This window comes from Dendropsophus ebraccatus, chromosome 3 (assembly GCF_027789765.1).
Source record: "Dendropsophus ebraccatus isolate aDenEbr1 chromosome 3, aDenEbr1.pat, whole genome shotgun sequence".
NCBI classification, from domain to species: domain Eukaryota; kingdom Metazoa; phylum Chordata; class Amphibia; order Anura; family Hylidae; genus Dendropsophus; species Dendropsophus ebraccatus.
In genome coordinates, this window is record NC_091456.1 from 159289389 (window position 1) to 159361477 (window position 72089).

Here is a 72089-nt window from a genome sequence, read left to right on the forward strand (position 1 = left end):
AGCGAGAATCGTGAAAATAAAACCGTCTTACCGTCAATTGTGAAACCGTTGTAGACTGCAAACTGTAGTGTAGACACTTTATAGGGATCATAGGGTGGTGAGACAAATATTTCCAAGCAGCCCGAAACATAAAACAAGTGCTGGTATTAGAGCAATTAGATCTAATATAAGTATGGGTCTCCAGCTGAAGAGTTTTGACTTGAGACATTCTCCAAATGCCTATAGTACTGTATATAGCTCTAAAGACAGGAAGAGAAGACGGGCGGGAAAAGAAGGGTCAGCTGCCTTTTTTTTATGGCATGGTCTTTATTTATTTACATTTATTTATATATACATTGTTGACCACTGGAGAATCAATGTGACAGATGAATCATGAATGGGATATTGTTTCAAATTTTGGACATTCTCTCAGTTTAGGTGGGGTGAAGCTTATCTTCAAAGGGTCTCTGCAGCCACCAGATTAACTACAACTAACACCTCACCTATCTTTACTAACGTCTCGCACATATGACTATATTGTCCACTTTAGTTAGATAAGGTTCCTATTACGTCCCTATGTTACTGCCTATTTTAACTAAAAATAGGAGATGTGTCCATACATGAACATGGTGAACTTCACTGAAGTCTCGGCAGTTATAGTGATAACTGAGCCAGTGAATTGAAGGGAGAGACCCTCTTGCATCTCTAAGATGGGCAGTAGACAGATTTTTCAACCCAATTGTAATTTTAACAACAGTATTTCAACAACCAGTCAAGGTAAGGATGATTGTTGATTGAGTTCTGGCTTTGTAGTGAAGAAGTTGTACCTGGTGTCTGTAAGTCTCCTTGCTGTGTGTAATCCCTTCTACTGCTTGCAGGGGGTATTTTGGTATTTTCACATGTATAACATATCAACAGAACGTCTAGATCCAAAATTTGCTTATAATAAATACCCCCCCCCCCCCCCAACCTCATCTGGCCTGGTTGCGGTGACTTTAGGAAGCATGAGTTATGGGTTACTGTTTTCAAATTTCCCATGGCCATGAATGGCAGTAAAGAAAACAGTGTTGCGCAATGAACTACAGTATGTTGGTAAGGAAGGTGCTGTTGGTGCGGTAGATGAAGTTGGGAATAAAGATATTATGAAGCTTAGTAATCTTCGGGCAATGTGTACGAATGCTCGCAGCTTAGGAAACAAGACCTGTGAGCTGACGGCCATTATGGACCTTGTTCAAGAGTCTGGTTCAAAGAGTCTAATGAATGGGAAATAGCTATACCGGGATATATTTTGTACAGGAAAGACAGAGCAGAGAGAAGGGGAGCCATTTATGTTAGGGATAGTCTTAAATCGACAGTCATCCAAAATACATATAAAGAGCTGGAGACTTTCTGGGTTTGCATGCAGTCAAAAGAGGGATCTGTTATTAGAATCGGTGTTATCTATAGGCCTCCAAGGCACAGTGAGGACTATGATAACATGCTGATGGATGAAATTACTAAAATGTCATTAAAGGGGGACATTGTAGTTATGGGTGATACAACATGCCAGATGTGGATTGGAATATCCCTTCTGCACTTACATGTAAAAGCAAGAATATAATAGAGACCCTTACTGGGGATCGGGTTTCTGAAGTTAGAGTGGAAGAAAATTTAGGTTCCAGAGACCACCAGTGTTTATGGTTTGACGTACAAACTGACTGCGTCCAATCCCATGCTACAACAAGAGTATTGGATTTTAGGAAGACAGATTTTAAGAAAATGGGGGAGTATTTAGATAAAGAATTAAGAGGGTGGGATAAAACATTGGGAGCGAGCACTCAGTGGGCAGAATTAAAAAATGCCATATTAAAGGCAACTAGACTACATGTACGAGAAGTTAGCAAAAGTAAAAGGAAGAAGAATCCATTATGGTTCACTAGAGAGGTTAAGGCCATTGTAAAAGGAAAAAAGGCAGCGTATAGGAAGTATAAGGAGATTGGAAATGAAGCTGACAGAGAGACGTATAAAAGTATACAGAAGGAGGCAAAGCAGATTATAAATGCTGCTAAAGCCTCAAAAGAAGAAGAAATGGCAAAATCTGTTACTGCGGGGAATAAAACCTTCTTCAGATATATAAGTGACAGGAAGAAGAAGAAGAATGGCTGCAGCATTACTAAAATAAGTAATGGGGAGAATAAGTTTATTGATGGAGATAAGGTGGTCGCTGACTATTTGAATAGTTACTTCTGCACAGTGTTTTCAGGCGGCCTTTACAATCACAGGATGGTTGGACACAGCATTGCCTCCAGCTATATGGGTTCGGCTCCAGTATTTTCAGAGACTGAAGTTGCAGAGGAACTTGCCCGTTTAAAGCTGAATAAGGTGATGGGTCCAGATGGCGTCCATCCCAGGGTTCTTAAAGAACTCGGATCTGTGATTGTTGCCCCCCTGACAGATCTGTATAACCAATCCCTGCTAACAGGAGATGTCCCCGATGATTGGAGAACGGCCAATGTTATACCAATCCACAAGAAGGGGAGTAGAGAAGAGCCCAGTAACTACAGGCCAGTGAGCTTAACATCTGTAGTAGTGAAAATGATGGAAACACTTCTAAAAAAGGTAATGGATCACCTAAGAATCAAAAATTTGATGGATCCAAACCAGCATGGCTTTACTGAGGGCCGATCATGTCAGACTAATCTCATTGATTTCTTTGATTATGCCACAAAAGTGCTGGATGAAGGTGGTGCTGTGGATATCGCCTATCTGGACTTCAGCAAAGCTTTTGATACAGTTCCCCATAAAGAGCTGATAGAGAAGTTGGAGAAAATTGGACTTAATCCCTGGATAGTTCAGTGAATTTGTGGTTTTCTGAAGGATAGATATCAGAGGGTTGTTGTTAATGGTGTATATTCCGAGCAGAGACTGGTTACAAGTGGTGGGTCTGTTCTGGGTCCTATTCTTTTTAATATGTTTGTAAGTGACATAGGAGAAGGTTTGGTAGATCAGAAGCAATGTGAGAAAATATTATTTTACTGAAAGAGTAGTAGATACCTGGAACAAACTTCCAGCAGAGGTGGTTGGTAAATCCACAATAACAGAATTTAAACACGCCTGGGATAAACATACATCTATCCTAAGATAGTAAAAAAGAAAATACTAAAAGGGCAGACTAGATAGAGCCAGTGGTCTTTTTCTGCCGACAATCTTCTATGTTTCTATGTTTCTTCCATAGCCTCTGAGCTGGGTATGTTCACACTGCCGAAAATCACCCCAAAAAGCAAGGTTTCTATCTCTCCTTGACTTCAATGGGAAATATGTGCATGGTTTTCAAAATCCAAGAGTGGGTGAGTTAAAAAAATAACATGCAATTACCTCCCTTTCTCCCATGCTGGTGTACGTACTCCACGTTGCTCCAGTCCCAAGTTTCCAGGTTCAAGGACACAACTTGGCAGGCTCGCTCAGTTATTCAGTAGCAAAGGCAGGACACCTCTACAGTTGATGCATGGTAAGTGGGTCTGCTACATCACATCCCAGAACTTGGAAGTGGCCACACAACGGGCACTGGATCGACATAGTAAAAGTGGCAGCGCAAAAGCCAGAGAGGTAAGTACATGTTATTTTTTTAATCACCCCCACCCCAAGCATAACATTTAAAGGGGTCCTGGACAGACAACCCCTTTAATAGGAAGTATAAGAAACATTAAAATGAAAACCAAAAAACAATTCCACGCTGACTTTAAAACGAATGTACCACTACGCCTAATAAAAAAGGTTGATGGCGGGGCGTAGATTGTGGTGGCATGGTATATTTTTCAAACCACTGCCCGATTCCTGACATCTGCTCCGGTTTCATGATTCAATTAAAGCTGCTCGTTGCACTGGAGAAGGGTCCAGTGCCCCCAGTTCTAGATATCCCCTCCCCTTGGTGATGCAGCTCCTTCAGAATCAAGTCTGGCCGCATCATTGACGGGGGGATATCGATGAACTGGAAGTGCTGAGCCCACCTACAGTGCACTGAGCAGCCCTAATTGCAGATGGTGGGAACTGGACAGCGGATTAAAAAATGGACAACCATCAATAGAGTCAACCATGTGATATAAAACCAAAAATTTTATAGTGACATAGTGGTACATTCCTTTAAGGTGGCTTTTTCACAGTAGGTTTTGCCCATGTGATCATACCCTCACAGAAACAGGCAGTTATGGAAACAGTATAGGACAGCCTGCTTAAGTGTTTTCATAATCGTGGCCGCCTCTGCCTGGCACAAAATGTCCGGACAAGGTCAGGGGGACCTCGTACTAGAGCTAGGTACAGGTCTCAAAGTGGATATGACACATCCTTTGGATATGCCATAACAGTCTATAAAAGGAGTACACCTTTACCGAGTTAGTCATCTGAATAATTTGAAACATTGTTCATGAAATATTTTTAATATTTTGAAAAAACAATTGTAACATTTATGTGTAATCTGATTTTATTGACAACCAAGCGCAAAACAGCATATACAAAATCAATCAGGCTTTAGTATATAGCGACCTGCAAGTCGCCTGGCGTCACAGTTTTTAAAATATAAAGAACAAAACAATTGTAACATTTAAATGTAATAATTGTTTGATTCTAAAGTCAGTTTGATTCAAATCTTGACCTGAAAACACTGACGTTGTATTCCTGGGGAGGCTGAATTGCCTCTTTCATCTGGAGTTCCCAGGGCTCTGGAAATTAAAGCATGACAGTAGGAGTCACAAGATACTCGGAGCTGGAGCTATGCGTGCCACAAACAAATTATATCGTTTTCAAACAAATATCTCTGTTGTATTTAAGTGTTAGGATTCAGGAGGACAATCCTGCACTTGTTAATCATCACTTTATAGAATGGGCCGGATAAGAAGAGTTCAGAAAGCTGAGCTACATGCCATTCATACCAGACAAGTAACACTGTACTACAGACATACGCGGCAAGCCCCACACTGGAGGGTGAAGTCTGATATCCAGACCTTATTACAGGCTGGAGCTAGTCCCTGGCCTTGTGTAACTAAGATAGGAACACTTTTTTAACGATAAACCTCTCAATATGACTTACGGTAAAGTTCTTTATTTAAATGGGGTAAACAGAAGCTTAGAACGTTACGATCTAATGGCACTTACACATTGTAATGTTACAGTTTGGAATCCTTATTGACTGGGAACAAGTCACTGCCATGAGTTCATGTAAAAGGAAAATGGAATCTTTGGCAGACACCCATATGTCCTGTGAAAGAAATTACCATTCTTATAGCTATCTCTACCAGCCTCTCAAGCAATGGCTGTAAGATGGAGAAAAATAAGTGGGAAATCCATTCCTCTTTTTTAGTCTATGGAGGATTTCACGCTGTGAGTGTCTAGGTAGTTAGAGGTTGATGAACGCATGATGTCATAATATTTAACTGAAATAGTGCCTATTAATAATAATGATCATAGACATTCAGACGGGTGCGATTATGCGGTCATCTTTTACCCTTTTGGGACATCTAGAATCTGTACTTCTGTACTTTAACCCCTTAAAGGGAACCTGTCACCCCCCGTGCTGGGGTGACAGGCTCCCGACCCCCTGTTAGAGCCCCCTATACTCACCTAATCCTGCCGGGTCCCGCTTCTGGAGGTGGTCGGGTGATGAAGATCTCAGCCGCTGCAGCCCGGCGCGCGCGCTGAGAGATGAGTCCAACGCTCATAGAGAATGACGGAACGCTGGACTCTCCTGTCATTCTCTATGAGCGTTGGACTCATCTCTCAGCGCGTGCGCCGGACTGCAGCGGCTGAGATCTTCATCACCCGGCCACCTCCAGAAGCGGGACCCGGCGGGATTAGGTGAGTATAGGGGGCTCTAACGGGGGGTCGGGAGCCTGTCACCCCGGCACGGGGGGTGACAGGTTCCCTTTAAGGACGGGGCCCATTTTAGTTTTTGCGTTTTTCCTCCTTGTGTTTTAAAGGCCATAGCACTTGCATTTTTCCACCTAGAAACCCATATGAGCACTTATTTTTGCGTCACTAATTGTACTTTGCAATGACAGGCTGAATTTTTGCATTTGGTACATTATGAAACCAGAAACAAATTCAAAGTGTGGTGAAATTGAAAAAAAAAACGCATTTCTTTTATTTGGGGGAACTGTGTTTTTACGCCATTGGCCCTGGGGTAAAACTGACTTGTTATTCATGTTCCTCAAGTCGTTACGATTAAAACGATATATAACATGTATAACTTTTCTTGTATCTGATGGCCTATAAAAAATTCAAACCATTGTTAACAAATATACGTTCCTTAAAATCGCTCCATTCCCAGGTTTATAACGCTTTTATTCTTGGGTCTATGGGGCTGTGTCAGGTGTCATTTTTTGCGCCATGATGTGTTCTTTCTATCGGTACCTTGATTGTGCATATACGACTTTTTGATCGCTTTTTATTAAATTTTTTCTGGATTTGATGCAACCAAAAATGCGCAATTTTGCACTTTGGGATTTTTTTGCGCTGACGCCGTTTACCGTACAAGATCAGGAATGTGATTAATTAATAGTTCGGGCGATTACGCACGTGGCGATACCAAACATGTTTATTTATTTATTTGTTTACTTTTATTTAAAACCTGGGAAAAGGGGGGTGATTCAGACTTTTATTAGGGGAGGGGGCTTTTTACTATAATCAACACTTTTTTTTTTTTTTTACACACTCTTCCACTAGACACCAGGGAAATGTTGCCTCCAGTAATCGGAGGCAGCTGTCAACTTTGACAGCTGCCTCCGATTAGCTAATTAGCGGGCATGGCGATCAGACCGTGCCCGCTAACAGCGGCGGTCCCGGGCTACACGCGGCACCCGGGACCGCGGCGCTTCAAAGCGGGGTCGCCGTGCGGCCCCGCTTTGAAGTGCTAATGAGGACATATGACGTACGGGTACGTCATATGTCCTTAAGAGGTTAAGATATCTTCCCTTTAAATTACACATCCTATAAGCAGTGAAATTTACATAAGGAGGAAGGGCTATAAACCTTCTTAATCGATATACTGAACCCTCATTTCGCACACCTCTTAATCCCAATTTAGCGACCTAAGCAAACAAGGCAAGTAAAACCTCCTTGAAAGGCTAGGATGATCCCCCGAGTGACAGTTCTCTCACCTCTCAGCCCACTTACCTCCTCCTCTCTTTGCCTCCTATGTAACATAGGTAGATGTTTGTATGCATTTAAGTAAATAAAAAGTTCTAGCAAACAAATTAGAAGTATTGTACTGGTCATCACGGTCTAAAATGTATTGGGAGAAAGGGGTTAAAGTAAACCTATCATCTAGATAACGATGCCCTTAGCGAATATGCTGTCCCATTCCCAAGATATATTTGTTATTGAGAGTATGCTAATTAGCTAATTAGTCTAGTGCACTGGGGGTGGGACCAATTTCCTCTTCCATTAACAATGGGCCAGAAACTCTAAGCTTCATCAATGGGAAGGGAAACCAGTGCACTGCCTCCAGCGCACCAGACTTACTAATTAGTATATTCACAAAAATGGATATTTCTTGAGAACAGGGCATTGGATTCGCTAATGAAGGACACCATTATATTCAGTGCACCAGTGTCTATCAGGCAATACTATTACTACCAGATATTTAATTTATTAAATCTGATAATAGATTCACTTTAAAGCTTATCCAGGATTAGAAAAACATGTTTGTTCTCTTTCAGAAACAGCACCTTCTTTTCCTTAGTTTGGATGTGGTTTTTGCACCTAAGTTCCATTAAAGTGGATGGAGTTGAACTGCAACAGCACACACAACCTAAAGACAAGTAGGACATGGAGAGAAAGGAGCTGTTGCACATCACACCTTTGGCTGACACTAATGTCACTCGGCTATATACCAGGATGCTGGTATATAATTTGATCAAACCATATTGCCCCATGTACCACGTGCAGATCCCCTGGTTAATATGGGTCCCTACACTAACTCCACACTGTGCCGGTCAGCGATCGCCAACCCCGCAAAGTGTGCACAAACATGGAAGGGAGGCCATGGAATGGCCCTGCAACCCCAATGTCACAGGATCAAACCCAAAGTGCCCCCCCAATACCCAGCAGACGCCACCAGCGGAAAAAGCGGCCACCAAGGAACTTATTTATTTAAATAAATTAAAACAAGTCGATGAAAAAATGGTGCAAAAATTTGAGTACACGATTGGAGCTTTCAAATTGGCATGTACTGAGAAAAAACAAAAATGTGTCTGGTCCAGAAGGAGGGGTAACAACATCAATGATAATCATCATAAATCTTATTACTATTTGGATAGAAAAGTGCTGAAAAGATAAGAGTAGAGACACTCACCAAATAAGAAAGTCATTTTTTCGCCCTATTTTTATGCTTTTTAGTCGTGGTATAATGCATAGCTGGTGGCGCCTCCACAGTTCTAGATTAAATAATTGGAATGGCTCTGAATACATTCATTTATTAGATGTCTCTTTCTCTATTGTGAAGAAAAATACGTTTTGTAACCTCAACAAATATTAACTCTAAACCTGGACAGAGATCCATTGTTGGTAAAAATGTCACTGGTGTGTTATGGGCTAATAACATTTCCCTCCGGAATTTATTGGTTCTGCCGATTTACACTCCATACCATAGCCGAAGTCTGAGGTTTGACCCTAAAGATATTTCTGTACAATTATTTCTGCCTAACAGTCTCTTCTAAAGTTTACGTGTCAGATTCTGCATTGCATTAACCGGTGGTTCCTCAGGACAGGGTTCATTTTGGGTGATGAGCAGACAGACAAGCTGTAATATATAGACATTATGGGTGTGTTTTCACATTCAGGATTTTTATGCAGTTTTTAAAGCCAAACCAGGAACAAATTTAAGATGAGAAGTTTCAGTCATTTGTTTATACAGGAACTGTCCAGAACACTAGCAAATCCCCATAGAAAACCTCTCCTGCTCTGGACAGTTCCTCTCACAAACTGAGGTGGCAGCAGAGAGCACTGTCTCACACTGGAAAGAAAACACCACTTCCTGCAGGACACACACAAGCTGATAAGTATTAGAAGGCTTGACATTTTTTTTATATAGAAGTAATTTACAAATTTGTATAATGTTCTGAAACTAGTTGGTTTAAAAACAATAAAAAAAAAACTGGAGTACCCTTTTAAAGTCTAATTCAACAGAGTTATGGAGCTCTGTGGGATCTTTTCTGAACGCTGGTACTGACAGTGGTAAGCACTGTCCTGATGGAAAAGATTAGAGATGAGCGAACCGGGTTCGGGTTCGAGTTGATCCGAACCCGAACGTTCAGTATTTGATTAGTGGGGGCTGCTGAACTTGGATAAAGCTCTAAGGTTGTCTGGAAAACATGGATACAGCCAATGACTATATCCATGATTTCCACATAGCCTTAGGGCTTTATCCAACTTCAGCAGCCACCGCTAATCAAATGCCGAAAGTTCGGGTTCGGATCGATTCGAGCATGCTCAAGGTTCGCTCATCTCTAGAAAAGATCATCTTTTTTTTTTTTGCACAGTTTTTTTGACAGTTCCTGACATGGACAGAGGTGTCAGCAGAGAGCACAGTGTCAGACTGGAAAGAATACACCACTTCCTGCAGGTGGTAAGTACTGAAAGACTTGAGATTTTTAGTAAGGGTCTATTTACACAGAAAAATTATCTGACAGATTATCTGCCAAAGATTTGAAGCCAAAGCCAGTAATTCGATTGGAAAAGAAGAGAAATCTCATTCTTTCCTTTATGACCTGATCTGTTTATAGCCTGTTTCTGGCTTTGGCTTCAAATCTTTGGCAGATAATCTGTCAGATAATCTTTCTGTGTAAATGGACCCTTAGTTACAAATCTTTGGCACTTTCTGACACCAGTGTATTTGAAAGATTTTTTTTTTTTTTTTTTGCTAGAGTTCCCCTTTAAAGTTTATGTTTCATCTAATGACCAAAATGATAAAAGAGGTACTTTTAGTGTTTGGCAAGTACATAGTGCGTAACCAACACAAAGATGTGACTAAGATGTGACCTATAAAGAGCGTACAACTCTCCAAAGGCATAACATGCCATCTAACCACGCACGCATAGTAAGGGCATAATAAGCAGAATTGATAAAAGGACATAAAAAGTAAACAACTCTACTGGACAGCCATAGGATGGATGATAGGAAAAATACAATCACAACCTACACAATCCCCGGAGATGATGAGAATCCTTTAGAACATCTATTAGATGGGGGCATTGTATGGAATTTCCATCTGTACATTCGATACACAATCATCTCAAGTATTCACTAATGTGTTTAGGTCTCATTTACTTGTAACCGAGTCCCCTGTAAGTATTTCTAGCTGCGTGGCTTCACTTAGGGAGCTCGCAGGCACCAATCTGTAATGCAGAAAAATGTATAACGCAGCCCATTGTTATATGTATGTGAGTGAAATGACAGATTGCTCGATTGTTTAAACGTTTTATTACACAAGCTATTCATCATGTTTTCTTACTTTGTAGGGGTTTTGTCTGCGTGACCAGGTGGTGTCCTTTATCAATGGGTGGAATATGTGTAATTGGCATGAGATGCCGTTGTGCCACCACGTCACCCTCATATAGTGCAACACCCTTATCCACTCATACTAGTTTGACATAATAGGCACTATTTATTATATTATTAGGTTTTTAATCACATTTTATATACACACACACATATATATATATATATATATATATATATATATATATACAAGTAACAATTTTCCTTTGTCATTTGACAGCTTACTTTTTCATTGGCATAGCTGTATTAGATGTTCACACTATGTAAGTTCCGTAGTAATCACGGCCGTTGTTACTGATTTGCAACGGAACTTACGGATTTACTACGGAACTTACGTAGTGCTAAAGGCTAAGGGAATCCCAGCCAGAGTGTATACACATAGTACACACTCTGGCCGGGATCCCTAGCGGCGCCGCAAAAAACTGACATGTCAGTTTTCTGCGGCCTCTATTCACTGAATATCGGCCGCAGAAAACCTGTGAGTTCAGAAATAGAGCGTGTGGCTCCGGCCACACACTCCATTGTACCCCCCTGTACAATGAATTTGGATGTGGGCATACACTGATGCGCACGCATCCAAATTCAGCGGCAGTGAAGATCACCCAGCTGGTACTGCAGTGATGATCTTCTCTGACACCGGCCGTTCTGTGACCCAGCTGGGTCATGGAACGGCCGGTGTCTTACTATGTGGGAACATGGCCTGAGGATGTAGTTTGTTGATATTTAGTTTGTTTTTATGCTTTTTTAGTTTTTGGGGCTTTTTACTATCGCATTTTATGTTTACATCACCAAATTTGACGTTTTTGTCCCATAAAATAGGCATCTAACAGGACAGTGATGAGTGTAATTTGTATGACCTGTACATAATATCATCAGCTGCTAACTGGAATATAAACATAGACGGAAAGTACAGAAAAGGAGGCCTGACCCTGTTATGCCCTGTATACCTAAGCCTTATGCCTTGGCACAGTGATCATCCCTGCACACCTTATTGCTATCAGTGGAAGCTCTTGATCACTGTTGCACTATTCACTAATGTACTTAGAGTGCTATATGCCCTCCCTGGATACAAGCACGTTCCCGATAAAGGTTTAGGTGTAGTCCCTGGTGCCCCTTGTACTGACAGACTTCTTAAAGGAACCGTACAGTGCTTGGCTTGAGTAATGATTGCCAGTTTCCCATTGAAGTTGTGCTTGACTGGAACAGTCTCTTAAGTAATTTTGAGTTCAGTGATTTGTACAGGTGGCTTGGGAAGTTACCAGGAGGGACCTGTTTAAGCAGTACAGAACTCTGTCAGGGTGACTCTTGTAGATACAGAAGATAACCCATCCTCAACCACCTAATGCTGGAAGAGATCACAGAGTGTCAGGTCCAGGAATACAGGCCTTAGGAGGATACATCCGTGTGGAGAAAATCCTTCAAGGTTACCCAAAAAGATCGAGTGAAAGAGTGAAAGAGTGAAAGTCAGCGGGGTACTTTGGCAAACTAGTAATCTTATCTAACTGCTGGTGATAGTCCTAATGAAGGACTTCCTGAAGAACTTAAGATTTGGGTCCCCCCATTAGTGGTAGTTGCCCCTTACTTGCCCCTTACTTACTTGCTGTAAGTTACTTGAAGAAAGGTAACAGTCTTTAAGCACTGGGAGAAAACTTTCTCTCTAGTCGGGATCTGTTCAAGAACAACAGTAGACTACAACAAACTACACAGGACTGTGTCCGCCAGCTACTTATAGGCTAAAGCTGGGCTAGTTTCCTATTGGTGGAGAACAGGTAAGGTTACTAAACACCCCATTGGTTAGAACCTTTTGAAAGCAGCTGCTGATAGGCTGAGAGATTAGGTCAATCATACTCTTTCACATACAATGTTACAATTAACAGTGAACAAATTAACACCTGGGACCTTCAATGTGCTGGCTGTGAATAGGAGAAAAATATATATATCTATCTTGTAGCCAAAAAGTAACACTACTTTTAAAGAGGTTATCCAGCGAAAATATTTTTCTTTCAAATCAACTGGTTTCAGTAAGTTGTATAGAATGTAATTTGTTTCTATTTCCTGCAGGAAGTGGTGTATTCTTTCCAGTCTGACACAGTGCTCTCTGCTGCCACCTCTGGCCATGTCAGGAACAGTCCAGAGCAGGAGAGGATTTCTATGGGGATCTGCTGCTGCTCTGGACAGTTCCTGTCTGGGACAGAGGTAGCCGCAGAGAGCACTGTGTCAGACTGGAAATAATACACCATTTCAGGACATACAGCAGCAGATGAGTATGAGAAGACTTGAGATTTTTATATAGAAGTTAATGACAAATCTATATAACTTTCTGAAACCAGTTGATTTGAAAGAAAAAGATTTTTGCTGAATAACCTCTTTAGGTATTAGAGAACACAACACAATATGCCGACTGACATAAAGAAGAACCCAGCAGTGGCACATGTGTTACAGGACACTGCACATCCTGAAGCTAGTAGACAGTGTACACACTATAAATAGTGGACAAAAATAAATGTATCACCTGACTCATCAAACTCAAACAAACCACAAATGAGCTGTATACCAAGCAGGAGTCACTGAGGTTGCTTAAACTGTGAATGAGTGATCTTGTTGGTATTCCTACCCATTATTCCCCGGCACTACATTTATCCTTTAGACTTCTGCCACCACTGACTCAATGGGGTATCTCCACTTCCTCTTTTTCCCTTCTATCTTTTTTTAGGATAGACAAATCTGATTCATGTTAGCAGTTCTTTGCTATTATTGTTCCCCCATACGTACTTCAGACTGGACTATTAAGGTATCATAAACTCTTTCCCAATTTAGGGTCCTATTACACGGGCCAACTACGGTGCGATCATTTTAGTAAACAAGCACCGATCTGCTAGATCAGTGCTCATTTACTGGACCTATTACACAGCCCGATAATCGGGTAGTAAGGGCTGCATGAGCATTGTTAGTGATGTCCATGCAGCTCTTGTCCAAACACCTGTTACCTTACCTCTCTCCGCTCCCGTATGCTCTCCTGTGCCCCACAGCTTCCCGGTCCTGGCGACAGCAGCGTCTGAGTGTCTGAGCGTCTGGCTGACAGACCACTCAGCCAATCACGGGACGGGACCGCCGCGGCCTATGATTGGCTGAGGGGCCTATCAGCTAACAAGCCACTCAGACGCTCAGGAGAGAAGACCGGGAGCAGGGAGAGTTAAGGTAACAGGCGTTTGGGGAATCGTCAGCCATCGGACGCTCATTGCTATTACACGTAGCGATGCACAGTCGGCGCCTGACGATTTTAGGTCCAAACCTAAACCAACAATCAGCCGATGATCGCTGTCATCTGCTGATCGTTGTCTCTATTACACGAGGGCCCTTGTAATAGGGCCCTTAGACTCCTTCGATATCTTGGAGTTTGTGGGTTTTTAATATATTTTTTTAATATCCTACTATATTCTGATATTCTGCCATTAATATAACTGATCTTTTTTATTGCTTATATCCAGCTGTATTAGTTAAACTGAACCATCACAAATAATCAGATGATATACAGTACGTACTTGTCATTGTAGTGTTATATGAATGCCTAATGCAACTTCTCTGACATTGCCATTTTCTGGGAGGGAAATTAGGTGACATTGTCATTGAAAGTGGTGACATTTGCCATCGATTCATTAACAATGCAAAGAAATTCTAATTAAGCTTCTTTATTTGCTACAAAGCAATTCACTGGCAGATCATCAATCCCTGATCCTGAATGAAGGGGGACGGGATCTAAACTTGAATTTAAAAAATGTTACCTACGGCATAAAAATAACATTATAATACAAAAGGCTCCGAATATTCTCAGCCCTACAGCATGGCAATAACTTTATCATACAGCAGCCTCCCTTCCTGATACTCAGCTCTATAACATCTGTGGCAGAGACTGCAAGCATCTTGGTCACACTCATCATTCTTTACTCAAGTTCTGGAAGACCAAATTGCTAGAAAAATGTTTTGTTTTTTTAAATTAGAAAATACTTAGAATTGAGATGTTTGAGAGGTGTAGATTCTATCTACAGATGTAACCACGGCCAACATGACTGATGTGTGATACTTTTTTCAAGAGGTGTGGTAGGCTATCAGGGTATCAGCAGGGACACCTTTCAAAATCACACAGCATCATCATTGATCACTTGAATGGGAGCTTAGCTGCAGTTTCGTTTGCCATTGATACAAAGTGAACGGAGCCAACTGCTTTCAGCCCCATTCACAGTGTGGGAATGGAACAGCTGATCAAGGTGGGTGCTGGGTGTCTGTACTCTACCGATCAGTAACAGATGACCTATTCTGTGACCTATTCTATAACTGATCAGTAGCTTGCCCGCAGTCTGACATTAAGAGTTCTTGGAGATGTCTACAATTTTTTAATTTGGTGAAACTTGGTGAATCTTTACCTCTGGCTGCACCCAGCTGACGCTAGGGCACCCATATAGCAAAACTAGTGCACCGGCACCATGTGACTCCTGGGACCCGGCCGCTTCCGGGTGTTTGATGCCGCTCGAGACGCTACGTCTCAGGGCCAGTCAGCCACTCAGTGAAGGAGGCGGGATCCGAGCGGACTTCAAACGGATCCCGCCTCCTTCACTGAGTGGCTGAGCGGCCCTGAGACGTAGCGTCTCGGGCGGCGTCAGACACCCGGAAGCGTCCGGGAACCGGGCACCGGAGCGCCGTGATGCGAGACCCGCCGCTGGAACCGGGTAGGTAAGTGGACGTCTTTTATTTCAGCCACCTCCTCCCCGGGCCCCCTAAAAAAGTGCTCCCACGCTGGAGCACCCCTTTAAGGATCATTTTTACCTGCCCAAAATAAACCCAGGCATACCGTCCCTTTGGAAAAGCTTACAAAATGTACCACTCCATACTCTGAAAATCTGACTGCTGGGACCCCCATTGCTTCCACCTATGCACAGGCAGCCTCAGAGGCACAAGGATTTAGATAAAGGTGCGCGGCTCTACATCTGCCATGATTGTGTGCTGACTGCTGTTTAAGACAACAGTCTTATTATACTCCCCCTCCATGTATATACTTACATGTATACAGTTTCCAGCTTTTTTTTTTAATGTGTGCTTCAGGAAACGTTAGGCTATCACATTATGGATATAAGACAAATGTATAGGATGTATAGGACAAATCTCATTAACGGCCCATGAAATTACATTTGCCTCCTATACATGATGGAAAATATTTCATCCAGTCACCTCTATGATACATCTACATTTAAGAGAAGAAATAAGAGTGAAGATCCAGACGCTGCTCCAGGTGAGAGATTATCTGACGTCTCATTTATTTATTTATTTCACCAATCCTGCCTAGAAACCTCTTCACAAATAGGAGAAAGACTTTTACTCCCCCTTGGGAGCGGAGAGAAAAGATATATGCTGAATCTTCTAATCAGAATGAAGGGACAAGCTGTTCAAGCCAATAGCTCTCTGTAATAAGATCAATTACATACTCAGTTTCTTGTACATTGGCAGAAAAGGCAACATTTATCTTCTTGGTAAAGATTACCTCATCTGAACAGAACGTCCAGGGCTCACTTTTTTTTTTTTTTTTTTCATTCTATTTAACAAGCGGTGACATTGCCAGATACAAATTGATGCAGAGCACATCTGAAAAAAAGCTGCTTTGCCAATAGTTGAAGCGATCCTGCCCTGTGCTCCTGTCATGTGCAAGCTCATCTCCCTTGGAAATTAGGTTAAACATTAAAGGAATAGAGAGTTGCTCGCCTTCATTGTTAGAGGTGATCCACGGCTTCACGTTGCTTATGATGCATTCGTCTTCTAGCATGGCACCTCAAAGTGTTCTTCACACCCCGAAAGCATTGATTAAAGAACAAAAAAAAGGTAAAATAATCTAAAATGTCACTTTAGGGTTAAAGTATACATAAAATAGACTTTCACTGCAAAATATTGCTTCCTTGCAACAGAGATGGAACAACATTGCAAATAATCCTTATTAGATATATACTATTTTGTGTATACAGCTCCTAGGCAGAGGTATATGTTTCTAAGGTTACTGTATATTCTACACTGCCACATTGAAATTGCAGCACCAAGGACAAGTTGTACATTAAAGGGGTAATCTTTTTCTTTCAAATCAACTGGTTTCAGAAAGTTATACAGATTTGCAATTTACTTCTGTTTAAAAATCTCAAGTCTTTCCATATTTATCAGCTGCTGTATGTCCTGCAAGAAGTGGTGTATTCTTTTTAGTCTGAAGAGGAACAGATCGCTGATCTCAGGGAGACCAGCCAAATGATAACACTGCCGGCTGCTAGTGAAAGCGCTCAATGCAGTGAAATCCTAGGTGCATTGCCCCCTGGGAAACATGAACAAGCAAAAGAAGAGCCTGTGGAGCCTCATTGAAGAGTCTTGAAACACAGGAGAGTGTTATCGTTTGGCTGGTCTCCCTGAGATCAGTGATCTGTTTCTCTTATGGCTTTACTAGGCATTGCTCACACCTAGCCAGAATCCTGCTCCACACTGATGAGGGGCAACACCCCGAAACAGCTGTATGTCAATGGATACCTGGCCTTTGTTTTTTCCCTTGTCATTACATTGACTTATAGAGCCACTTAATATGGTGGTTTTGGTGGTTTCCTTACAGGAGCCACCCCTTGGCTGGGTCCTTCCTGGAGGGATATCTGGCTAGTCCTGTGTTTCGAGACTCTTTGATGAGGCTCCACAGGCTCTTCTTTTGCATATTCTTGTTTCACAGGGGGAAATGTACCTAGGACTTCACTGCATTGAGCGCTTTCACTAGCAGCCGGCAGTGTTGTCGTTTGGCTGGTCTCCCTGAGATCAGCGATCTGTTTCTCTTATGGCTCTACTAGGCATTGCTCACACCTAGCCAGAATCCTGCTCCACACTGATGAGGGGCAACACCCTGAAACAGCTGTATGTCAATGGATACCTGGCCTTTGTTTTTTCCCTTGTCATTACGTTGACTTATAGGGCCACTTAATATGGTGGTTTTAGATTTTTCCTTACAGGAGTCACCCCTTGGCTGGGTCCTTCCTGGAGGGATATCTGGCTAGTCCTCTGTTTCGAGACTCTTCAATGAGGCTCCATGGGATCTTTTCAGTTTGACACAATGCTGTCTGCTGCTACCTCTGTCCAAGACAGGAAATGTTCAGAGCAGCAGCAAATCCCCATAGAAAACTTCCCCTGCTCTGGACAGTTCCTGTCACAGAGAGAGATGGCAGCAGAGAGCAGACTGGAAAGAAAACATCACTTGCTGTAGGACATACAGCAGCTGATAAGTATAGGAAGACTTAAGATTTTTAAATTGCAAATCTATATAACTTTCTAGAACCGGTTGATTTGAAAGAAAAATATTTTCGCTGGAGTACCCCTTTAATGTAAATAGAGAAAATGGTAGATGTTACTAAAATCTGCAGATGATTACCTAGCTCCTATATGTGGAATGTGGGAGGGTTTAGTGGTATAAAAGCTAGATTGAACGCCTTTTCTTTCAGCCATAGGAAGTTGACGGTGCGATGACAATGCAATGTGCGATGTCTCCTGTTCTGCAACATCCTGTTCATCAATGGTCTACACAAATCTTCAGAAGATGTCTACATAACATTGGACATCCAGATACAGGTGTCCCATTGATCTCACTCCACTGCTCTCAAAGTCCATCATAGTCCAGAGCAAGACAGCAATGGGGGCTGGGATGGAGCTCGATCCACTTCAGCAATGACTTCCACTTTTGTATAGGATGTAACAAAATCCGGAGATTGGTCTGGAGATCAGTGGGAAACACAGTGAAGTGAACATCACTCTGATCCTACGTCCCGGATTATGGTGTGGGGTGGCCTAATGTATGGTAGTCAGACCCATCTAGTGCTGATTGAGATTATTTTGTTTCCATTTTTTTTATTATTACAAACACATCTATTAACCCTGTGATTTATATAATTCCACAACTTTTCCTTTGTGATTTTGCAATCTCGATTGTGGTGTAATTCTGCAGCCATAAATGATTTCACTAACCCTGCTCCTGCTTACTAACCTACCTATGCCAAGTCATCTATCTGAGTTCAGAACCACTTGACGTCCATTAGAACACATGTAATTGTATCTGTTTATCCGGCCATGAATATGAGGCTTTTGTCAGTGAGCATGCCAGTTTTAACTCAATATCTATGGTGACAACAGACACTTGTGCACAGGTTAGGTTATGGAGGCACTCAATTGAAGGGAGCCAGATGTAAGAACAGGAAAACTTGTTGTGTTCTAGTTGTTCTAGTTTACATCGTAAAAAAGGGAACTTTGCAAAGAGGTGTCACTGCAAAGAAATATGTTCTGTTATGTTACAAAACATGGATAATGAAGATAATAACATCCTATCACATATATAATACGGCAATGGCACAGTATATATATATATATATATATATATATATATATATATATATATGTAACAAAGGGGTCCGTGGACTCAGTTGTGAGTCTCAAAACACGGGAATAGCCAGATATCTCTCCAGGGAAGGAAGCCTGTTGCCAAGGGGGGCCTCCCAGTGGGGAGATCACCAAACCACCCTGATACATAGACCCTTAAGTCCCCACTCTGTTGCAAGCATTGGGACATAAATAGGAAAACACCAGGGTAGTCCCTTTAAGTCAAAGTCTAACTCTAAAGCGAGTGTAAGAACATAAGACATCCATCCACAGACAGCTGTTTCGTGGTATTTGCCCCTCATCAGTGTGGAGCAGGATTCTGGCTACCAGGGGCAATGAAAAATAGACCAAAAAAACACAACAATCACTGAGCTCAGGGAGATCAGTGAAAAAAATCAAATGGAGTACTCATTTAAGAGTCTTCACTGATTGCCCCCTACAAAATTTGAATATGCAAAGAAGGAGTCCGTGGAGCCTCAGTTACGAGTCTCAAAACATGGGAATAGCCAGATATCCTCCCAGGGAGGGACGTCTGTTGCCAAGGGGTGCCTTCTAGTGGGGAGAACACCAAACCACCCTGATACGTAGCCCCTTAAGTCCCCATTCTATTGTGAGCAATGGGACATAAATAGGGAAACACCAGGTTGGCCCCTTTAAGTCAAAGTCTAACTCTGTTGCGAGTGTAACGACATAAGACAAGGGTATATATATGTATATGTCACACTAAAAGCACAATGAACACAGTGATATGACAGTACAGGGTTAGTGAATACACAGTGGGGAAGAATTATTTCATACTGGTATACCATCTCTCCACCCTTTGAAGCGTAAATCTAAGAAAAAAGACTTTTGGGGGGATCCCATATCTACGTAATGTACTTTATGGTAAAACTGACATGTTATCTTCTTTCTATAGGTCAGTCCGAATACAACAATAGCCATGTTTAGATAGATACTGGTACTTCATGGTTCATTTGGGAACAGGTCGCCATCCCGTATCATTATATCATGGATCGTCCAGGGGTTGAAAAAAAATCATGTGTTAAGAAATAAAATCGCCATTTTTCCCATATTTCAAATAAAAAAAAATTAAATTAAAAGATTTGACATCACCATGTGCAGAAATATCCAGACTATTTAACTATAGGGGGACATTTATGAAGGCTGGTGTACGAGAATGGCAGTTTTAAATAACGCCCCAACCTCTTTCTCAGGACGGATTTACTAAGAGGCTTACACCTCAAGGTGGGAGAAGGCCACACCTCCCCCACCTTGCCACCCCTTCCCATCCTTTAGGTGAGCTGAGTTTATGGCTGGCATACGCCAGGGAGAAGGCAAGAATCTGTGCCTTCTCCCTGCCATACACCACGAGTTCATCCTTGAATAATCTCCCCCATAATGTTTCATACCCCACTGGGTAAACACCAGAATCGGCATCAAGTAATGAAAAAGTCCCATATACCACAAAATATTACTAAGAAAAACTAAAGCTCAGTGTACTAAAACAGGACCTCACACAGACCCATAGACAAAATAGTAAAAAGTTATAGGGATCAGAATATGGTGCTGCAGAGAATTTTGATTAAGGTTTTATATTTTTTATAAAGTAGTAACCTGTCATTTTTACCGCCATTAAAATATAGAACTGGTCTCGCAAAAAACAAACCTTGTTTATTGAAAAATTAAAGACTTACCTGGAAACTGACTACACTGAAAACTCATATGGGGAACCCCAAATAATCAAAAAAATATAAACTGAAACTGGCCGGGCAAGGCAATAAAGTAATTACTAAAGGGCTAAAAAAAGAGTAAAACAAAACATATAAAGTGATTTTAATTTTTTTTCAACCCTTCCCTACAATTAACAATGAGAAATAAAATATACCTGGATGTAGCCTGGGCATGAGCGTCCTCTGTATTCATCACTACAAAACCTCCATAGCTTTAATAGAACAGATAACTGAGATCTAGACAAAGATTGTATAAGGTCTTTGAAGTTAATGTCTGGAATCAATTCCTCGCTGTGCAACTTCTTCTAATCATCTCCTCTGTCTTTGCTGCCTCAGCTCCACAGAATGAGACCTATTAAAAGACCACTGCCAGACATTATACATTTGGTGCCCGTAAAAATGTTTATAACAACCACAGACAACAACTAACACTTAAATTACATAAGGACGAAGTATCAGGTTCTTTAATTCCCCCGAGTTTACGAGGCTAAGTCAATTCCGCAGTACGTTTTATACCGGCAGCTCAAACAGATTTATGTCTGTGGGAGCCCTTAGCTTTATTTGGCACCCAAACACATAAATTTAGGTTGGATGTTTTTTTTCCTGAGGAAGAGGTTATGATTACTGCCTTTTACTGGCAATGGTACCTGAACAAGATCTATATTTTATCTATTTATTGGAGAATTTTAAAAGGAAAATACTCAAGAGATCAGAATCATCGTTTTCAACATCTTGTCTATTTATGAAGATTTAAAAACCTAAAAATAACTAACTATATTCTCATCTCGTCTCCGGGTGTCACATTCACAAAAGGATCCCCTAAACTTAAATGTGGAAGATCTGTGATGGGGTCCTTAGCACTGTAGTCACTGTTGTTTTCTTGTTTTTCTTGAATTAATGAAACAATCGCTCAACAATTTTTTTTTTTAAGATTTGGGACTAAAAAATGACTATATGGTAAGTTTTGGATGGGGATTACCAGTAGAGAGGAGAAAAGCAGCCGTAAATACGTTTAGCGAATTTTGGGTTAAATTTGTGAATATTCAAAAATATAATCTTAACAGATTTGAATAAAACAGCCAAACTATAATAGCTACAGTACTGGGACTATTACAGAAGGACGAATTTGTTAACGCATGTTGTTGTAAAAGTGTTGAAAATTGGAGAATCACAATAAAAAAAAATGTCCATTAGCCAGTCAATCATCCAATCTAATAAAATCCAACTTGTATAACACAGTAGGAGTGGGGTGCGAGCATTGATTATGTAAGGCAGATGCTCAGTAAATTGGTATAACTCAATAGGGGTTTACAGTGCCCAGTGCTCAGTGAGTGACTAATATGGACTGTGTCTTCACTGGTCCCAGTGAATTCCTATAGGCACCCAGTTACTTGGTAAACTGGACACTTGGTTGTCAGCTACAACAAAAAATCACCAACAATCAGCCCTCCTATCCTCTCCTCTCTCTGTCCTCTCTGTCCCTATATCGCACTGTTAGTCTCCCCCTGCTCGGCTCTAACTGCCTGCTGACATTCTGCTTTCTCCTCCACACACAGCCGACTGGCCACCTCCTTATATAGAGGGGGAGGGGCTGACATCACAGAGGGGCCTGCAGCTGATTGGACAGGCGCTAGGGATTATAATAAATCCTATTCTCCCACCCAGTGATGCTCCAGATAACATGTGCAGCCGCCATTTTTTTTTTTTTTTTTTGCAAATCGTTGGAGAACGAAATGAGTTGAATGCCCAATTTGCATGGAATTTTGATTCACTCGCCTTTAATTAGCAGGACTATACACCAGTCTTCATTTGTCATCACTTACATCCCTAGCAATACTTCTCAATACTCAGTTCCCTGGACTGTTTAGAGTGTGCCAAAAAGAAAACAGGGACCATTTAATACAACCAGCCTCCTTCACACAAATATAGGTTTAAGCCTATAAGAGTATGGGTTGAGCTGCAGTACCAAAGCCACATATCTAGTTGTGCCTGGTAGAATGTTAAAATGGCTGCATTACTTCAGGAGATCTCATAGCGCCTTGTTGATGTAAATTTAAGACCTGTCCCATGGGCCATAGCAAATGGGGTTTATCTATGCTCTTCTTGCCAACAAAATGACAGAAACCCTGAAGGAACAGCTGGCAGAGCTGCTAATCACATATGCCGACAGAGTTTAACTTATAACAGTCCATAACTCTGTGACACAGCCAGCCGATCCTTACTCCAGTAGTTCTGGAACTATGTTAGAAAACTAGAAGAGTACTAAATGCATTCAAATCGTGTAACTCTACCAATCCTTGCTCTAGAGTAATCCTTTAAAGGGGAACTCCTAACTCACAAAGGTATCCCCTATTCAGAGGATTAGGGGTAAAAAAACTGTTCAGTGTAGAGTTAACCTCTGGGAATGCCACAATAAAGATAAAGCCATGGCCCCAAGTGAAAGGAGTGCACCAGCATGCACAACCAGTAACATTTTTTAAATGACAATATGGGCACTATGCACATATTTATGGAGGGATGGGGTTTCCTCTGTCTCACCTTTTGGATCCCACTGATTAAACAAATGTGTAGTGTCCTAGCACAGGTGTGCCACTAAGTTCCTATGCACCTGGGCACAGTAACTCACTTAGGTTCTCACAGTGGGATGAAGGAAAAGTGTGTTGTCTGTTTTTCCCCACTAGGTGTCCCCACTGTATTTCTGGTATATCTTGTCTTATGCACAGCTGAAGGAAGCAATTGGTTAATTGTTTTTGTCATGTTTTGTCCTGTTACAGTTGGAGGCTGGGTTCACACAAAGTATATTTCAGTCAGTATTGTGGTCCTCATATTGCAACCAAAACCAGGAGTGGATTAAAAACACAGAAAGGATCTGTTCACACAATGTTGAAATTGAGTGGATGGCCGCCATTTAAAGGCAAATATTTGCTGTTATTTTAAAACAACGGCTGTTATATTGAAATAATGGCAGTTATTTACTGTTATATGGCGGCCAACCACTCAATTTCAACATTGTGTGAACACATCCTTTCTGTGTTTTTAATCCACTCCTGGTTTTGGTTGCAATATGAGGACCACAATACTGACTGAAATATGCGTAGTGTGAACCCAGCCTAAGGGTATAAACCCACACACCGTAAACGCAGCGTATTTACTGCTGCAATACGCAGCAAATACGCAGCAAACACGCAGCAAATACGCAGCAGATTAGATCTAAATAACTGAACACAGCATCAAATCTGTACCAACAAATCTGCTGCGTATTTGCTGCGTATTTGTTGCGTATCTGCTGTGTATACGGTGTGTGGGTTTGTACCCTTAGGGATTTTCCCCTCCTTTTTTTCTCTTATCCTATTCCTCTTCTCTTCTACACACACAGCCCCACCAATCACAAGTGAGGTTAGTTCACCCCTATAAAAGGGAGGTTAGTTCCTGGTGGGAGTAGTTCTTTAGTCAGGAGTGTTGGAGAAATCAAGACACAGAGATGAAGCTTGTTTTTTATGCTGTTAAAGGGGAACTCCGGATAAGAAAAATTTGTTTTCTATTAAAATGAAATTAAAAGTTAAATATATGTGTCTATACAATGTTTTACTGTATCTGTACGGTTTTGTCACACTGGTAGCTGATAGAAATCCAGGAAGTGAAGAAAAATAGCATCTGTGCCAATCCACATTGTCTCCTGCTCCTTCTGCTATCCCCCCTTAGGAGACAAATCTTCCATCCCTTTGTCTCACATTGTGTGTGTTTGCTAATATCAGGCTGATGATGTAGACAGGGGGCAGGGAGTGATGTCACAGGAGGCTTGGCTGGATCCCCCAATCCCCTGAGTGATTCACCATCTCTGACCGGCCAGAAGCAGTGTTGCACTGATTTCTCTAATTGTGCAGAAGTGTGCAGTGAAATTAGGGCTGTGTTCACACATGTTGGAGTGTCATTGCAGTACTGCAGCGTATTCACAAAAATGATGCAGTAACACAAGTAATTGAAGCTAAACGGCAGAAAGGATCAGAGCCTTATTGTGGGGCTCAACTTCAAAGATAACAGATGCTTGATCATAATATATGCGTGGAAATGAAAAGAAGAAAAAATTCAAAAAGTTCTTTACTTTATTCCAATATCAGCATTACAGGTAGAGAATACAATGTGCTGTGTGGTGTTACAGGTAGAGAATACAGTGTGCTGTGTGGTGTTACAGGTAGAAAATACAGTGTGCTGTGTGATGTTACAGGTAGAGAATACAATGTGCTGTGTGGTGTTACAGGTAGAGAATATAGTGTGGTGTTACAGGTAGAGAATACAGCGTGCTGTGTGGTGTTACAGGTAGAGAATACATTGTGCTGTGTGATGTTACAGGTAGAGAATACAATGTGCTGTGTGGTGTTACAGGTAGAGAATATAGTGTGGTGTTACAGGTAGAGAATACAGCGTGCTGTGTGGTGTTACAGGTAGAGAATACAGCGTGCTGTGTGGTGTTACAGGTAGAGAATACAGCGTGCTGTGTGGTGTTACAGGTAGAGAATACAGCATGCTGTGTGGTGTTACAGGTAGAGAATACAGCGTGCTGTGTGGTGTTACAGGTAGAAAATACAGTGTGCTGTGTGATGTTACAGGTAGAGAATACAATGTGCTGTGTGGTGTTACAGGTAGAGAATATAGTGTGGTGTTACAGGTAGAGAATACAGCGTGCTGTGTGGTGTTACAGGTAGAGAATACAGCGTGCTGTGTGGTGTTACAGGTAGAGAATACAGTGTGGTGTTACAGGTAGAGAATACAGCGTGCTGTGTGGTGTTACAGGTAGAGAATACAGCGTGCTGTGTGGTGTTACAGGTAGAGAATACAGTGTGCTGTGTGGTGTTACAGGTAGAGAATACAGTGTGCTGTGTGGTGTTACAGGTAGAGAATACAGCGTGCTGTGTGGTGTTACAGGTAGAGAATACAGTGTGCTGTGTGGTGTTACAGGTAGAGAATACATTGTGCTGTGTGGTGTTACAGGTAGAGACTACAGCGTGATGTGTGGTGTTACAGGTAGAGAATACAGTGTGCTGTGTGGTGTTACAGGTAGAGAATACAGCGTGCTGTGTGGTGTTACAGGTAGAGAATACAGTGTGCTGTGGGGTGTTACAGGTAGAGAATACAGCGTGCTGTGTGGTGTTACAGGTAGAGAATACAGTGTGCTGTGTGGTGTTACAGGTAGAGAATACAGTGTGCTGTGTGGTGTTACAGGTAGAGAATACAGTGTGCTGTGTGGTGTTACAGGTAGAGAATACAGTGTGCTGTGTGGTGTTACAGGTAGAGAATACAGCGTGCTGTGTGGTGTTACAGGTAGAGAATACAGTGTGCTGTGGGGTGTTACAGGTAGAGACTACAGCGTGCTGTGTGGTGTTACAGGTAGAGAATACAGCGTGCTGTGTGGTGTTACAGGTAGAGAATACAGCGTGCTGTGGGGTGTTACAGGTAGAGAATACAGTGTGCTGTGTGGTGTTACAGGTAGAGAATACATTGTGCTGTGTGGTGTTACAGGTAGAGAATACAGTGTGCTGTGTGGTGTTACAGGATAGAGAATACAGTGTGCTGTGTGGTGTTACAGGTAGAGAATACAGCGTGCTGTGTGGTGTTACAGGTAGAGAATACAGTGTGGTGTTACAGGTAGAGAATACAGCGTGCTGTGTGGTGTTACAGGTAGAGAATACAGCGTGCTGTGTGGTGTTACAGGTAGAGAATACAGTGTGCTGTGTGGTGTTACAGGTAGAGAATACAGTGTGCTGTGTGGTGTTACAGGTAGAGAATACAGCGTGCTGTGTGGTGTTACAGGTAGAGAATACAGTGTGCTGTGTGGTGTTACAGGTAGAGAATACATTGTGCTGTGTGGTGTTACAGGTAGAGACTACAGCGTGATGTGTGGTGTTACAGGTAGAGAATACAGTGTGCTGTGTGGTGTTACAGGTAGAGAATACAGCGTGCTGTGTGGTGTTACAGGTAGAGAATACAGTGTGCTGTGGGGTGTTACAGGTAGAGAATACAGCGTGCTGTGTGGTGTTACAGGTAGAGAATACAGTGTGCTGTGTGGTGTTACAGGTAGAGAATACAGTGTGCTGTGTGGTGTTACAGGTAGAGAATACAGCGTGCTGTGTGGTGTTACAGGTAGAGAATACAGTGTGCTGTGTGGTGTTACAGGTAGAGAATACAGTGTGCTGTGTGGTGTTACAGGTAGAGAATACAGTGTGCTGTGTGGTGTTACAGGTAGAGAATACAGCGTGCTGTGTGGTGTTACAGGTAGAGAATACAGTGTGCTGTGGGGTGTTACAGGTAGAGACTACAGCGTGCTGTGTGGTGTTACAGGTAGAGAATACAGCGTGCTGTGTGGTGTTACAGGTAGAGAATACAGCGTGCTGTGGGGTGTTACAGGTAGAGAATACAGTGTGCTGTGTGGTGTTACAGGTAGAGAATACATTGTGCTGTGTGGTGTTACAGGTAGAGAATACAGTGTGCTGTGTGGTGTTACAGGATAGAGAATACAGTGTGCTGTGTGGTGTTACAGGTAGAGAATACAGCGTGCTGTGTGGTGTTACAGGTAGAGAATACAGCGTGCTGTGGGGTATTACAGGTAGAGACTACAGAGTGCTGTGTGGGTGGGACCAAAATGAAATCATAAATTACTGCAAATAATTCAGTAACGCAATGAAACTGCAATGTGTGAACATGTTCGTGACGTTATCGTTGCAGACATGCGCACTCGGGGTGAGTTGCCAGACCGGATGTGACGCGGCCTCCGCTTCCGGTCCAGCGCGCCGCAGTCCCGGAAGGTGCCGGGTTGTCAATTAGAATTGAAGCATATTTAAGGGGGGTGAGATCAGAAGTAGGCAGTTCCCCGAGGAAGCGTGCAACAGCGAAACGTACGTAGGAACGGCTTGTGTGGTGTCGGACGATATGGGTAGGTGCAATAAGCTCTAAATATTACAATGGCCATTTGGCTTTGGTTGCCTATATGTTGAATGAAACAGAGGCAGTAGTAGGGCAGTACGTGATTTTGTGCACCTTATAGATATATTCCCATATTGAAAAATTGCTATGGGTAAAATAACTTATTGCTGACACCTGTCTTATATGTGTTTTTACTGTGGTCATACTTTTTAACTTCATTTTATACTGTAAATGTTGTTTATGTATTGGTACCTACTATATATAATAAAAATTCTTTGTATTTTTATGAACTAAGCCCATTGTCTTTTTCTATTGTATACAATTTTATTTTTGGGTAGTTTCTAATTGATAGTTTTTGATATAATTGATATTGATATTTAGTGGTGTAGGCTGGTACTGCAACCCTGATTTTAAGATCATCTCTCACATCTATCACAAACCAGTGTGTGTAAATGTGTGAACACAGCCTAGATTTGGGCAGGGAATAGGCAGGGAGGAGGACTGTGATGAACAGCTGAGGGAAAGCATTGCATTCTGGAACCTGTAATACTGTGTACAACTGATAAACCAGGAAGTGCAGAAACACAAAACAGAACAAAAACAAAACAAAACAAATGGATTTTTGGTAGTTTCAAAACTGGGATAGATAGGTAAGTAATGCTTTATGCTTCTGAAGGTTTCATTTTTTTAACCTCTACCTGGAGTTCCCCTTTAACCACCGCTAGCATGCAGACCTCTCAAGAGGAAGGATGTCCTCTGAGGATCACTTTGTCCACACCAGGGATATTATCAACACTACACAGGGCAGTATACCTGAGGTTAGGTACTGACCCCAGTAGGACAAAGCTGCAGTTAACATCTACGTATCCTACTGTAATACTGTAATGCACGGCTATTCTGGAAAACCCTGGGAAGTCTGCTCAACCCAGCCCAGGGACCTAGGACCTCGTACTACCCTAGCAGGACAGGTCACTCAACACTGTAGAGCATAAGTGTCACGATCGGCAGGTGAAGACAAGACACTCGACAGTGGGCCCTAAATCTGACCCCACCCACTGTCACCTGCCTACTTGCCTCAGTCGACCCTAGGCGGTCGCGGACAACCACGAAGACAATCCCTATACTGTATACGTGCAGAACATAAAACGCAGACAGACAGACAAACAAAATGCGGAGAGTCAACTAGCCGAGTCAGGAACCAAACGAGCAACGCAGTACAAAATCAGAACCGAGCGGAGAGTCAGGGGACAGGCAAAAGGTCAGAATCCAGGCAAGACAAAATGGAAAAGGATAGGACAGAATACAAGGGACTGGGGAGCTGGGATCAGAAACAACTAATAGCCAGCGATTAGAGGCTGACACTGCAAACACTTTATACTGGATCAGGAGCCCGGACCAAAGACTGATTGGCCCGGCCTCCTGAATCCAGACACATAGCAGCTGGTGCGCTGCAGGCTGAGTGGCAGAGAGATCCGTCACTCAGCCTGAGCTCAACAGCACTCAGCTGCTTGGCCGGGCGACGTACACTAACGCGAGACCCGCGGCTTCCCTGGTTACTAGGGACGCCGTCGGGTCTCCGTGACGTCACCCGGCTTGGCCGAGGAGGACGGCGCTGCGCTCCAGCCGGACCAGACGACGCTGGAGCGCGGTCAGGTAAGTTACTGACAATAAGACAGTCAGATCAAAGAGTACACAGCTACATTGGACAGGGCCCTCAAGACGCTACATTTTCCTTCTATCCACTTTCCTCTTTTTTCCAAAGTCTACTATTATCACTACCTCTCACCTGCACCTGCAGTTACCAAAGTGTTGTTACTGTATTGCCCTGAAGATTTTAAGTGAATGGACACTTTCCTGTTTAAGCTATTGGACTCTGGTCTATTCTTCCTGCACCCGCACCTACATACCAAGTTACCCTTGGGTTATCCAAAACTTCAAGGGCAGCGCCTGTTTGTCTGGGGGTGGGTTCCAACACCCCTCCAGGCTACCTTAGCAAGTGCCCAAATGACCCTACACCCACAGAGCTGCCACAACACTGTGCAAGCTCCCCAGCATAAGGCAAATGTACCACTTTTTACAGGAATAGACCAGCGGCAGGATGTCGGTGCTGCGGTCCTTTTTATGAACTACAGCCGGGTTCCTGCACACAGCGCCAGTCTGTTACCAAGCACCGTCCAGGCATAAAGCACTGAAGGAAGGCCTGCTAACCCCCAGTGTGACGAAACCCCCTCCCCTCTGTGATGTGGCTCTATTAGAATCAAGGAAGTTGTGTCATAGAGGAGATGGGGCCACGGGTCCACCTCCAGTGCTTCATGCCTGGCCGGTGCCTGGTAATAGATTGGGCAGTGGTTCAAAAAAAGGTCTGCGGCACTTGCATCCCCGTGAAGGTGCCGGTCTATTCATGTAAAAAAACAAAAAAGAAATGTACCTAGTGGTACATTCGCTTGAGCTTGTTATCCTCTACCTAGTGGATAACTTTGTCAGTTGGGAAAACCCCTTTAATAATTTGCAAAGTAGGTCCCGTAATAGGAGAGAATTGTATGTTGTTACCCATAATTCCAAGGGTGATAATCCTTCACAATCTGACTGTTATAACCCAGTTAGAAGCATGGGAATATTTTATTCCTGAAGATGGATTTTGTGTTGATACTACTAATCTATGTGTTACCATATTGTAAACATCTTAGAACCTTAAAACTTTGAACTCTTGGTTATTGATTGAGATTAAGGCTTATTATTTATAGCTGTTGATATCTGTCACCAGTCTTGTGCAATGGTGTTAATTTCTGCTTGAATGCTTGAGTGAAATGAGAGCTATCCGGCTGGCGATAAAAGGGATAATTATAATGCTTCTGTTGGCTGTTCAGCCTTGACCCTTCCCTGCACTTTATCGGAACACTAGATATTATTGTGCAAGAGGCTTTTGGAATCAATTAAGCAAAAAGATGTAAATGCATTCATTATTTCTTCGACACATACAGAAGATATTAAACCTTTTTTATGTGTCTTTACTGATCGGGGACAAATTCACATAGGGGTTTATTTTATTTATTTGAATGCGCGGCATGACATCGATCTAAATAATCCCGGATTCTTGCTGACTTGTTTTTCCTCATTAATTGCTGTCAGCGCCGGCACTCACTGCGAGATCACAATGTTCCATGTTGTCTTTCTTCAGCTAATTAAGTCCAAACCAAACTCCCAGCAATGTTGCGTGCTCACTGCCACCATCTTCAAAACCTGTCCAGACAGCTGATCGTATGAGAATATGATCAGCTGCATTAATCCATGACAGGGCAAATGAAAGGAGAAGAAATACTCGGAGAAGTGCCTGCAGATTTGGAGATATGGAAAATATCATGGGGATAAGCAGAAAGAGCAATTTAGTAGTGGATCATTAAATGGGAACACTATTGAAAACCGTAGAGATGAATGGATGGACAAATTGAATGTGTTTCACATTTTCAAAAAAATTTAGCAATTCTGCAAATCCAAAACTTTTCAGATTTATTTTGGATGAATCTAAAAAAAATGGTGGCCACTACTACTAGTCCTACACAGCCACACTTTTCCTACAATGTCAGTACTGGCCCTGCTCCTACTACTAGCCCTACACACAGGGCCGGTTTTAGACAAAATGTGGCCCTGGGCAAAGTTGAAGGTGGGGCCCCAAATGGTAAAACATTGTAGCAGCAATTTAAGGTCCCGATACTTTTTTGTCAGCGGTTGGCGCGCTGCTCGAGGTGGGGTGATCTTCTGTGACCTTAAATAAGACCCCTCTGTGCCCTATATAGTAGATAGGTCCCTCTGTGCCTCCATAGTACATATAGCCGGTATCCCTCTGTAGGTAATTCTTCTGGTAGTTACCTCCACCACCCAGTATGTAGTATCCACCAATATAGGAGGCATCTCACTGTAGGTTTTACACCTGTTAGCTAGCCCCCTGATAGTTGCCCCCTCAGCAGATAGCAGCTCCCCTGATAGTTACCCCCCCCAGCACATAGCATCTCCCCTGTTCCCCCCCCCCCAGCACATAGCATCTCCACTGATAGTTGCCCCCTCAGCAGATAGCATCTCCACTGATAGTTGCCCCCTCAGCAGATAGCATCTCCACTGATAGTTAAATGCCCCCCCGCCCCCAGCACATAGCATCTCCTAGGGCTGGGGTGATGTGGGCAAAAAATAAAATCTCGTTTTTTCTTTTCTCGATTTTTTTTATTTATTTTTTGATGGGTGTAGTAGTATAGGCATAGTGGATAAGGGGTGTAGCAATAGTAGAAGCATATAAGATGAGGGGTGTAGTAGTAGATAAGGGGAGTAGCAGTTTTGGGAGTAGTAGTAGTATCAGGAGTGGAGGTAATAATAGCAATGGTAGTAGAGCAGTATTGGGGGTAGTAGTAGAGCAGTATTGGGGGTAGTAGTAGAGCAGTATTGGGGGTAGTAGTAGAGCAGTATTAGGGGTAGTAGTAGAGTAGTATTGGGAGTAGTAGTAGTAGAGCAGTATTGGGGGTAGTAGTAGAGCAGTATTGGGGTAGTAGTAGAGCAGTATTAGGAGTAGTATTGGGGGTAGTAGTAGGGTAGTATGGGGGTAGTAGTATAGCAGTATTGGGGGTAGTAGTAGAGCAGTATTGGGGGTAGTAGTAGAGCAGTATTAGGAGTAGTATTGGGGGTAGTAGTAGAGCAGTATTAGGAGTAGTAGTAGGGCAGTATTGGGAGTAGTAGTAGAGCAGTATTAGGAGTAGTATTGAGGTAGTAGTAGGGCAGTATTTGTGGTAGTAGTAGAGCAGTATTGGGAGTAGTATTGGGGGTAGTAGTAGGGCAGTATTGGGGGTAGTAGAGCAGTATTTGGAGTAGTATTGGGGGTAATAGTAGGGCACTATTGGGGGTAGTAGTAGAGCAGTATTAGGAGTAGTATTGATGGTGGTAGTAGTAGGGCACTATTGGGGGTAGTAGTAGGGCAGTATTAGGAGTAGTATTGAGGGTAGTAGTAGAGCAGTATTAGGAGTAGTATTGGGGGTAATAGTAGGGCACTATTGGGGGTAGTAGTAGGGCAGTATTAGGAGTAGTATTGGGGGTAATAGTAGGGCACTATTGGGGGTAGTAGTAGGGCAGTATTAGGAGTAGTATTGGGGGTAATAGTAGGGCACTATTGGGGGTAGTAGTAGAGCAATATTAGGAGTAGTATTGGGGGTAGTAGTAGGGCACTACTGGGGGTAGTAGTAGGGCAGTATTAGGAGTAGTATTGGGGTAGTAGTAAGGCACTATTGGGGGTAGTAGTAGAGCAGTATTAGGAGTAGTATTGGGGGTAGTAGTAGGGCAGTATTAGGAGTAGTATTGGGGTAGTAGTAGGGCACTATTGGGGGTAGTAGTAGAGCAGTATTAGAAATAGTATTGATGGTGGTAGTAGTAGGGCACTATTGGGGGTAGTAGTAGAGCAGTATTAGGAGTAGTATTGGGGGTAGTAGTAGGGCAGTATTAGGAGTAGTATTGGGGTAGTAGTAGGGCAGTATTAGGAGTAGTATTGGGGGTAGTAGTAGGGCAGTATTAGGAGTAGTATTGGGGTAGTAGTAGAGCAGTATTAGGAGTAGTATTGGGGGTAGTAGTAGAGCAGTATTAGGAGTAGTATTGGGGTAGTAGTAGGGCAGTATGGGGGTAGTAGTATAGCAGTATTGGGGTAGTAGTAGGGCACTATTGGGGGTAATAGTAGAGCAGTATGAGGAGTAGTATTGGGGGTAATAGTAGAGCAGTATTAGGAGTAGTATTGGGGGTAATAGTAGAGCAGTATTAGGAGTAGTATTGGGGGTAGTAGTAGAGCAGTATTAGGAGTAGTATTGGGGGTAATAGTAGAGCAGTATTAGGAGTAGTATTGGGGGTAGTAGTAGAGCAGTATTAGGAGTAGTATTGATGGTGGTAGTAGTAGGGCACTATTGGGGGTAGTAGTAGGGCAGTATTAGGAGTAGTATTGGGGGTAGTAGTAGAGCAGTATTAGGAGTAGTATTGGGGGTAGTAGTAGAGCAGAGGAGAGATATGGGGGTACTTTATCATACAGGATACTGTGTGATTCAGCACCCACCTCCATCATGTACTGCTCAGGGCCTGGTGGCCATAGATACAGAGGGAGGAGGGCCCTGAACAGTATATGGTGGAAGGGGGGACTGCATCATACAAGATCCCCTGCCCCCTTCCTGTATACTGTTCGCTAGGCTAGTATATGGGGAGGGGGTTACTGTTTTATAAAGACACCCGAGGCTCCGCCCACCCGCGGCCGTAAGCACCGCCCCCTGGCCGCAAGTCCCGCCCCCAGTCTCCGTGACCCTCTAACCCCCCCCCCCTCTATTTCTTTACCTGGGCTTGCCGTTCCTCCTCCTCTGTAGGGCACAGGCAGCTCTGCAGGAGGGGCGCTCCGTCCTCACAGCTCAGCTCCTTCCTTCATTAGTGGAGCAGGGGAGCTGCTTGTGCTGCTCTGCTTCCTGCTCCACTAATGAAGGAAGGAGCTAGGGGGCCCCTGGGGGATGGGGGCCCTGGGCAAGTGCCTACTTTGCCCCCCCCTAACGCCGGCCCTGCCTACACAACCACATGCTATAATGCTGCTGCTGCTGCTACTACTACTACCACTGCTGCTACTACTACTGCTGCTACTACCCTACACAGCCGTACATCTCCTGCCTTGTCCATCATGTTTCATACTGTACTACTACTATTACTACTACCACTGCTGCTGCTACTACTACTACTACTACTACTACTACTACTACTACTACTACTACTACAAATACTACTTTCCCTAGAGAGCTTTTCTCTCCATCTCCCCTCCCTTCCGAGACATGGTTACACACAAAAGTGTGTCACTTGAAGCAGCAGGTATGCTTTGAAGCAAATCCATGGTCCATGGGAAAAGAACGGTGCAGAACGGTGCAGAACTGGGTGGTGTTTTAAATAAAGGACCACAATCCCCGAGCCGTCGCTGATCTGCTACTGTAAAAAATAAGTAAATAAATTAAAGCAAACGGTACGTTCACTTTAAATTGAACAATCTTTTTGGGTTATTTTTACTTTATGTGACAATCGATCTCTCTGTTATTAATTATGATGCTTTTTTGTCTTTTATCCAGTTTTTGTTCCCATTAATATTTTTTTAATGCCATTTTACTACATTCGGTAATTAATATCAACCCTTACAGTTTTACTTAACCCAATGGATTTGTTCCTGTTTCTTACATGTTTATCCCCATAGGGTACATTATATTTTGTTCTAGGGGCTTATTTAGAATGCTTTTCAAAACGTCCCATTTAGTTTGTGTGCTTTTACTTTTAAGGACATTTTATGCCAGTTTACGCCGTTAAAGTCATCTCTTAGCTGGTGAAAATGCTTTCCTGAAATTTAGGCTTTTTATAGTGCTTGTTCTAAGCATCTTATTAAAGGATAAAAGAAAACGTACGGAAAGCTTGTGGAGAGGTTTAAAATGTACCCACAGTATCATTCCAGGTGAAAGTGTGTGTACTTTGTGAATGTGTGCATTTCTGACCACGCTTTCATCCATGTGAGGCTTTTTTTTTTTTTTTTTAGCAGTTTTTAACCTCTGCTCCAGCTTTATTGATAGTTTTAGTAGAACTAACATCAGAGGGTGCAGGCAATAGTTGTTGTGATGTCTCACACTGTTTTGCACCTGTCCCCTTGTCAATAATACTGGACCTATATATCTTAACCAGCAGGACATCCTGGTGATCATCTTGAGTTAGCGCCCCACATTTTCTCAGCCTCAATATTGTTTACAAGAGACTGATGGTTGACCTCAGGGAGGTCAACCATAACACAGCGGAGACACTATCACGTGTTTCTCAACATCAGTGAATCTAGGGAAATCAAACATGCGAAAGTACTACAGAGACACCATCATGTGTTTCACAATGTCAGTGAGCTAGCCAGACCTTCCTCCGGGAAGGGGGGGGGGGTCTCCAGTCAAGGAAACCACCTTCCAACAAACACCAATCAGAAAATTACAGGTTTTGCGAAATGCCTCAGCAAGGTATCTATCCACAGAAAGCTGTTTCAGGGTATACCACAGCCGTCATCTCTAATGTCCGATGACTGATCGGCACCTCGGCGGAAAAAAATGTATATGTGGTTTGTGTCTCTCCTGTACACCTCTCAAAAAGCTCCTTCCTTCAAGTAAAGTTTCACTTCTAGATGTCAGTGTTTCTTATATGTCTATGTGTTGCACAGCTGAGGAGGTTCATGGGTTAATGTTTTCGGTGTACCAGGTGTTTTTATGGACCAAGCTACCAAAGGAAGGTCTTCTCTCACAGTGCAGGTAACTGGGACACCCCCGGAAATTTAGCTTCACCCAGATAGCCACGGCTGGGGCTTGTATCACCCTATTAGGACAAGTAGCTCGACACTGTAGGGCAAAAGGTGGTCAGACATAGTCTATACACGGGTACAAGTAAACGTCTCACTATTCTCAAAAGTTCCGGAAGAGTACATTACTACACTTGGTCAGGGCTCCTTCGACCAACTCATCTCCTCTACTCTACTCAACTCTTCAAGCACCACTACAACTCCTCAAGCACAAACAAGTTCCAGCACTGAAGTCTATGTGAGGATTTATTCATTCTACTGAAGTGTATTGTACTACTAAGGAACCTTACAGTAAAGCTGTTCTATTTTTATATCACTGGGACTCTGTTATACTTTATCTGCACCAGCACCCATACACACACAAACCGCACACCTTGGGTAATTTTTCCCCTTTCTGTGGGTGACGGTGCCGACAGCCCGGCTGGGTCAGTTGCCACTCAGGACTACTGTGAAAAGAGCCCAAGGGACCTGCACTGGCGTCATGACAATATCACCTCTGGCTGAGCTGTCATACAAATACCAACCGACCTAACAAAAGTGATCAAAAAGTCCAATCTAAAGTGCCCTTTAAATCAAAATGGTACCAATATGCAAATACTAAAGTGCAACAAATGAGCGATTATAGGCGTCAGAATAGGGCAGTTTTAATCATAAATATTTTCAGAAAAAAAATATTATATATATATATATATATACATACATAGCATCATTGCAATTGTATAGGCCTATAGAATGCAGATCATCTCAATTTATCATATGGTGCACTGTGTAAAAATAGAAGCCTACAAATTTTTTTTTTAATTTTTTTTTCGATTTCTCTAAACTTTGTGGTAAAATAAAAAGTATAACTACAAAGTACAATTATGCCTATACAAAAAGGTCTCGTATGGACCTATAAATGGAACATTAAAACAGTTATGGCTTGTAGAAGGCGAGGAGGAAAAAATTAAATGTAATAAAGAGGTGGAGTTAGTCTATTTAGCTTCCTATGAATACCCAGGTTTTTTCTAACCTCATAGTCCATTTGGGGACACATAACATCTCAGGGACAATCTTCTACTAGCTTCTCCTCTGATACTGAGGGGGAGGGGGATAACAGTTTCAAGAGTCCGTAGATGTCCGTGTCTTTGTGGACCTCTGATCCTATCAGTGGAAATCTACTGTTGTAATTTCGTTTTAACATCTATGAAAAAAAAATTTTCAATACAAAAGCTTGCTATGTTAGCCATGAAAAACGATTTATTGACACATGCAAGATTCATTACAGAAAAAGCACAAATCCAGAATAAGGCCTTTTGTAAACTGTTTCTTATAAAGCCACACAAAGGAACAATATAAGCCCAGAGAATTCTATGGGCACAGTATTACAGGACTGTAACAGTTCTGTAAACTGGCAACCGACAATATTCAACGATTTACTCTGGAATGAACAATTCTTTGCACAGTCGTCCTCATTTCCAAATAAAATGCACAGGAAAGGGCCATTCATATTATGATGATAAATGTTTTCATTGTATATATCAACATCCTGTCAAAAAAGTATGCCAAAGTATGCCTGTATTGTCAGCAAGTCCATTAAGTTTTAGGGCCAAACATAGTCAGGTAGTAATTACATTTGGCCCATGCATTTGTTTATTTGCCTTACTCAAATGTATGGTCTGCTGCACTTTTCAGTCCCGCCAAGTAAACATGCAGCAACTGGACCGGAAGTAGTCACTGGTTGACTACATTCAATCCATTAAAGGAGTTATCAAGTATAAGAAAAACAGCTGTTTTCTGCAAAAACTGTGCCACTATTGTCCACAGTTTGAATGCGATATTGAACCTAATTTTAAATGAAGTAAATGGAGTTATCACACACAACCTGAGGACAGGGGTGGTTCTGTTTTTGAAATAAAGCAAGTATTTTTTTAATCCTTTAAGCTTAAAGGGGAACTATCAGCAGGTTAGACAAATCTAACCTACTGATAGCTTCCTAGTGTGCATGGGGTGCTGAGGATGAAGTTTAGTGTCCTACCTTCATCCTTAGTGTCGTTTCTGTGCTGTTTGTTATGAAATTCTCTGCCTGGTAAGTCAGTTAGGAGCACTGGTCTGCGCCCAGCCGGCCCACTCCATTGGAAATCATTAGAAGAGGCAAGCTGGCCGGGGCGGATCGGCATGGGAGGAGGGGGTAGCCACGCCCTCAGTGCTCCTAATGGACTTATCGGGAATCAAAGTCTGCGGTGGATTCAGTAGGAAGAGTGCTTACTTTATATTTCCCTTTTAAAACATTTCTGGCTTGGCTCAAAAACCTTTATGCTAACAGATTTGGACAGAAAGTATAGAGCGAACTATTGAAAACACTACACAATGTTATTTTTTTTCTCAGTGGCATGCATAAAGGCTCTCCATTAGTGAGTACAAGATTATTCTTTCCTTTTGGAGAGATTTGTGGCTTTATGATGCTCTCCTCAAGGAGAATTAGTATCCCTTTGGTCCCACAACAATAGGCCTCTCAGTAGCCAGCCAACACCCTGCTCTGTACTGATGAAGGGCAATAACTCTGAAACAGCTGTCTGCATGCAGATTCTTTTCTTTTGCAGAGGTTTTTGGCTTGGCATATATCCCTATTCATGTTCTAAGACTTTAAGATTTTTAGTTGAAGTCAAACTCCGACTTGAAGGGAAAGCTGCTTTGAAAAGGTGGTGTGAGAGTCACTTTCATATTCTATCTACACTGTATGGGTATGTGTACACAATGATTTTCAATGGCCATTATTTGATACTCAAAACAACAGATGTTATTTTGAGTATCAAATAACGGCCGTTGTTTAACATACAGTACTCTGGCGGCAATGACATCCGCTGGTACATTATTTAAGTTTAGGTACGACTTGGCCTCTTTTTCACACTCTTTTGGGTGTGGCTATTTTAAAGTTCCATTTAGTACTGTGTAAATTACAGTGAAATGACGGTGAATAAAAAAAAATCTATATGTGAACAAGTCATTATTTTATACATTGTGTGAACCAACGGCCGTTGTTTCCATAGATTTCAATAGAAATCATGGAAAACTATAAACAACGGCCGTGATGTTCAATTGACATGGCGTCCATTATTTTACAGTGTGTGTGAACATAGCCTGAGGGTGATTTATGAAGACTGGTGTTACAGGGATGGCAGCACAACAGGAACAGGTTGAGGTGAGTATCCATTTTATTTTTGGGGAACATTTTTACTGTATAGCAGCGCTTTAGGGGCATAAAAGGGTCGCTTTATTTATTTATGTAGAGGACCAGTATATTTTACTGTATGAGGAATACATATATACATAAATGGGAAATTATACAGCAACTTATTAAGGACGATTTAACCCACGTTTCCCTTTGTTTAGCAGCAATACAAATAACTTCCCAACTTGCACCATGTCATACAGTATGAGAGCAGGTCGTATTTGCTGACTGGGTTATACAGGATAATAATTAAACTTGTTTAACAGAGAGCTATTATCCCCCAAGTGGCATAGTTATTCATAACCTCCATTGTGTATTCTCTTCACTGATTACATTTGCAAAATCACAGTGTGGAAAAAAAAAAAGTTATAATGTGTCCCTTTGTATAGAAGCGGCTTGTGTTTCTCTTTGGGGTTATTGCAGGATAATGATTAAACTTTTTGTGTAATTAACACTTCTCCTCCTTAATGTCAGTACATGGAGTCCTGTCATATGGTTAATTATACATATGTGGTGCGGCAACCGATATAAACGCTATCGGATCCTAAAAGGCCTGGTCCAGTCATCCTTCATTGTCGTCATAGAAACTGCCAGTGTGGATTCCTGCACGTTTCCAGCACTGCTGAGTCACCCGTTGTGGCCATGAACAGCGAGAGAGGAATAGTTATGGGTGTTCTAGGTCTTTTCTATGCAAAGTAAAACAAAGTCGACTCTGGCTGAGTAAATAGACCGTGTCCCTGTAGGACTAATTGTGCAGAAAGCAGCCATTGTTTTCCTTACTGGGGGTTAGTAAAGCCTCGAACACACTGTGAGTTTTCTTAACGCTCAGTCGTCTATTCTTCTTATGTACACGCCAAAAGTATGAAACCAAAGAAAGGAGATAGCTGAGCGAATTAAAGGCGCTTGAAGAAAAGATGATGACAGGATTGCATCACATTCAAAAATGTGGACGTGATCTGCATGGAGCTATGGCACCTACGAATTGACACGGCCTATTTAGGGCTTGCATACACTTGTGCAGGAACATACAATAAAGACTCACAAAGTCAATTGCCTTAACATGCAGATTCCTGTTTTCTGCCATTTCTGAACATTTTGTATTTCCAGTAATGGAGACTGCTTTATCATGTCTCATAAATTACTCTAAATATAAATAAATATATCTATCTATCTACAGTACATGTGAACCTGATGAAGAAGGCACTAGGTCTTTGAAACATGTTGTTCCTTTTTAAAGTGACCATTCCTTTTAACAATAAACAATTGGAATGTTAGCTAGCTATAAGGCCCTATTCCACGGAGCGATTATCATCCGTATTCGGCCGATATCTGCCGCTACGGACGATAATCGTCCCGTGGAATAGAGTGCAACGATCAGCCGACATCGTTCATGTCGGCTGATCGTTGCAGTCGCTTGTTTTTCAACATGTTGAAAAACAAGCGACTGATACAGCAACGATCTGCTGCCGTCGCTCTGTTGAATAGGAACATCGGCAGCAGACACTGCTGTATCCTATAGGCTGCCCGGACGATCAGCGATCACCCGGGCAGCCCCCCCGCAGCTCCCCGCCACCCCTCCCACACTCACCGGCTCGCTGCTGCCACGTTGAATAGCGGCGGCAGTGAGCGGGGAACGAGGAGCAAACGAGCGCTGAGAGCGCTCGTTTTCTCCTCTAAACGACCCGTGAAATAGGGCCATTACCTATCAGGCAAGATTGGTAAGATTCCAGATGCCCAGAATTTTATGGTCAAAGAGCACACAGTTTGACGATGATCCTGAACAGCTTTATGCTCTGAAACGCCAGTGGAGGGTTCAGTTGGCTGCAGGACTTCTTCTTCAGCTTTATATAAAGTGATTATAGTAGTTACAGCTCACTTAACAATTCTAGGTAAGAAAACATCTGGAGTAAACGCCAAGAGACTTGGAGTGTTTGCCCTATACATGAATGGCTTCTCTCTATTCTACTATCTATTTAGTATACTATTTAAAAAGACAACCAGCGTGCTTGGCTATAGCCTGTATCCATCTTTTCCATTACTCGCTAGGGATACATTGAAATTCTTCAGCCACTGGTAATCAAATGCAGAGCAGACCCCAAAAATGTGGCACCACCCCCCACTTTAGGCCCACAAAACACAATCTCTCATGGTGGATCAGAGCTGCAAAAGTTCCCCTGTAGTGAGGCCATCATACTGTATTTCTTCCTCCCCTTTGTAGTTGTTCCCCTATACTGTATACCCATCCCCCTTTGCAGTTGGCCCCATACTTTATACCTCCCCCCTCTGTAGTTGTTCCCCCATACTGTATACCCATCCCTCTTTGCAGTTGGCCCCCATACTTTATACCTCTCCCCCTCTGTAGTTGTTCCCCCATACTGTATACAACCCCCCCCCCCTTTGCAGGTAGTCCCCCATGTAGTTGGCCCTCATACCCTCAGTTCCCGCATATTTAGCGTGTCCTACTGTGCATCTTCTTACCCCTCCTGCCTCCCCTGCAGCTTGTGCTGAGCAGGTGGGGGCGGAGCATAACAAGTCTGGCACTGATTGGCTGATGCTTAGCCATCTAGTGTCAGGGATATGGTCAGCTGACTGACTTATATTTGGAACAGGGCGTAGATTTCAAGCTCTTATTTTTGGAGTAGGGCCTATTTTCGGTTGCTTAAGAGGACAATTCACAATGCTGAAATCAATCCATTTACATTAAAGTTGTAAGCTCCTTATCTTCTATAATTTCCCCTGAAGATATTGTACCTATTTTCTTTCTTCCATTTGCTTTCACTCACATATCATAATTAGCATATACTGTGCTGCATCTGCTAATTTATCCTCAAAGGGATGTCTAGCAAAGTTGTTGTAGTTGTTGCTGTTTACTTTACAAGATATACTTGTTTGTTTGTAATTTTTTGATATATTCAGTATGCAGACATAGTGCTTGCCTTATGGTTTATACTTTGCTCATTTGTAGCTCTCGTATTTTTAAAAGAGATTGGATAAAAAAAATATGATAACTCAGGGGGCAGGATCTGTCCTTTAAGCACAATGACAGAGTGTATTCGTATTGGTCACTGCTGGTTAAAAGTGACAGAACAAATCTTTGTGCTATTACTCCCTTGAGGCCCATAAGCTAAATTATTTGTCTTTAGTGCCTGGCACCATCCTTTGGCCACATTGTACAGCAACATTGAACATGGAAGTCACATCACTGTTTTGAAAAAGTTCTACTTACAAAGATGTCACTTGCATTTGCAGTGTCCTGGTACCCATTCTTCAACTGCCTTACAATATGGTTGTTGTGTGGCTGAGTAATACCTTGCTTTGCACTCTAAACTGTGTTTGGGTATCATATATTCTATGTATGTCCTGCAGTTTTACTTGTTATACTGCTACACACTGCTTAACAACATACATTGAAGGATATTGACAGTGCAATGGTTAATATTTCTGCTGTGATTATACCACACCCAGTGTCACATGTATGGACGTAAGATGCTTTGGTCACAATATGCCTCTCAGTGAACATGTCTGCTAGTTCTAGTTATCTGGTCAGACCATTTAGCCAGCTATAGGACTTTAAATTCTCTACGTTTCCCTAGGCTTCCAGAGTATCAGTACACAGAAATAGACATATAACTAAGGGGGAAAGTTCCAGGACTAGATCCAACCTCCCAATATCTCCTCTGAGCTCCCTTTTTCAGATCCTAAGTCAAGTCAAGTGCTCCAGAATCATCTGGGAGAAGAACAAGCTACAAGAAAGACATGCTGCCTCTTACAGCCTCAAGCACTTCCTAAAGCTGACAAAAGACCACGCTAGACCACGGTTCGAATGTAATTTCTACATTCTGCAACTTTCTTCTTTTAGTTTGCTGTTGGATCATTTGTTTATGAGCCCCCTGGCATTGGCATTGTCTCATTAGACGATGATAAACGGCTTCCACAACGGCGATCATGCTACTGCGCATGTCCCTCCAGGATCTGCAGAGTTGTTCTGTGAGTATGAATGAGTTCTTCTTAGCCACAGCCACCCAAAATGTGAATATCCTTGGAAACAGAGGTTGGTATAATTGGACTGAGTTCCCTCCAAGTAGATCTGTAACTTACAGCAATCAAGTTATAGCCCTACCCAAGTGCCTTGAAGCTAAAGTCTTTAGTTAACCTGCTATTTTGCAGTAACCTTAAAGACACAGTAAATAAGTAGTCTTACTCCTAAGTGTATAAACTGTTTCTACCTTGTGATTTACAAGTTTGTAGGTTTATTAAACTTTTGTACAAGATCTGTGAAGTTACGTTAAGAAGTAATTTACCTGCACTTTGTATCACTGAAACAGGTAATTGAAACCGAGTGGGTGAGGTACCCTTTACTGGCATCGTCCTGTGACATACACTACTCACTCCTAGCATTTACGCTGTACTTTATGCCTTTTTGGCCGGTTTTGTGCCTTTTTGCTTGGTCTATGCCACCCCCGCCAAATGGGTGGGTAGGGGTTGGTTGGGTCCTGGCACGGTGTGAAGCACCAGGTGTAGGCATAAATTATTAAAATGTTTCCAACCACTCACCTCCTTTGAAACCCTCTGCACAGGCACTGGTCCTTTGCAACACTCCATCTTCCTGCAGTTCACCATGTTGAGCTCCCCCAACCCAAGGACACCTCCCACATCATACCTGATGCATTGGGAATAGGATCTAGACATTTCATCTTTGGATTTTTTGATAATACGCATTCACGCAATGGCTCACTCTACTTCTATCTCGATAGATCCCGTTTTAATTAAAAAAAAAAAAATTCCCAGAGGTTTCCTCCATTTGTTAGAGTGGCTGCGGTGAAAAGAGTACCCTTCTTCACAATTTCTGCCCCGAGCTATTACTGCTTTGAAAGGTGGTCTGGAGGATTGCCTCATCCTGCACAGACTATCCTCTTCCCTTTGCGCCAGCCTTTTTCCTACTGCATCTAATTGGCATTCCTCTGAAGACATACGAACGCTAAGTTGTCTATCACATGGTGAATGCAGCAAAAGCATGTATACTGGCATTGTGGAGGCATCCAGAACTCCCATCCATATTTCATTGATTGAGGAAGGTGGAAGATACAGGTATCTACCTCATGGAAGATCTGACTGGTCAACTATACCCTCGCTCGTAACAACCGTTTATTCCACACTTGGTTCTATTGGGTCCAATACGTTGAAACCTTCACCTTTTTTCCAGTAACATGATCATTTACCAGCTTTTGACTAGCTCTTTTAGATCATTTCTTGTTTTGTTATCTATGTATCACAAATTTCCCCATGTTGGGGTTGTGTTGTAACTATCCTATAATAACAAAAAATTTATAAAATGTAAAAATAAAAAGAAAGCAAGTAATGTTGAGTAATGTCAATTACTTGACGATTGGGGTGCAGATAAGTAAAAAGTTGCCCAATTTTTTTGCAAGCAATTGCCCTACTTCGCCTTTTGGCATAAAAATTTAGATTTAGTATTTAAAGGTTGTTCTGTCTTTAAAATAAACTGAAGTAATTCAATTATCTTCATCAATTATCTTTTTTTTTTTTACTTATCATGCAGTCAACCAAATATATATATAATTCATTTAACTACCTCATTTAGTGTTTCCCAAAAAATACTGGAATCCTTTTTTGGAGTTGCGTCATGTGATCTCATGGTGCACCCCTGGAAAATACATGTGTTTATATGTTCTCAATGGAGTCATCATCTCAGCTAGAACTTTCTATAAAGCTGCATGGACTGTTCCACACAAGCTCCTCACACAGTAAAATATAAAAATGAAGATAAACTGGACTTTATGCCACATTTATAAAGCCCTGTTTGATAAATAGGTATACATATTTACAGTCCTGTTGTATTAATGCTATAATCTTATATATTGTTTTACAGAAGAGGATGGAGTTTATAGAAATACTAAATTTCCTTAAGGCTGCATCATGATTTTGTTGAAAACCATCGTATGTGGCATCAACGGACCATATCAAGTATGGTGGCCTCTCACACTTGGGGCTTCTGCTAACAATCCACCAAAAACCACTTGGATGTTTCCTTACAATCTCAACACTAGGGTTTGTGCACACTGAGCAATTCTTGTGGACTCCACAAGGAATCGAAAAGGAAAGATTTCTGCTTGAAATTCCTTTACTTTTCTGCTCTGGCAGAATAGGAGCACATATAAATAGGAGTGGAATTCGAGCGGAATTCAAGCAGAATGCAAGAGGAATTTCGAACAGAATTTAAGTCCCATTGACTTTTATAGGATTCATCTAGCGGAATCCTTCCTAAGGCTTCGTTCCCACTGAGCAAAATTAGCGGAATGCCTTTAGCCTCCCTCTCATAATGGGAGTCTATGGGAGGCGCGCGCTCCTGCTCATGTTCATTCTTCAGCGCGGACAGAGCAGGAGCGTGCGTCTCCCATAGACTCCCATTATGAGAGGGAGTCTAACGTCCGCCACGGAATTCCGCTAGTTTTGCTCAGTGGGAACGAACCCTAAGAATTAACGTGTCAATTCTTTGGGCAAGATGTTGCTTCCGCATGGAATCCGCATGGAATTCCAGATGGAAATTTCTGCTGTGTGCACTAATGGGTGGAAATACAATAGAAAACAATGGAGGCTAAGACTGCTCATTTTTTATGGGCGGAATTTCGAGAAGATTCTGCGAGCATTTTGACACGGAAACCACTCCAAATTCAGCAAAAATTGCTCAGTGGGCACATACCCTTACACAGAATATTCATAAAAACTAAGCACATGAAACTCCCTTTAATTTAACTCATTTCTTTCTGGATCGAAAACAACTGTAGAGCCCTGCAGACTGAAGAAACCTATACCAGCAAGAATGTCAGACACAAATGTTAAAGGTCATTTACATTTCTCAGCACTGGGGACATAAAACAGTGTTGAAGAAGCTAGTAAACCATTTTCCATAATATAAGCGTTGTAAACAATTTGATGGCTTTGAGGCCTGGAGCCTAGACAAGAGCATGTGAATCTAAATGACCTTTTAGTCTGACTAGATATTGATTTATTTATGCATCCCCCCCAATGCAATTATGTCCGAACGCTAAAGACGTAATGTATGTGTTGCAGCGTTTATAGTCTTTCGGATGCAGAAGACTTTAGTGAGTGGGTGCGACCTTGTGACTTCACAGGTGGATACAATACATTACATTTAGCTATATGAGTTAATGCACATTCCGTAGTCTGCAGTCTGATGACTTCCTGATAATTCTACATTCAATTATAACAGTCCAATTTATTTTTGGTTTATTACAAATTACTTTGAAAAAATATTCCAGTTTATGTTAAATTGATATGTACTACAATTGTTTTGTATATTACTATATTTAAAGGGGTACGCCATATGTCACTTATAAATTACTTCTATATAAAATGTCAAGTCCTTAGGTACTTGTCAGCTTCTGTATGTCCTGCAGGAAGTGGTGTATCCTGCATGAAGTGCTCTCTGCTGCCACCTTTGTCTGTGGAACTGTCCAGAGAAGGAAAGGTTTTCTATGTGGATTTGCTGCTGCTCTGGACAGTTCCTGACATGGACAGAGGAGGCAGAGGTGGCAGCAGAGAGCTCTGTGCCGCCGCAGTCCTGGGTGCTGCATGTAGCCCGGGACTGCAGCTATTAGCAGGCACAGTCTGATCGCTGTGCCCTCTAGTTAAGTATTAAGATGCAGCTGTCAAAGTTAAAAGCAGCATCTGAATACTAGATTTCCCCACTCCCTGGTGTTGTCGCGTAGGAGCGATCCCCGTGTCCGGCACTGGCCAGGGTCTGTGCCGTAATGGCGCTGATCCCCGCTCGGCACTCTATTGCTTTCGGCTGCAGCAGCCGAAAGCAATAGAGTGCCTATCTCATTGATCTATGCAGGATTACTATACTGCATAGATCTCAATGAAAGATTAGTGTACTTATACTAGAAGTCCCCCAGGGGGAATAACCCTAACCCCAGGGGGGCTTCTAGTATAAGTGTAAAAAAAAAAGTGTTATTATTAATAAAAAGCCCCCTCCCCTAATAAAAGTTTGAATCACCCCCCTTTTCCCATGTTCTAAATAAATAAATAAACATGTTTGCTATCGCCGCATGCGTAATCCCCCGAATTATTAATTAATCACATTCCTGATCTCGCACGGTAAATGTCGTAAGCGCAAAAAAATCCCAAAGTGCAAAATTACTCATTTTTGGTCACATCAAATCCAGAAAAATTGTAATAAAAAGCGGTCAAAAAGTCGCATATGTGCACTCAAGGTACCGATAGAAAGAACACAGCATGGCGCAAAAAATGACACCTCACACAGCCCCATAGACCAAAGGATAAAAGCGCTATAAGCCTGGGAATAGAGCAATTTTAAGGAACATATATTTGTTAACAATGGTTTGAATTTTTTGAAAGCCATCAAATAAAATAAAAGTTATACATGTCACATATCGTTGTAATCATAACAACTTGAGGAATATATATATAACATGACAGTTTTACCCTAGGGTGATCGGCGTAAAAACAAAAAAACTCCAAATAAAAAAAATGCTTTTTTTTTTTTTTTCAATTTCACCACACATTAAATTTTTTTCTGCTTTTGCATTTTACTTTATGAAAAAATTCAGCCTGTCATTGCAAAGTACAATTAGTGGTGCAAAAAATAAGGGCTCATGTGGGTTTCTAGGTTAAAAAATGCAAGTGCTATGGCCTTTTCAGCACAAGGAGGAAAAAATTAAAATGTAAAAATTGGCCCGGTCCTCTAAGGGTTAAAGACTTATTGAGAAAATGTTTTTGTACTATAATTTATAATTTATAAATTTATAAACATTTTCCAAAGAAGTCCATAGCTCTTACAGGTGTTATAATGTTGGGTTTAAACAATCAACCAACATCGCACTTTCTAGGATCCTAATCCAAATCCACACATGTCCAGACTTCCACAGATCCGGTAATACAACAGTCCATATATAAGAAATAATGTGTGGTGTAATAGGTAGTATAATCTACCTTGCGATATTACCTCGTTCTTGCAGCGTTTTTTCAAGATGAGCTGTCCTTCTAAGATTAGAGAGACACATACTCACAATAGATGCTTTCCATTGTTTTATTTTTCTTTTTCATATGCAAGGTATATCGCAAACGTAGCTCACAGGCGTGACGTGCTTTAACCTATAAGACGTTCCTTTCCCTTACGTTCTCCACGCATGAGGAAGGAGGAGTCCCGTCCTCCGAAACGTCCGGCGGGAGGCCATGGTGTTTGGCATGTGTTCATGAAATAACTCAGCCTGTGAGCTACGTTTGCGATATACCTTGCATATGAAAAAGAAAAATAAAACAATGGAAAGCATCTATTGTGAGTATGTGTCTCTCTAATCTTAGAAGGACAGCTCATCTTGAAAAAACGCTGCAAGAACGAGGTAATATCGCAAGGTAGATTATACTACCTATTACACCACACATTATTTCTTATATATGGATTATAATGTTGGGTGTCATTCTTTCATGGTGTGAAATGGGAATTGCTATTATATTATTTAGTGATGTATCCACTCCCTGTATTTGAATGGTTATTGGTTAACTATACTATTAGACCCCTGAGAAAAATGTTTTGACCACCATATTGGTTATTACCCAGTTTTCTCCAAACCTGGTATAACTAGTAATCAAATTGAAAGACTATTACAGGTCAAGGGTTTATATTTCTTGGTGACCTTTTTTTTAACATGAAACTAAAATTATATTGTGCCAACAAGTAAAATTTTGTCAACTTTAACTTTTGTTTAACTTTTGTTAAAGGGTTATCCAGGAATAGAAAAAAAAACCATGGCTGTTGTCATCCAGAAACAGTAGGACTCTTGTTTCTAGTTTGGGTGTGGTTTTGCAATTACGCTCCATTCACTTCAATGGAACTGAGTTGCAAAACCACACCCAAACTGGAGACAAGAGTCATGCTGTTTCTGGATGAAAACAGCCAGGTTTTGTTTTTCTTAGTCTGAATAACCCCTTTAAGTGTACCAAATTATCACGAGCATAAAGACATTAAAGTTCTTCGTAAAATACGTCTCTATGTCCATAATACTTTGTCAATGGTAATATTGTTTTTGAAGACTAGCTCCCTGCCCGACAGGCCTTATCTCCGAGACATTTTCACTTCATATTAGACGCAATTATATTCTTAACGTCAGAGAAAATGCAACAATAAACCAGATGCACTTTCTGAATAGCAGATTTCTTCTTTTAAATTGACTCTTGGAGCAGCTCCATAAAGAACAGAGGTTTTTTTTTTCTCCCTCTAAGATGCACATTACATCATAGTCTAGTTTTAGATCATTATGTCATTCCTGCCGAGGTGCATTATACAGGGCTGGATCAGCAGGAGCTATTTTTATGGACTACTGCAGTGTTACAATGCTGCCGCTGCCGCCGCCACTGCTGCTGCTGCTGTTGCTGGGAATCACACTACAAATCCATCAGGTTCATAAATTTTATCAGAGATCTAGAAAAAGAGCGGAGATGCGATTCAGATAACATTTGCATAAGTTTATAATGAAAACTGCTGCGGATATATTTCATCGCAGTATCTGGAGGCGAGATGCAGAGAGTCGGCGTGCGCTTCATTTAATATTAACACATATGTACCGTTCTTTGTTGAAATTTTTTTTTAACGCTCTACGGGAAGCAATGGGAACACGACTGGTTGTTCAATCTCTTTGATATATGCCAGAAACTGTAATATTGACAAAGAAGGGTGGGGACTGAGACAAATGGACATGTAAGTGATGTATAGGGGAGACCGTACTCTACTGGATGGCAAATCTGGCACCATAATGGGGGGTACACAGGATGGCTTGTGGAATGTTTTAACAACTTATTCCAGTTGGAATAACAAAGACGAGGATTGGCTCAGTACTGGTGTGAATAGAGAGAACATAATTTCTGTAACTTTTTGTTTTTTGCACACAGTCACTATTCGCACTTGTTACACTGTCTGGAAGACTGTTCAGATAAACAGAGCTTTGAGATATCAAGTCAATCTTGGCATCCAGTGCATTTGCAGGGCAAGCCATGTAAATCAGCATCTGCCTGGACAGTTTCTACTGTGAACTTCACTATTGGTCAGATTCCTGTTTTAACCTCCTGTTTGACCCTCTGGTTGGGCTTTGGAAAGGACTATGCCAACCCTCTAACTGCAGGTTCTGTTCATCTAGACTTCCTGGTTATTTGGCCCTTAGATTGTACATTCACTTTGTTCATTCTGTTTATACGAGGTACTCACCTGGCTAGTTGATTATTTTTACCTTTTGTTCCAATTCCCTCTGTCATATTGGTGCAGGAAGAGACTTAAGGCCCTATTACATGAAGCGATTATTGGCCGTATTTGGCCGATTATCGGCCATCACGGGCGATAATCGCTTTATGTAATAGAAGGGAACGATCAGCCAACATGAACGATGTTGGCTGATCAATGTCTTTCAACATGTTGGAAGACAAAGGACTAAGATAGCAACGATCTGCTCTGTGCAACAGGAGCAGCGGCAGCAGAGCGCCACTATCTCCTATAGGCTTCCCGGGACACACACTGTTGGTGCTATTACAAGGAGCGAGGAGCAAGTGAGCGCTGACCTGACAGGTCGGCGCTCACTTGCTCACAGAGAGCGCCCTGTGTAATAGGGGCTTTAGACAGTGTTCGAAGGCACAGAAGTGGGGGGTGGGGGTGGGGTGTTCAGCTATAGGGCAGCACTTTACGTCCCTCTCTCTATTGTTACACTGCCACATTTTAGACATTTTTCGGAAACCATACAGAGGTACATGATACAGGTCTCTAACATGGACCCATTGTCACTCCATGTTACTATACATGGTTTCTAAACAGTGAAAATATTTTTACACTTATTAAAGGGAACCTGTCATCATTTTTATAGGCCTAACAAGGAAATATCTATCAATCACTGCTGATGGGACTTGGTATCAATCCAGTGACTCATTCCAGTGGTTTGGACAGGATGAAAGTGATGACAGGTTCCCTTTAAGTATCAAGACATTCTGTAATGTGCAGAGTCCTTTGCTTCCTATATAGGGACACACCTTGAATGTACAATAGAATAGTATATTAAGTCCTTTTTTTTTTTTTCTTTCTTTGTTACAAGATAGTTATTAGTTTTTATTATATGTTATATTTATTAGTTTTTTTTATATTCGCTCTTCGTTTCGGCTCAATTCTCTGATGACTAGATTGGGTCCAGATCAGGTGATCTCTATCAGATGCCTCTATATACACAAATAGGGCATTCGGTAAATGCATGAATATCAGAAAACCCATTTAAAATGGTATTAACTCCGTTCACATACGCAGGTTATTTTAATATCTAGAGAGAATATTACAGCTAACAGTTTCCTGGTGAGTGAACATATGGTGAAGCAGAACAACAATACAAAGTGAGGATAAATGTAATATTGAAGCGTGGGGCAGCACTTTATTTTAACCTTTTACACAGCATGCTTCATGTCACATATGACTCATATTGTATATTCTTATAATATAAGTGAAATATAATGTTTTCAGACATTTGGCCCTGGATATATTATTTCCTATTAAAGGGGTTGTTTCTTGAAGACAATTCCTGCCCAAAGAAAAAACATGGCCATCTTTTTCCAAAGAAAGTTTTTGTTGCTTTGCAGCACAGTTCCATTGAAGTGAATGGAGCCAAGTTGTAACACTCCACACAATCAAGAAATAGGGGTGGTGCTGATTTTTGCAAGAAAGTTGCTTTGTTTTGTTTTTTTCTGGATAATTCCTTTATCACATAACTGTTTGCCCCTACATAACCTCATATAGCTTCAGTTCCCAATGTAAGATTTTAAAGGCGGTGCCTGGTTTATAAATCCTATTTTCAGCACTTTTTTATTTGGTGACTTACTGGTGGAAAACAGAACCAGGTCTGACCTGTCAGTGTTTTAACCACTGCACACTGCACACTGCTTGCATGATGCATCAGCAGTAATAAATCTTCCATATGCACATGGCCATAAAATTTATTAGGATTGCTGTTCAGAAAATCCTCAGAAATTCTTGGACCTATTGGAGTCTATTGGCCAGGGACACCCTTCAGTATTTATACTGAAGGGTGTCCAGTCTGGAAAAAAGAGCATGAACCTGTCCTATTTTCGTCTGGAATTGCGGCATGGATGAGCCCATAGGTCTGAGGTCTATTCGGAATTCCGGCCAGCTACTGATACACTAGGAGAAGGTTGTTGACATCACTTAGTGGCTCTTCTTTATTTTTCCTAATAAGGAAATAATAAATGCATTACTGATGGTTTCCTGACCGTAATTGCTGACTACTGTCAGGAAATACTAATGACTTCCTGAAGCCTCCTGAAACACTACTAATTTGGATTTCCTGGCAGTAAAAACTGATACGGTCATGTGCAGAAGGCCTCACAGTTCAAGGTTCTTCTGGATAGAATTGCACATAGAAAGATTAGATACAATTTCCCAGATTTACCCTTGACCTACACCTCATGTATTATCAGGTCACGTAAAAAAGGGAGTGGCTTTTGGTAAAATGGGACATGGTATAAATGTGTCAAAAATGCACCAACATTTTGGCACACAATTCTGATTTGAATTATGATCAAATAATAGTTGGTCTTAAAGGAAATCTGTAAGCATTTGGACCCAAGGTGCTGAGAGTGTGATAGGGATGACAGTACCCTAGTAGACATAGTACCTTTTGTAAACCTGTGCCCAGAGGAGATTCAGCACAATTTTTAATTTCTTATAGTAAAGAAGAGTCAAAGAGGAGTTGTGGCTCAGTGTTTGTACTGCATTCTGGCACGTCTCACCATTCCTCCCTCTTCTCTTTGAATTATCATTCTGGCTCAGCCCCCAGTGTGCATAGCTGATATCAAGAACTATGTGTGTCCTGCATCCTTAACCTGCACAGGTGCCAAAGCTGGAAAGAGCTGCGTATGCCTTTTTGAGTTTCCTGACTGAGGGAATTGGCTTCAGCAAGTCAGTATGCTTGCACCCCTCGTCCTGGCTATGAGTTCAGAATTCAGGACAATCTCAGACCTGTACATCAACGGCACAATCCCAAATTTTAGTATAGAGGAATACTGGAACGATAAATCAAAGAAAAGAGAAAGCGGTAGTGGTGCATGACAAAACGTGGCCCGAAGGCTAAACCACAACTTCTCTTTGACTCTTCTGTACTATACAAAAATAAATCTCCTCCACGGACATCTATACATAAGCTGCTGTGTCTACTAGGGCACTGTGATCTGTATCACACTGTCAGCTCCTCGAGTTGGTTCCGGGTGCTGATAGATACTGTCACACCCCTTACCTCGCTTCATTTCATCGGATATGAGTGTCAACTAGACGGGGCTTCATGGCAATTGAGCCTCATTTTCGAGCTGGGAAGAGGGCCCAACTGTCATGAAGTCCCGCCTAGTTGACACTGGCCATGACAAAATTAAGCAATTTTAGAGCAGAAAGAAGATACAGACTAGTTTTATACAGGTATATATTAAATGTGCACCATCTAAGCTTGTGGTTGGTGTGGAGAACTGCACCACATAGAGAGGGGGGGGGGGTGACAATATCACTTTAAGCTAGACTATACTTTTTTCAGGTTCACTGGATTTATCAATCAGCCCTGTCCAATTGAAGGCTGTCCATCTGCATGTCTACTGTCTAAAAATTAGATGGTTTTAATAATCTAGGCCATTGACCATGGTTATGGGGCCATTGCACCCAGAAGTGACAGTATGTTCACACTAGATATATTTACTGTAGAAATATCCAGATCCATCCCATACATCCAAATAACATTTGTCCTAATCACATACTGTAGAAAAATCCACGCACTGCATATGAAATGGATTTACAGTCGCATAAATTTCCGCAACTAATCTGCCATGTGTGATCATGCCCTAATGGGATCCATTATGCCACATATTCTGTCTCTATGTGATAACAATTTCTTGTTTAGTTTCTGTTGGAAGTTATAAAACTATACAAACATCATCCCATCAGCCCTGCCGCGGATGTAATAAATAACCCCACTAATCAGCCTTGAGGTCAGCAGAGACTTCATGTAATTTGTCAATGGTGAAGTCACAGTGGGAAAATTTGCAGAGGTAATTCTTATGCAGGAAAAGGCGATACTCTCCGCTCTCCACTCAAGCGTGAAATTAGAAAGCCGTCTTTTATTAGAATATGCAGAAGAGGACGTGAATTTAGGCTGGAGGGAAAAAAATGTATCATTCTTAAGAGGTAGCAACTATATTCTCATCCACTTTACAGGCTGAATGACTGTTCTGGATGCAAGGTTTGAACAGCACAGATAGCTAAATGAACAAAGGGACAGAAGACACCAAGGCACAACACACTGCTGAACACCATTCACTGTCGCTTCAGGCCATTTGTATGTAGTCCTCTCAGTGCCCTCATCCATCATATTGTGTTCCATCATAATATCCATTGGTGCCTTTAGTCCTCTTTCATGATAACCTGGAGACATGTCAAAAGTTTTGATTGGTTGGGTCTGGGTATTCCAACCTCCACCGATTGTTAGAGCCGGGAAAAAGCGCTTGGCTGAGGCTTCTCGCTGTGATCTCCATGTCACTGTAGGAGAAATTTTCCATAGACTTACAATAGAAACCATCTCCCGCAGAAATACTTTGCCAATCAAAACTTTTGACATGTCTATAGGACAGAACAATAAGAAGGGTCCAACAGCACCTTCTAAATCAAGGTCCACAGAGCAAAAGTTCTGCAGGGATTCACACTAATGGGTTAGCATTCCTAGAAGCTGGTACTCTCACAAGTATAGGCACAGTCTGACAGCATTCAAGTTAGTCTATCAAGGCTTTATGGGCATATCCAGGTACAACCAGTATGGTCTTGAAATGTATGCTTGATAAAGACCACACTGGTCGAAATGTCGTTTTTGGTACCTGGATATACTACTAAAGCCTTTAAAAGACTAACTTGGATCTGTCGGACTGCGCCTATACTTGATGTCTATAGAACATGTCAAAAGTTTTTTAAAGTGACAGTATCCATTTTATTTATCCTTTTTTTTTTTGGCCTGACCTGAGTTAACAAAACATATGACATCTCAAACATTTTTCCAAAAAACAGGGGACACTCCTCACTAGAAAGCAAGGAATTTTACATCAGCTATTATTACCATGCAGGATCTCTCTTCAGATTATAACCTGTGTATAAAGTACATTACACCTCAATACAGAGTGGGACATACCTAAGTGGAACTTGCCATATGTTATATGAGGCAGCTCAGTATAAGTAGAGGTCACTGGAAAGTTTTACGTGTTTGCACGGCTGTACAAATGTAGGCGGTGACATGGTGTGACATATTGTTCTCTACGGGGAAGTCCACTTCTCTTTTGTGCATTCACTTTCTGAGAAGGTAGAGTAGGTGTGAACACTGTATGTACTGTAAGAAACCTCAGAACATTGAGTCTTGTGTAGCTAAGGTCCTCTGTATTCTTGAGGGTTTCCTGTTCTTTTGTTTCCTTCCACAACCGCAGTTTAACCCTGTGTTTTCATTTCATGGTTCGGTTCATTAATGTGTCCTTTTCATTCTTCATTCGGCATATCAAGGATATTTGTTCTACTTATTCTGTTTTATTGGATTTTATATACAAAAAGCAAAGAACAAACAACATAAGACATAAAGACATAAAGTATAATGTCAGAGGTGTTTAAGAACAGAAGAAGTAGAGACTGTGTAGGAGGACACCCAAAAAACCACAGTGAGATGCTAGAGACCACCTTAATGGCTTACGTTGGGGTGTGGGAGTGGAACCGTTAGTCTTAAATGGTAAACTACCAAAACACCCATAGTAGCTATCTATCTATAGACAGAAGTCTATGTGTTGTGGGGCCTACAGACATAGGATACAAGACCTAGGGAGGTCGGCATACTTATATAAAACAAGTCCATGACCAATAAATTAGTGTTGGTATTGAAACCTCTAGTCCAGCCCTAAAAAATTGGGGTAACAAATTAGAACAATCCAAACAGTATGGTGGTAATGGTGGCCAATGGTTGTGCATGAGTCTTTGTGCAGCAGACACGTGGGAGTGCATAATATTGATTAAATAGTAACATTCTGTAGGTTGAGCAGATTATGTCTGGATATAAACATGAAGAAAGCATGACCAGGATTAAATGGGTTGCAAAGACCACATATGTATATATACAAGAGATTGGATGCCCTTTTTGGACCAGTAGCCAACTCCAAAATAGTAGACCTTACAATCATCAAATAACTAATCAATCATCCATCTTTCTATTTACTTGAAAGAGGGGTTTATCTTTTGTCCGACAATTCAGGTACTTGTCAGGTGGTCGTGAACTTAATTTTAATTAAGTTCACGACTTAATTAAGTTCACACATGTAATTAGGGATGGTGCTTCCAGTGGGGACCAAAAGTGGCTGTATTCTCACTACCCCAGGGAACAGCAAAGACCCGCTGATTAACTGCCCAGAGTGTTGCAGCGGCTGGTACTGGACATCAACCGGTTGGGTCAGTTGGCTAATAGGTGAGTGTAGCAAGCCGTATGAGAGCCTAGCTATCTGCTCCACCACCTATGAGATCACATCCCCGCATCCTGCAGTGGCAGAATGTCACTTGATAGTAAAGGACACAAGTTATACTGTGGGTCGATGTACCCTATTGACATTGATTTTTTTAGATAAAGAATCTTGAACTCACGTTTTAGAACAGATATATTGTAACGCCTGGAGTCGTGGATCCACTGAACCGTCACTATTCTTATTCTGCTTTATTGGATTTTATATACAAAAAGCAAAGAACAAACAACATAAGACATAAAGACATAAAGTATAATGTCAGAGGTGTTTAAGAACAGAAGAAGTAGAGACTGTGTAGGAGGACACCCAAAAAACCACAGTGAGATGCTAGAGACCACCTTAATGGCTTACGTTGGGGTGTGGGAGTGGAACCGTTAGTCTTAAATGGTAAACTACCAAAATACCCACAGTAGCTATCTATCTATAGACAGAAGTCTATGTGTTGTGGGGCCTACAGACATAGGATACAAGACCTAGGGAGGTCGGCATACTTATATAAAACAAGTCCATGACCAATAAATTAGTGTTGGTATTGAAACCTCTAGTCCAGCCCTAAAAAATTGGGGTAACAAATTAGAACAATCCAAACAGTATGGTGGTAATGGTGGCCAATGGTTGTGCATGAGTCTTTGTGCAGCAGACACGTGGGAGTGCATAATATTGATTAAATAGTAACATTCTGTAGGTTGAGCAGATTATGTCTGGATATAAACATGAAGAAAGCATGACCAGGATTAAATGGGTTGCAAAGACCACATATGTATATATACAAGAGATTGGATGCCCTTTTTGGACCAGTAGCCAACTCCAAAATAGTAGACCTTACAATCATCAAATAACTAATCAATCATCCATCTTTCTATTTACTTGACAGAGGGGTTTATCTTTTGTCCGACAATTCAGGTACTTGTCAGGTGGTCGTGAACTTAATTTTAATAATGGGGGTGACTATCAAGTGATGGGTGGGATTATACAATTGGGGGTGTGAATATTTTAAACTGAGGGGCACCTCCTGACTGTAATCCAGCCTATCCATTATTAAAATTCAGTTCACCTTATAGATTGCAAGCCCTCGCAGGCAGGGTCCTTTTTCCTCATGTACAAGTTTGCCATTTGTGTTATGATCCTGTATTGTTCCTGTTTGTTACCCTCATCACTTGTATAGCGCTCTGGAATTAAGGGCGCTTTATAAATAATTAATAATAATAAATAATCTGACTATTTCCTAAATTGTCAGAAACATTATAAACATATATAATTTTACATATCTCGGGAATGAAAGGGCATATAAAAAAACTGTATGAAAGGTTTACTTTCAGGGCAATCTAAGCTTTTTAATGACAGAAACATCTCATTGTTATGGACTTGGCCCCATCCCCTTTAAAAAAGTAAGAATTTTTAAATGAAACCCACATGGTTCATGTAATTTACTTTGATTTTTATATCCTTAACCGTAAAAACTATTTCCCTTTGTTTTTGTTTTTTTCCTATGGAAATCACATTTACAAAGACCTTGTTGCAGTTTCTTGGAGTGCTTACCTTCAAAATGATCAAAAAATGCACAATTTCTTCTCCCAAACATTACAAAGACTGAACTTAAGACGTAATTCTCACATTTTATCTCACATATCATTTGTTTCCACGACCCCGGGCCTCCTCCATACGATCAGACAGAAGATTTAATATTATGCCAGGGAGATGTTTCAGACATTTCTTTTGCATCTATAACCACATCAGAGAATCTCTTTGTGTTTGACAAGTTTTTCTCGCATGATAAAATGATGATTCCATTATTTACTGTGACAATTTCTGGGGAATGAGCTGCGCTTGACATTTTATTAGCAGAATTAATGTATCGTAAATTTCGCTTCAAAGATTTCATCTTCATGTAATATCTTAGTAGGTTTGATGCTGTGGACATACTGTGAAGTAACCTGGAGTTGCTAGGTGGTTTCAGCAGTGGGCTAGGTATAGGGGGTACCGACTAGGCACTTGTCATGGTGGCAACAAGTGGTATGCCCACCCCCAGGTATACTAACACTGGCTTTGCAAAGTTAGCACAAAGTGTAGAGTACAGTACAACCTAACCAGGAGAACACTTAACTTAGAAAAATCTTAAGTGCAATACAACCTATACGCAATAAGGTGCAATAGGTACAAAAATAGAACAGTCCTTTCACTTGGTGGACAAGATTTAGCTTTGGGTGCTTGAGGCATCTGTATTAGGTGTAACTGTCATGGGACCTTGTCTAGTAGTGCAGAACTCTGCCAGGGTAACTATACTGTGTGTAAGTAACTTGCTTAAAGAATCTTGAACAAACAAAAAAGGAGAAGGAAAAAACGATAAAATATAACTTTTATTAATTCCAATAGTAAAATTATTATGTTCCACACAGTGGTATGTACAATAGTGATATATATATATATATATATATATATATATATATATATACACACACACAAAAATAGTGGTCTCCAACCTGTCTGAGAGCCTTAGTGTCTACTAGTCAAAGGTTCAAACCACAGTCAGTATCCAGTGTTTACAGATACATCAAAGGTCAACCACTAATGAAAGACACACATAGCAATATCCTTTGACAGACGGGAAGAGCCAAGCACCGGAATTGACCAACTACCAAATTACTGCCCACTGTTAGGCTAGTGTCACCAAATGCATTGAAATGGGAAGTCAGGTAAGTCATATATCAGTCAAATCCAACAATAAAGTACCAGTAGACCACGCCCAACGCGTTTCAAAGACCAATGTCCATCTCATCATCAGGGGCCACGGGGTCACAAATGCATGGTACAAGTAGTAATCGTTTAAAATAAATTAGACATGTGTGAACAGTAATAACGAAAACACATGTAATTAGGGATGGTGCTTCCAGTGGGGACCAAAAGTGGCTGTATACTCACTACCCCAGGGAACAGCAAAGACCCGCTGATTAACTGCCCAGAGTGTTGCAGCGGCTGGTACTGGACATCAACCGGTTGGGTCAGTTGGCTAATAGGTGAGTGTAGCAAGCCGTATGAGAGCCTAGCTATCTGCTCCACCACCTATGAGATCACATCCCCGCATCCTGCAGTGGCAGAATGTCACTTGATAGTGAAGGACACAAGTTATACTGTGGTTCGATGTACCCTATTGACATTGATTTTTTAGATAAAGAATCTTGAACTCACGTTTTAGAACAGATATAATGTAACGCCTGGAGTCGTGGATCCACTGAATTGTCACTAGCGATGGCACTAACCTCACCAGGGAGCGGAATCTAAGGGGCCGCTGGTTTTCACCAGAGCCCGCCGCAAGGCGGGATGGACTTGCTGCGGCAGGCAACCCCCAGGTCTCTACCCCTGGCTTGGTTGCTAGTGACGGCAGGCGAGGCGTGGCAGGAACAGTAGGCAGTAGATAAAGCAGGCAGAGGTCTGTAGGCGTAATCGCAGGTGGCAGACAGTACTCAGGAAACAACGGGTAAAGCAGCGGACAGGAGCTAGGGACTGGGACAGCGGACAGGAACTGGGAACAAGGACTGAGGTCAGGAACAACAGGGAGCTGGGCCAAACGCTATGGGAAGCATGTAGAGGCTCCAACACGAGGGACAGGGCATGCTGGGATTTATAGGGAGTGATTAGTGCAACTTCCAATTAGGGGCGGGCTGTCCCTTTAAATCTGAGACAGCCGGCGCGCGTGCGCCCTAGGAGGCGGGGACGCGCGCGCCGGAGGGCACAGACGGAGCCAGGAGCGGGGCGAGGTAAGGCCCCCCCTGGGGCCGAACAGGTAGCAGCGCCGGGTCCCTGCACATGGACCCCGGCTGCTGCATGGGGCAGAGAGAGGTCGAGGCGGCGGCCCGGAGCACGGGACGCCGCCGCAGCCATGACATATATACTGCCTTTTGTCAGGAGAGTCCATGGAGTGTCAGGTCTGGTAGTAAGAGTCCCGGGCTTTAACAACTAGGTGTAGCTAACCTTCCAAGGTTCCCTGAGTAGGTCGAGCAGATATCAAGGGAGTTCATCAGCTTGCTTGCACTTTGTTCCACTGCAGATAAATCCCTTGATTGGATTGTCCTGACTTTGGTTAAGGAACATGTTACCCCTGACGTAGACAAGGTTTTTACCAGGTGAAAGTTACCTCACCTGTGGGTTTAGCATTGCATGCTTTTGATAAGGAATCTCTCATAAGGAAATAGATAACTCTCAGTACCTGTCAGTGGTCCTGGCCTTTAGGCCAGGCCCGTGTGTAAACTTCTACAGGAATACTCTCTCTGTCTAGTTCTCTCTCTTACCACCAACTAAAACACAAAAGAACTCCCACCAAGAACTAGTAAAGCTTAAATAGGGGTGACTGGGACTAACCTCCTATTGGTAGGGAAAGCGCTATAAGATGTAAGGGTGTAAGTATGTGGTAGATGGTGTAGTGTGAGGCACCCAAGCTAACAAGCTGGTCAATACAACAAATAGCTAAGAACACAGTTGTACCACTTTAGCTGTGCAAGAGAATAGGGAGAGTGAGGCACCAAGTGGTGAAGCTGTGAACAGCAGCCTTCAGCCCAGAGTGTGGCACTTAACACCAATACCTGATGACAAGTGACTCAAATATGTTGTGGCACACCTGTTCCGGGACACTACAACTGGACATTATGTGGTACTAGGGTACTATAGTACATACATTGTATACCATGTCATCCTTCTGAACATACCAAGACAAGGAGGCTGCTATGAGTAATTGGCCCAAGGTCAAGGAAGAGACCTAGGCAGACAAACCAGCACCATAATAGGGCTCCTGTTTAATCTTTGGTGTGGGTCCTTCTCCTCTATGTCACTTCTTCTGGATAATCTGCAAATAAACCCCATGTACATAACAAAACATCATTCTCTCAGGTTCTTTCGTCTTCTGCAAGGGGCTGAGGTTTTCAAAACATAAGATAAAGAAGACAGAAGATACCAACAAAACAGGTTGTTCTCAATGAAGCACTTGATGAGGTTGGCATCTGTTCTGGAAGCGATTAAAAGTTTTTGGTTGAGCTTCTTTGTTTATTCACGTCCCTTTAAACATGAGCCAAGATGTCTCCTATCACAATAACCAGGCTTTTGGATTAAGTGTAAATGGCTTGTGTTAAGGCAGATGATGAGGACACAGAGTAAAAACAGTAACATGAAGTAAGATTTTCAATATGAACAAACAAGATATTTAATAGATCTTGTTATCTGGACAAGGACTTGTTGGAACTGGAAAACGAAGCTCATAAAAGTAAATTTTTCCGCAAACCCCCTGTAACTATTATGCTAGGGCTCCACTACTACTTTTAGTGAATGTCACAGAAAAACTGTGCAGAAATTCCTGGCCATGTTAGAACCTTTGTGGAGACGTTCATCTCTTCATCTAAGCCCTCTCCACAGTCCAATACTATCCTGCTCCCTGCAAGCAACTTTTAGTTTTTTTTATGGTCCAGCTCAACTATTCTGCTCCTCTTCCAACAACTTAGTTCCTGTTTGCGCCATATTTTTGCATCTTGTTGAAAGGTATTGTTTTTTTGTGTTTTTATTCTGTTGCACCTTGTTGCCATTTACTTCTATTTAACAAAAAGGCTGGGTTCAAACTGCGTTTTTACAATCCGTTTTTTTCATCCATTTAAAAAAAAAACCGGATGAAAAACGGATGAAAAAACGGATGCATTTGTGTTCATCCATTTTGATCCGTTTTTCCATTGACTTCCATTGAAAAAAAAAGGGATCAAAACGGATCCGTTTTTTTTAACGGACACAAAAGTAGTGTCAGCTACGTTTTTGTGTCCGCCAAAAAAACTGATCCGTTTTGACAATGGAAGTCAATGGAAAAACAGATCAAAACGGATGCACACAAATGCATCAGTTTTTTTCATCCTTTTTTTTTTTGCAAAAAACGGATGAAAAAAACAGATTGCAAAAACGCAGTGTGAACCCAGCCAAATCTAAATCCACCTGGGCAGAAAAAAAGAACCAGTATCTTGGTTATTGGTAAATTTGCCAAACAAAGGAAATATTAGTATTCTGGGCTGTAAACATATATCATTTTATATCTCTTATATACACTATCTCTTGTGGTTTGTCATAGTTTTCTAATTTGTCCATTAAAAATCTTAGCTGTCTGTAAGTTTTTGATAAGTTATTCAAAAATGAGATAGTTTGGCAGCATAACAAATTCCACTAATATAAGTGACTCCTGCAGATTGTTGCATTCTGATGCTAGATTCTGATTCACACTAGCAGCACAAATCCTTGTCCTCCTTCTACCAGGTATCAGTGTAGATGAAATATAATGTTAGACGTTGAGAATGTGGTTTATACAGCTTCTAACTAACAATAGCTTCTATTTTTCGTATTAACATTGTAGAGTCGTAAAATATGAGGGGCCCAATCTCCAAGACATATGACACCATACAGAACATACCATACAGAACATATCACCACTTCAGTGATGATAAAGTGGTAAACTCCAAGGGGGGGATTAATCGAGACCAACGTACTCACACGTTAGTCTTAAATTAGGCCCCACCCCCTTTTCCCCGCGTGTACAAATGTACTCTGCAGACCATATACAGATACAGTACAGTTACATCTAGTTACTCACAGTTGACATCATCTACGATTATAGGGGGAGATTTATCAAACCAATGAGATTCCACTTTTCATTCCTCACAGACTCTTTGGAAAATGAAAGGTGGAATCTGATTGGTTGCTAGGGGCAACTGAGCCAGTTTCACTTTACACCATGTTTGATAAATCTCCCCCAATATGACTACATTTTGTGCAATAAACCTGTTGGCACCTCTTTGGGCTATATGTTTGCATTCCTTTTTAACAAATTTCTTGCATATAGCCTGACATGGGACAGATAACAAGAACCCTAATAACAACCTCCTAAAATGTTTACTGTGTGTCTGCTAGAAAGTATGGATACTTTTTTTGTGCTATCTCCTACTTATCTATCTTTGCAGTAGCGGATTATAATAGGTCCGTTTCGGGCAGTAGCCCGGGGGCCCACGGCCACCCAAACAGACTAATACTTTCCGTGGTGTATCATCTCCAGGCTACAGTTCTGCTATGATTTGCATAACAATCGCTGCTTTTTACTGCAATTTTGCACAAATCAGGGCAAAGCTGCAGCCAGGAGACAATGCAGTAACATTAGAGAACATACTGAAGGACCTTATCATGTGACAATGATGTCACCACAGGTCCTTTACAGGTTGCATTATGGAGGAAAAAGACTAAAGCTGGTGCCGCCGTAGTTACAGTGGGTTCGGGGGCCCGAGCTTGGTGAACAGCCCCGGGCTCATGGTAAAGTTAATCCGCCCCTGTATCTATGTATCCCCATGCTTCTACCTCTAATGTAAAGGCAGTGCTAATAGCACTATCATGCAGTATCAGGTCTGTGTTCAACATTGTCGTCACTCAGCTTTCCCAGCAGACTTAAAGAAAAGTCTGTTTTCCTGTATATGTGTTTTTTGTTGTTGGTGTTGTTGTTTTACTATATAACTAGACAGACTTGGAATTTAACAAAAGTTGCTATCTTTGTGCCCCATTTCTTCCCAATAAAAACTTCACTTCACCCTGATGTCACACAAAGAGGCATTTCTGTCTGATAGATGAGGGTCTCACGTCTGGGATCCACATCAGTCTGAAGAATAAGAACCCCACTATCTCCATCCCACCTGCCTGGACTTGCATTCAGGCCAGACGGGGCTAGGGGGCGCTAGTTCTTGAAATGGGTATTAAACATTGATGCCACATTCTTTGGATCTTCCACAAATGTAAAGGTGTGAATACCACTTTAAGCTTTATTTATATGAAACCGGACGACCCCAATACACCAGATAGCTTTGAGATGGTCTTTAATGCTGTTAATGTAAACAGCAATGAGGCAAATAGGAATGTATATTAAATGTGCAGACGATTCCCTTACTGTCCATGAAAGGGGTTTGTTTGCAGTCAGCTTCAAGCTGGAACTATACAGCTGAACATTTCTGCTTTAGTCATCGTGAGCCCATTACGCAGTGGTGGGGAGAGCTGGGAGCTGTTAAAGTATATTGTATACTGTGTTACACAGCTGGTGCAAGGCATTATGTCTGCAATGTTATACAGAGCTAAATCCATTGTGTACTGAACCACAAGATCTGAGAGAAATGTCTGTCAGGACCACGTCTGGGTTTTATTATATATATATATATATATATATATATATATATATATATATATATATATATATATACCAATTTATCTCCTGTGAATCACTGATAGAGTGCAAATGTCAAAGCAAAAGTACAACGGGAATGATGTGTGCAGTGCAGCGATGTGGTGCCTAGCAGGAACGTATGTGGAAAGGCCCTAAAGCATATCCCTTGCCCCTTAAAAATGTTTGTTTTTAGAAAGGGAGCATTCCAGTCATCCCAGTTGATACTGGTGTATTGGATGTAGTATTCTCCAGCTGTTTTCATCTTTGCACTAAGGTCTTTATGTACTAAAGATGCGGCTAAATCCATTAGTGACTACTATAGATGAAGGAACCTTGATCATGCTTGGGTTCATCTGAACCCGAACGCTCTGCATTTCATTACCGGTGGCCGAAGAAGTTGGATGCAGCCCTAAGGCTGCCTGGAAAATATGGATACAGCTATAGGCTATGTTCACACATTGTAATACAAATGTCAAACAACGGCCGCTGTATTACGTGTTCCTCCAGCCGATAATGAATAATGGTTGTATGGGTGTGAATAAAATTAAATTAACTATTGACTTTCATTCACATTATGGCTGGCAGGATGGCCACACAGTGTGAAAATGGTCTATTTTCTATGGCTGTTCTTCACGAACTGAGGCCGTAGAAAATAGACTTGTTTGTTATTTTATACAGCCGCAGTAAACAACGGCTGTAGTTGATGCACCAACCACGATCTAGAACTTAATGAATTCAGAAACCTATTCCACCTGCTCAATGACCACTACGGCCGTAGGTTTCCTAATTCATTATACTGTGTGAACATAGCCATAGGCTGTATCTATGTTTTCCAGGACTTCCTAGGGCTGTATCTAACTTCTTCAACCACCGGTAATCAAATACAGAGCATTCAGGTTCAGACGAACCCAAGCATGCTCAAGGTTCACTTATCTCTAGTGACCACAACTTCTTGGTTGAATAGGATAGCCAGCCAGCCATCCAGGTAGACAGCTGAGGACCCCTTTATTCTCAAAATGCTGGAGGCCCTAGTGCATTTGTCCCTTGTGACATCCCTATATAATCTAGCCCTGGCCATACACAGTCCACATGTGAATGACCCCTAGTTATTAGTATATGACTTGCTGTGATTAAAAACCCATTTCAGAAAATGTTCAGAGAATTTCCTGTCAAAGGGACAGAACAAGGTTATTGCCTTCTTTGTGGAGTATACCAGACATAACCCCTGCTAACCTGATGTGTGAGCAGAGAGGAGCAGGGCAAGGCAGGGAGAAGGCATGGCCTCCTCCACCACCTAATTTATCAAGTTTTATGTCAGGAAACAGGTGTAAACCATTCAAAAATCTACCTCCAGCTCCAGAGCAGGTGTAGATTGATGCACAAGCCCAGGCAGGTGTAGGGTGTGCACCTCTTAGTAAATCCAGCCAAGTAAAAGAGGCAGAGCATTATTAGGACTAGTGTAGGAGTACGCTGTCTTAATAAATCTCCCCCAAAAAGTTCATGAACAAACACGGTAACTATAAATGTACCGTAAATTAGCTGACACCTGTAAATAGGATATATGCCATGAAGAAGAATGTTACCTTTCTTAAAGGCGTTTGTGATGTCAATACTAAGAAGTAAGGCCTTAATCTGCTTGTGTATCAAAGAGGCATTCCAAAACAGCTGAAAAGCTATGGGATGGATTGGCTCTTCTCTACCCTTCTTCTCCTTCTCCCATCTTGATTGACAGACAAGGGCTTGGCAATCTCATGCATACAGAGGTACACTTGGGCAGCAAGCTTATCTAAAGTGGCAGTGGCATAATTCACTCACTGAGTGTGAGCCATAATATGAGTACTCGACACGTAATAGATTCCAACTGGAAGCTGACAATCAAGATGGGAGAGGGAGTGAAAGGGGAGCGAGGAGACATTCCAGCAAGGAGACATTTTGGAGTGTAAGGCTTTCTCCATAAAGGAGATTTCATTTATCCTTTATGGCTTGACCAGGGCCGTCATCTGCACAGGGCTTACCTTGGCAAGTGCCGGAGCCCACAGGACCTCTAGGGGCCCAGAGAGGAAGAGGGCCTGGTGTTCTACTGTTCAGCCTGCTCAATGAACCAGTAGCGGATTATAATAGGTCCGTTTCAGGCGGTAGCTCTGGGCCCTGAGCTCCTTTGGGGCCCATTGCCACCCAAAAAGACTTATACTTTAGTGGTGCAATGTCTCCTGGCTGCAGTTCCGCCATGATTTGCAAAAAATAGCAGCTTTTTTACAGAAATTTAGCAAAATTCAAGGCATCATGACATTATCTATCCTGAATTATGAACACTACGCTAGTCCTGCCATAGTTACAGTGGCCGGGGGGGAAGGGGGGGGGGGCAGGCCTGGTGAACAGCCCGGGGCCTATAATAAAGTTAATCCGCCCCTGGGCTGAACATCAGAAGACACAGGACATGGAGCAGGACCTGCACAGAGAGAGAGAGAGAAAGGTGAAGGACCTGATCACATGACCCGAAGGTCCTCAACCTTACAGTGTGAAGAGCAGCCCGACAGAGAGGAAGAGGGAGAAGACTGAGCTGTAAGTGATGTGTTCCAGTGTCTGAGTGTGTCAGTGTCAGTGAGTGTCTGAGTCAGTCAGTCAGTGTCAGCCAGTTAGTGTCAGTGTCTGTGTCAATAATGTGTGTTTGTGTATGTTAGTGGTGTCTCAAGTGATTGTGCATAGTGTGTGGATGATGTTTGCATAGTGGATGGACGAAAGGGCCTGCTGAGGCTTTATTGGTCGAGGACCCACAAAAACCTGGAGCCGGCCCTGGGCTTGACTGTTTATTGGTTGTAGCCGGGCCCGGACACCTGGTTACAGCTGCAGACTACTGTAATCTGAGAGGGAGTAAGTGGACTTTTTTCTTTCATGCTTTCTTATAATACACAAATATTACTCTCAAGGCTGGTTTTACCTATAGGCAACATAGACCTATAGTGCCTATAGGCCGCCCTCGGGAAGGTCACCTATCGGAAAGAGAAAAATATCTTCATCATATGATCATCATATTGCACTTTGACAAAGAACCAGAGCCACTAGTTACATTGCTGTCACGTGATCTGTTATTATGCATTAGTCCCCAGTTTTTATCATGTGTATTCTTCTTAATATTCCTTCACTAACATTGCAGCAGTAAAGTAACTAAAGTTGACAGCAATGTAAAGTAATTGTCCCCGGTGAATGTAGCCATAAAGTGCCGGTGCATACTCTGCTTTGTCAGTAATATAATTTTTTTCTCCGGGATTATACCAGCTGTGCTGCCACCGATCACACAGCACCTCCGAATGGAAGTGAGCACAGTTCTGCAGTGTCTCTGCCTTAGATTTATGGATGAGGTGTTAAAATGCTGACCGCTGATAGATGAAATAAATCCACATGTGTAAGTGACTCATCCCTGAATTGAACAAAAAAGGTGACATACATTGTGTGCACCAAATTTATTATGTCTTTTAGACACTCATTGCACCTTCTTTGACAGTTTTGAAAAGTGTTTAGAAGAAGGGTCATAGCTAAAAGCAGCTGTAAATGTACCAAATTTATTACAGGGCGTGCAAAATATAGATGTAGAGTGTAGCAGCCATGGGGGAGGAGGAAAGTATCTAACATATCAATTGCCTAAAATTTACCACTATGCACCATTTTAATTTAGTTTTATCCTGTTATTTTCCAAAAATTGATCATTTTACATACACTTGTCAAAAGAGCGTAGCTTAGTGTCTTCTTTGCCCTTGGACAGCAACTCTTCAGCATGTCAAATCCCCACCCTCTTCCATGTTGACATGTCAGAAATTTAAAAAAATGGTAGTTACTAGAGATGAGCGAACCTGGAGCATGCTTGAGTCGATCCGAACCCAAACTTTCGGCATTTGATTAGCGGTGGCTGCTGAACTTGGATAAAGCCCTAAGGCTATGTGGAAATCACGGATATAGTCATTGGCTGTATCCATGTTTTCCAGACAACCTTAGAGCTTTATCCAAGTTCAGCAGCCCCCGCTAATCAAATGCCGATCGTTCGGGTTCGGATCGACTCGAACCCGAACCTGGTTCGCTCATCTCTAGTAGTTACACTTGTTATGTAACTGCATAACAAGTTACACTTGCTATGTTCACGCTACGTAAGTTCCGCAGAAATCACGGCCGTTGTCACAACGGCCTTGATTTCTGCAGTACTTACGTAGTGCTGCAGGCTGAGGGAATCCCTACCGGAGTGTATACAAATAGTATGCACTCCATCCGGAATCCCTAGCGGCGCCGTAGAAAACTGACATGTCAGTGAATAGCGGCCGCAGAAAACCCTGTCAGTTTTCTGTGCTGATGTGGGCACGCAGGGATGCGCCCACATCAGAACTCAGCGGCGCTAAAGATCATCCGTCCGGTACTGCAATACCGATGATCTTTTGATCTTTTCTGAGACCAGCCGGGTCACGGAACGGCCAGTCTCATACTATGTGTGACAATAGCCTAAATGGGTTTGTTTTGGTCCAGAAATAACAGTCCGGAACAGCTGAACGCTGGTGGGGGAGGATAGACAATGCTCCCAGTAGGCAACCCCCCACTAATAGGTAACCTCCTCTCCCTGAACAGCAGAGAACTTGACTTGCACCCCAGATGCTTGGTGTTAGCGTCTCTCCTAGGAAACCCTTGTATGTCACGCCAACATGTGACACAGTACAGCTGTATAGACGATATGCAGATGTTACCAACCATGCCCTGGTGCCCTGACTGGTGTGGAGAGGGGGACAGGGGTGTACAGGGTCCCCAGTCTGGCGTGAAGAGGGAGATAGGGGGGCACATGGTGCCAAGTCTAGTGTGGAGAGGGGGACAGGGGTGTACAGGGTGCCCATTCTGTTGTGGAGAGGGGGGCAGGTGTGTATAGGGTGAGCAGTTTGGTGTGGAGAGGGGGACAAGGGTGTACAGGGTGAGCAGTCTGGTGTGGAGAGGGGGACAGGGGTGTATAGGCAGGGGCGGTCTTGGCATTTCTGGGGCCCCAAGCGAAGTTATGTCTGGGGCCCCCCCTCGACACGCGTTCCAAAACAATAGACTGCTGTGTGTTGCCCCCAGTAGTATATACCCCTTGTGCGCTACCGCCAGTAATATATACTCCTTGTGTGCTGCCCCCAATAGTATATACCCCTTGTGTCCTGCCCCCAGTAGTATATACCCCTTGTTTGCTTCCCCCAGTAGAATATAGACCCCTGTGTGTTCCCCTAGTTATATATAGCCCCCCGTGTGCTCCCCCAGAAGTATATAGACCTCCTGTGTGCTGCCCCAGTTGTATATAGACCCCCTGTGTGCTGCCCCCAGTTGTATATACCCCCTGTGTGATCCCCCAGTAGTATATAGGGCCCCCTGTGTGCTCCCTCAGGGGTATTTAGCCCCCCTGTGTGCTTCCCCACTTGGATATGGACCTCCTGTGTGCTCCCCCACTTGGATATAGACCCCTGTGTGCTCCTGCAGTAGTATATTAACCCCCTGTGTGGTTCCCCAGTAGTATATAGACCCACTGTGTGCCCCACCAGTATTATATAGACCCCTTGTGTGCTGCCCCAGTAGTATACAGACCCCTGTGTGCTCCCCCAGTTATATATAGACCACCTGTGTGCCTCACAAGTAGTATATAGACCCCCTGTATGTTCCCCCAGTAGTATATAGACCCCCTGTGTGCCCCACCAGTAGTATATAGACCCCTGTGTGCTCCCCCAGTAGTATATAGCCCCCTGTGTGCTTCCCAACTTGGATATAGACCTCCTGTGTGCTCTCCAAGTTGTATATAGACCCCATTTTGCTGCCCCAGTAGTCTATAGCCCCCCTGTGTGCTCCCCCTGTTAAATAGCCCCCCTGTGTGCTCCCTCCATTTATATAGACCCCCTATGTGCGCTCCCCCAGTTAAACAGACCCCTGTGTGCTCCCCCTCCCTTATAGGTATATAACACAATAAAACAAACACTTATACTCACCTGGGTCCAGGGCGTCTCCTCTTCTCTTCACTCTTGTCGCCGCAGGAAGGGTTTTCCCTGCGATCACAAGAGGCAGCACTCCCCTTCTCCCGGCGCCGATGCTCCAGTGATGTCAGTGGAGCGCTGGCACCACAAGGACAAAGCTGCCACTTGTGAACGCAGGGAAAACCCTTCCTGCGGCCACAAGAGTGTCTGACAGGAAGGGAGCCAATGTCTCCCGCCATGTCAGTGCTGCTGCATGTAACTATGAGCGCTCATTACGAGTGCTCATAGTTACAGTTCAGATGGCAGCAGCGAGCGGGGTAGCGGCCCTGTCCAGCCGTCTTGAGCACAAGAGCGGGGCGTGGGGGCCCCCCTGGATGTTGGGGGCCCCAAGCGATCGTTTGGGGTGCTTGGTGCCAAAGACCGCCACTGTGTATAGGGTGAGCAGTCTGGTGGGGAGAGGGGGGGCAGGGGTGTACAGGATGAGCAGTCTGGTGTGGAGCGGGGGGCAGGTGTGTATAGGGTGAACAGTCTGGTGTGGAAAGGGGGACAGGGGTGTACAGGGTGCCCATTCTGTTGTGGAGAGGGGGGCAGGTGTGTATAGGGTGAGCAGTTTGGTGTGGAGAGGGGGACAAGGGTGTACAGGGTTAGCAGTCTGGTGTGGAGAGGGGGACAGGGGTGTATTGGGTGAGCAGTCTGGTGGGGAGAGGGGGGGCAGGGGTGTACAGGATGAGCAGTCTGGTGTGGAGAGGGGGGCAGGGGTGTACAGGGTAGGCAGACTGGTGTGGAGAGGGGGACAGGGGTGTATAGGGTGAGCAGTCTGGTGTGAAGATGGGGACAGGGGTGTACAGGGTGCCCAGTCTTGTTTGGAGAGGGGGGACAGGGGTGTACAGGGTGAGCAGTCTGGTGTGGAGAGGGGGACAGGGGTGTACAGGGTGAGCAGTCTGGTGTGGAGAGGGGGACAGGGGTGTACAGGGTGCCCAGTCTGGTGTCGAGAGGGGGGAAAGGGTTGTACAGTGAGCAGTCTGGTCTGGAGAGGGGGGACAGGGGTGTACAGGATGAGCAGTCTGGTGTGGAGAGGGGGGGCAGAAGTGTTCAGGGTGAGCAGTCTGGTGTGGAGAGGGGGACAGGGATG

At 42.5% G+C, this 72089-nt stretch overlaps 1 long non-coding RNA gene across 1 annotated transcript; it reads left to right on the top strand.

Moving 5' to 3' along the window:
- The first annotated feature begins 16247 nt into the window (after window positions 1–16247).
- On the top strand, window positions 16248–39124 carry LOC138787406 (uncharacterized). Its single transcript, XR_011362371.1, has 2 exons — window positions 16248–16374; window positions 39048–39124. It is a non-coding gene; the product is annotated as an uncharacterized lncRNA (long non-coding RNA).
- The last annotated feature ends 32965 nt before the right edge of the window (window positions 39125–72089 follow it).